This window comes from Kogia breviceps, chromosome 11 (assembly GCF_026419965.1).
Source record: "Kogia breviceps isolate mKogBre1 chromosome 11, mKogBre1 haplotype 1, whole genome shotgun sequence".
Taxonomy (NCBI): Eukaryota; Metazoa; Chordata; class Mammalia; order Artiodactyla; family Physeteridae; genus Kogia; species Kogia breviceps.
This window is the reverse complement of record NC_081320.1, coordinates 17,449,686-17,521,774: the sequence shown is the minus strand read 5'-3', so window position 1 is coordinate 17,521,774 and position 72,089 is coordinate 17,449,686.

Genomic DNA, 72,089 nt, shown 5'->3' with positions numbered 1-72,089 from the left:
AGTTCTTTTTCTTGGTTGCAACTAGAAAAACACATTTTGGAAAGAACTGGACCAAATAAATTTCACCTACCATTTATTCCATGCAATATCCAGCCACATTTGTAATGGTATATACATAACCCCTAGAGCTCTGTTAATAGGAAGAAATATAAAGAAAGGATAACATATTCAGAAACAAAGTTTGGGCTAATAGAGTCTTTCCTATAAAATAAGACAAATGTGCTGTTTACTTGGTCTTAGTTAAGGTATATTCAGCTAACTCTGCACAAGCGCAGCCACCCTCTAGTTGATCCAATTTCTTAAGCAGTCTATTCAGGGACAACTCTGGATAGAAATCCATGGGTTGTGTTGTTGTTATTGTTTACTTGTTTGTTTTCTTTAAAGTCCTTTTACAGATCAAATATCTATTCCCCAGGTAGGTATTTGAGCCTTTATTAATCATACTTTAGTGGGAGTCATTACTGTAAATTTCACGGGTGGTATGAGAGGACAGATGCCATATTATGAGTGATTGAAGGTAAGGGAACCCAAGACAGAGGAAGAAGAGTTAAGAGAATGAGACTGATGAAACTGAGGATACACGTGTCACCTTCCCAAGTTGTTAGGTATGAGGACTTATGCATGTTGGTGGAGGACCTGGCCTAGCGATGTGCACATTGTGTTCAGTAAACTTGAGCAGATAGGGATATAATTACAGAAGAACAAAGTAATGTATTTATATTCTACTGTATTCTCATGAACTTTAAAGGCAGCCCTAGAATGTAGAGAAAGAGATAAGTATGGCTTAACATAGGAAGACTAATATAACACTGGTGCCCAATGATGGGATGTGTTTCTGTGTGAAATATTGAGTTCTCACTCATAGAAAGTGCTCCAGCAAATGTCGGATGACTATGTATCTGTGACATGTGACATCACAGAGATGTTGCTGAAGGTATTCCTGCATGGGGAGGAGCTAAGCTGGATGATCTTGGTGACCCTTTCCATCTCAGAGATGACTTAGAGCCCATATGGCATAAAGAGGTGCTTGAGAGAGATAGCCTTATATTCTAGATGCCACCCAGAGTAGCTCCACTTTGCAGTAATCATTATCCAAATCATATTTATCAATATAACACTGGTTTTGCTACAGGAAGTTATTAACTTTTTGTCAACATCATCAAAGTGTCCAATCTTTTGCTTGGTCAACATGAATTTTATTATTGTATGGTCCCCTTCCTTGTTCAAATTCAAAAAAAAGATTAAAAATTATTATTGATGAAATTATGCTTTCTGTTTGCTGATTACAAAGGCCCTATAAACTGAATGCAGAAATAAATTGGTTTTGAAAAAAATGGTCTTGAGTTCATGCATTTACTCCATTTTAAATTTATATATTGGTATAAAGAATACATTACTTATAACAATTTTATCCGTGAAGAAATTTAGCACTCGCAATGTATTGCAGGAATAGGAGAGGGATTGCTTTACTTAAAACATTATTAAATAATAAAATTATTCAATAAACACACATTTAAAATTTATTTTCTACATTGCATTCTGTTTCAGGTGATATGGTATAAAACAAGTATAAAACAGCATCCCTACTATCAGAAAACTTACAGTCAAGGTGTGACAACAAAAATAACACAAATAGAGTAATTAGAGGACAAATAGTGTGAAACCAATAAGCACATGACAACACGTACTATTTATTTTTCCTGTCTCAGAGTATTTCTACTGTTATTATTTCATTTATTTACCTATTTCCTGTCTTTATTTTCCAAAATGTAAGATTCACTGGGGGAAAAGCCTGTTTTCTCCCCCTTTACCACCTTTACTTAGATATAATTGACATATAATGTGAAAGTATAAGTTGTACAATGTGATGATTTGATACATGTATATATTTGTGTGTGTGTGTAAAAACATTTAAGACCTACTCTTTTAGCAACTTTCAAGTATGTAACTATTAACCATAATCACAATGCTATACATTATATCTCTAGATCTTACTCATTTTATAACTGAAAGTTTGTCCTGTGACCAATATCTTCCCATAACCCACAGACCCCAGCCCCTGGCAGCCACTATTCTACTCTGTTTCTACAAGTTCAGCTTTTTTAGATTCCACATAAAAATGAGATTAAACAATATTTACATTTGTCTGATATTTCACATAGCGTAATGCACTCAAGATCCATCTATGTTGTCACAAATGGCAAGATTTCCTTCTTTTTTTAAGGTTGAGTAATATTCCATTATATATATACCATATTTTTATTATTCATTCATCTGTTGACAAACACTTAGAGTCCTTCCATGTCTTGGCATTTGTGAATAATGCTACAATGAATATGGGGGTATAGATATCTTTCCAGATAGTGATTTCCTTTGGATGTGTTCCCACAAATGGGATTGATGGATCATATGGTAGTTATAGTCCTAATTTTTTGAGGACTTCCATATAGTTATGCATAGTGGCTGTACAATGTACTTTCCCACCAACAGTGCAAAAAGTTTTTCTCTTTTCTCCACATCCTCATAAACACTTGATATCTCTTATATTTTTGATAATAAATACCCTAACAGATGTGAGGTGATATTTCATTTTGGTATTGATTTGCATTTACCTGATGATTAATAATGTGTTTTAGCTGTTCCTCTACTTCTTAGCCATTTGTATATATTCCTTGAAAAATTGTCTATTTAGGTCCTCTACCCACTTTTTAATCAGATACTTTATTTTTGCTGCTGACTTTTATGAGTTCTTTATATATTTTGGATATCAACCCCTTATCAAATATATGATTTGCAAATATTTTCCCCCTTTTCAGTTTATTGATTGTTTCTTTCACTGTACAAAGACATTTCCCGTCTGTTTTCTTATAGAAGTTTTATGGTTTCAGGTCTTATATTTCAGTCTTTAATCCATTTAAATTTAAATTTTTTTTGTGATATAAGATGAGAACCCAATTTCACTCTTTTGCACATGGATATCCAGTTTTTTCAATACCCTGTATTGAAGAGAATATTCTCTTTCCCATTGAGCATTTTTGGCTCCCTTGTCAAATAACAGTTGACTGTAGATGCATGGGTTTATGTCTGGGCTCTCTAATCTCTTCCATTGGTCTAGGTGTCTATTTTTATGCTGGTATCATACTGTTTTGATTACTATAGCTTTGTAATATAGTTTGAATCAGGAAGTGTGATACCTCCCCATTTTTTCTTTCTTTAGATTGCTATGGCTATTCACAGTCATTTTTGGTTCCAAACAAATTTTAGGAATTTTTTTTTTCAATTTCTGTGGAAAATGCCATTGGAATTTTGATTCTATTTGAATCTAAGCATGGCTTTGGGTGGTAATTTTAACATCATTAACTCTTTCAATCAAAGAACATAGGATATATTCCATCTAATTATGTCTTTGCTCATCAGTGTTTTATAGTTTTCAGTGAACACGTCTTCCACTTCCTTAGTTAAATTTATTCCAATGTATTTTATTACTTTTGATGCTATTATAACTGGGATTATTTTCTTACTCTCACATCATTCATTATTAGTATATAGTAACACAACTGATTTTTGTATGTTGATTTTGTATCTTACAACTTTAATGATTTTATTCATAATATCTAACATTTTTAGGGTGGGGTCTTTAGTGTTTTCCATATATAAGATCATACTATCTATAAAATAATTTAACTTCTTCCTTTCCAGTTAGAAGACTTTTATCTATTTATCTTGCTTAATTGCTCTGGCTAGAGCAAATACAGTAGTGTAATGAATAGGGTGGGTGGTGAATGTGGGTACCCTGGTCTTGTCCTTAACCTTGGAGCAAATATTTTAAATTTTCACCACTGAGTGTAATGTTAGCTGTACGTTTGTCATATATGACCTTTATTATGTTGAGGAATGGTCCTTCTACACTTAATTTGTTGAGTTTTTATCCATAAAGGATGTTGAAAAAGTTGAATGCTTTTTCTGCATAATCAAGATGATCATATAATTATTATCTTTCATTCTATTAATGTGATGTATCACACTTGTTTATTTGTGGATGTTGAATCATCTTTGCATCCATGGAGTAAATCCTCCTTGATCATGCCGTGTGATCCTTTTTATGTACTGTTTAATTCAGTTTGTACTGTTTTGTTAAGAATTCATACATCTATGTTCTTCAGGGATATTGGCCTATATTTTTCTTTTCTTGTAGTGTTATTATATACCTTGCTTTGGTATTGGAGTAACACTGGCTTTTTAAAAATGAGTTGTGGAGTATTCCCTCCCCTTCATTTTTTTTGGGGGGGAGAGTTTAAGAAGAACTGGCATTAATTATTCTTTAAATGTTTGGTAAAATTTATCTGTTAAATCAGCTGATTCTGGGCTTTTCTTAGATTACTGATTCTATCTCCTGACTCATTATTGGTATGTTAGTTTTTCTGTTTCTTCATGATTCAGTATTGGTAGTTAGTACGTTCCTATGAATTTATACATTTATTCTGTGTTTTCCTATTTCTGGCATATAATTATCCTAAGATCCTGTGTATTTGTATGGTATCAGTTATAATATCTTCTCTTCAATTCCTGATTTTATTCATTTGAATTTTGTCTTTTCATGGTCTGGCTAAAGTTTTTCTATTTTTCTGTACAAGGGTTCCCATTTTTCCTACATCATCACCAACAGTTGTCTCTGTCTTTTTGATAATAGCCACCCTAAAAGATGTGAGGTGATATCTCATTTTAGTTTGCATTCGCCTGATGGTTAATGATGGTGAACAACTGTTTATGTACCTCTTGTCCATGTCTATGTCTTTTATGGAAAAATGTTTATGCAGGTCCTCTGCCTATTTTTAAATTGGATTATTTGAGCTTTATTTGCTATTGAGGTGCACGAGTTCCTTATTTATTTTAGATATTAACTCCTTATCATATATATTGTTTGCAAATATTTTCTCCCATTCCATAGATTGTCATTTCATTCTGTTGATTGTTTTCTTTGCTGTACAGAAACTGAAAAATCCTTTTTTCTTATTCCACATTCCATCCTGAGACTTAGTATCTAGAATTGAGTAAATGCTCAGGAAATTTTATGTGTAATAAATACATAACTGGCATGGTTGGTTATCAAAGGAACAGGTCATTGTAAGCTGGAATGCTTAAGAAACAGATTCAAATAGAGGTTCATTTTAATTTGGGTCTCAAAATATGTGTAAAAGTTGCATTAGTTAGTAAAAGGAAGGAATGGCATTCTAAATTTAGAGAAAGGATATGGAAATATGTGCTTGGATAATGACACACAATGTGGGAGATGGTGAAAGCCTGGATTGTTTATATTTGTGGTAGATCTATTTAATAGACTGACACCTTACAGGAATCAATGGCTTACTTTTTAAGCATTAGACTTAGTTACTAATTCTACAATTTTTCCCAAATGCCTAATTTATTTTTGAAATTACTTTAGATATTAAGAAAATATAGTGGAAAAAAAGAGCCAAAGTTTCTGTTCCTGGAGACAAAAAAATAAAGCAGAACCAAATACAATAATTAGTGTATACTAAATGCCATGAAGAATAAAGAGGGTTATGTGATTGACACTGAGGTTAAGAGGCTGAAGAAGACATATTCTGCTCAAAGAGAGTAGTTCAGGATTTATTGATTTAAGTGGAGAAGCAAAGTAAACAAAAGTAAAAAAAAAATGTAGAAGGTAATGAAGTAAGTGCTATGATAGGAGTCTTTAGAAAGTGCAGTCTACATTAGGGCCCACTGCACTCAAGAGCTTGGGTCTGAGGTCAGAGCAGTAGCTGTGAGATCGAGGCCAGATATTTGGTAGGCCAAAAAGTGCCTTCGGTTATTTAAGAAAAATTAAAAGACACATTTTTCATTTTCACCAAGAATGTTATTGAACAATGTATTCACCCTTTTGTTCCATTACCTTCTGCCATTTTTCAGGCAACGTCATAATTCCATCTTCCCAAAACTTTTTATCATTTTGAGCAAAGAACTGTTCTAGGTGCCTTTTACCATCTTCCAAGAAATTGAAATTTTTTCCATTAAGAGAATTTTGTAGACTAAAATAAATAGAAATCCAAAGATACAATGTCTGGTGAATATTGCAGATGATTCAGAACTTCCCAGCCAAGCTGTAATGGTTTTTGCCAGGTCATCAAAGAAACATGTGGTCTTGTATTATCCTGATGGAATATTATGCATTTTCTGTTGGCTAATTCTGGATGCTTTTCATCAACTGCCACTTTCAGTTGGTCTAATTGGGAGCAGTACTTGTTGGAATCAATCGTTTGCTTTTCCAAAAGGAGCTCATAATAGAGAACTCCCTTCCAATCCCACCATATACACATCACCTTCTTTGGATGAAGACTGGTCTTCGGTGTGCTTGTAGGTGGTTCATTTCACTTGCCTCATGATCTCTTCCATTCCACATTGTTGTACAGTATATACTTTTCATCGTCCATCACACTTTGTTTTAAAAATGGAACGTTTTCATTACGTTTCAGTAGAGAATCGCATGAGGAAATATGGTCAAGAAAGTTTTTTTCTTCTGACTTATGTGGAACCCAAACATCAAAGCAATTCACATAGCCAAGTTGGTGCAAATGATTTTCAATGCTTGATTTGTATATTTTGAGTATGTCAGCTATCTCCCATATGGCATAACTTTGATTGTTCTCAAGTATTATTTCAATTTAATTGCTATGAACTTCAACTGCTCTATCCAACTGTGGAGCATTGTCCAACAAGAAATCTCCAGCACGAAACTTTGTAAACCACTTTTGGCACATTTGATCAGTCACAGCACCTTCTCCATACACTGCACATTTTGTGTGTTTCAGTTACATTTTAACCTTTCTTGAAATAATAAAGCATAATATGCCGAAAAATGTTGCTTTTTCCCTTTCATCTTCAGTGTTAAAATGTCTATGCAAAAATTCACCAATTTTGATAAGTATTTTTTTAATGTATGTTGATATGACAGCTGTCACATACAATCTAACAAAATTGTTTTGAATGAAGTTAAAGACAACTAAGTGCTACTAGAGCCATCTTACAGAAAAAAACGAACAAAACTTTTGGCTTACCCAATATTTCAACTCTCTAAATCTTGGTATTTTCATATGTAAAATGGGTATAATTATAGTTGAATTTCATGAGGATCAAATAAAATAAGCCATGTAAAGCTCTTTCTTTCTGGTAAATAGTAGGTTCTAAAAAAACATTATCTCTTTTAATTAATGTAGATTTATTTACTTGATTTAATTATTATTACAGCCCAATTACCTTCCCCTTTATCAAATTTTTACAGTTCCCTATTGAGTTACATCTTCTTGCCACAATACAGACCTGAAACCCCAGGAAATTATATACTTTGGGAAAGGTCACATGGCTGGTAGTAGGTAGCAATTCAGGTACTTGTGCACTTAACCGCTATGTTATTCAGCTTTCTGAGCACAGGATGGGAGGTAGTGTGAACTTGACATTGAATGATGACCAGGATTTCACTAGGCAAAGATAGGAAGAGGATTTCTGATTTTGTTTTGGCAATGATAAAGAAACAAAAACACTCAGCATACTAGGAAAATAGAGAAGCTACTTTATGGCTAGAGTGTGTTTGTACTAGGAAGGGAGAAAATGTTGGAGAGTGAAATTAACAAGTTAGAATAGAGCAGTGGTTCTCAACATTCTTTGCCAAAGGAAACTTTAAAACTCTTAAATGAATAAAGATTCACAAAGAATTTTTGTTTATGTTATATTTATTTATATTTACTGTGTTAGAAATTAAAGCTATGGTGTTTTAAAATTTTATTTATTCATTTAAGAGTAAGAATAATGAATTCATTCCATGTTAATATGAAAAATATATTTTACAAATCTCTTTAATTTGTGGTGAATTAGTTTCATATTCAACATAACAAATTACCACAAACTCAGATGATTAAAATGATAAACATCTGTTATTTCACAGATGCTGTGGATGTGGTGTCCACAACTGGGTCCTCTGCTTAGGGTCTCACAGCACTGCAATCAAAGTTTTGCTGGGCTATGTCCCCAACTGGAGACTCAATTGGGAAAGATCACTTGGATTGTTGGCAAAATTCATTTCCTTGCAGTTATAAGACTGTGGTCCTGTTTTCTCGTAGGCAGTTGACTCTGGGTTCAATAACAATTCCTTGCCATATGGTTCTTTTAAAATATGGCAGCTTATTTCATCAAAGCCAGCAAGGGAGTCTCTCTCTTCCCAGTCTGCTAAGAAAAAGTTGTATATAATGAAATAGAATCATGGGAGTAATATCCTCTCACCATTGCCATATTATATTGGTTAGAAGAAAGTTACAGATACCAAAAAGTAGGGGATTATATAAAGACATAAATACACATTAGAGTGTGTTGGACATATGTGGCTTAATTAATAAAACAATTAAATTTTAATATCTGCTTTTGTATTCAGCTTGTGACTGACTAAATATTTTAACAAACTTTTAGATAATTGTAAATATTCTTTAATATTACATGAAGATTCAAAAATGAGAGTTTCTTAGATATTATTTGCAAAATAGAAGTGAAACACTATCAATGAGCTTTTCATACTTTTACATTAAAATTCATTGGTTTCTCCTGTATGCATTATTTTGACCTAACAGATTATCTGAAAGGTCTCAGAGATCTATGGATCCCTTAAGCAAAAGTTTAAGAACCACAGGGTAAGATAATTTTCTGTGTGTAGGAATTAACAAGGTCTTCTCTGCTAAGCCTTCTCTTTTTGTATATAGAAAGAACAACATAGAGATTAAGATCATGGGCTCTAGAGTCAGCCTTCTTGTATTTGACTCCCTGTGCTACCATTTATGAACTGGGTGGATTTCAGCAGATTAAATAAATGCTATGAGCTTCATTTCCTAATAGGTTAATTTGGAACTTTATTACAACTTATTTGATGGAATTGTTTTGAGAATTAAAAAGAGGATGCATCCAAGGATGTTGTTGGCAGGTATTTTGGGAAGCTCATTGTAACATAACACCAGTGCTGGCAAGTGCCATTTTGGAATCCTCCCTCTATTGATTAGTGGTGGGGACCTATTCACCCAACAGTGAGCTAGCATATGGACAATTGTGTAGGGAATAGACTTATCCATCAGCAGGATAGCACGAGCCCCAAGCCTCCAAAGGCTGTGGAGAGAGCCACACAAGGATTGGGACCCATCCTCCAGCATGCTGCCACTAGCCCTGAGCCTCCCTACAGCCCCACAGACAAGCATGTTCACCACCAGTGGGCCAGCAACATCCCTGTGTGATCTCAGAGAGAAGCCAACTATGAAGGAAACTTATCCAGCCATCCAGACCTTACTTTATCCAGCTTACTCACAGCCAGTGCTTAAGGAATGGCCTTGTAGACAACTGGGTGGGGGCCAGCCTTACCTACAAGGATCACCACTATAGTTGGCCCTGCCAAAACAGAAGGATACATGCAGCACACAGAGAGTGCACTTCTAGAGCATATATCTCTGATGACCAGAGGAAAGCATGCTACTGGAACCCATAGGACTTCTCCTACATAAGCCTAGTTCTCTAAGGTAGAAACATAAAACTGAGCTACCTAGTAGTTAGAAATAAATATGGAGAATTAGGCAAAATGAGGAGACATAGGAATATATTCTAAACATTGGAATAAGACAAAACCTCAGAAAAAGAACTAAACAAAGTGTATGGAGGCAATCTACCCATTAAAGATCTCAAGGTAATGATCATAAATGCTCACTTAACTCAGGAGAAGAATGGATGAAAATAGTGAGAATTTTAAAAAAAGAGTTAGAAAATATAAAGAAGAACAAAACAGAGCTAAAGAATACAAAAACTGAACTAAAAAATACACTAGAAGAAAGAAGTAGTAGATTAGATGATACAGAGGAATGGACCAGTAATCTGAGAGATGAGTAGTGAATCAATCCAGCTGAACAGAGAAAAGAAAAATATAATTAAAAAAAAAAATAAGGATAGTTTAGGACACCTCTGGAAAAACATCAAGCGTACTACTGACATTTGCATTTTAGGGTTCCCAGAAGGAGGAGAGAAAGGGACAGACAAATTATTTAAATAAATAATAGCTGAAAACTTCCCTAACACAGGAAAGGAAACAGACATCCTGGTTTAGAAAGGAGAGAGTCCCAAATAAGATGAAATTTAAAACGTCCACACAAAGACACATTACAAGTAAAGTGGCAAAAATAGAGATCAAGAGAGAATCTTAAAAGAAGCAAAAGAAAAGCAACTAATTAAATACATGGGAACTTCTATATAACTGTCAACTAAATTTTCAGTGGAAAATTTGCAATACAGAAAAGAGTGACATGAAAGGAAAAACCTAAAACCAAAAATGTTTTACCTGGCAAGGTTACCATTCAAATTTGAAGAAGATATAAGAGTTTTGTGGACAAGAGCTAAAAGAGTCCAGCATTACTATACCAAATTTTCAAGAAATGTTGACTTCTCTGAAAAGAAAATAAAGGGACACAAGTGAAATATAAAAATTATAAAAGGAAAAGTCTCCTTGATAAAGGCAAACATACAGTAAAAGTAGTAGATTTATCACTTATAAAGGTAGTAGGAAGATTAAAAGACAAAAGTAGTAAAATCATCTATAGCTATAATAAATAGTTAAGGGATACAGAAAACAAAAAGATGTAAAATATGGTGTCAGAAACACTAAACTGAGGGGAAGAAATAAAAATATAAGGTAGTTCAAAGTTAAGAGATCATCATATTAAAATGACCATATCTCTATCTATTTACCTATCTATCTAGTTATATATAAACCTCATGGAACCCACAAACCAAACACCTATACTAGATGCCCATGAAAAATACAAAGGAATCCAAATATAACACTAAATATAGTCATCAGATTACAAGGGAAGAGAGCAAAAAAATAAGAAAAGAACAACAAAGAACTACAGAGACAACTACAAAAACCATCAGTAAGATGGCAATAAGCACATGCCTATAAATAATTACTTTAAATAGAAATAGAAGTAATGCTCCAATCCAAAGCCATAGACTGGCTGAATGAAGGCAAGACCCATATATATGCTTCCTATAAGAGATTCATTTCAGATAAACACATAGACTGAAAGTGAGGAGATGGAAAAAGGTATTCCATGCAAATAAAAAGGAAATAAAAGATTGGGTAGCACTACATATAACAGCCAAAATAGACTTTAAAACAAAGACTGTAACAAGATACAAAGAAGGACATTACATAATGATAAAGGCATCAATTCAACAAAAAGACAAAAAAATTGACAAAAAGACAAAAATTGTAAATATATATGCATCCAACGCAGGAGCACCTAAATACATGAAGAAAATATTAACAATATTAAAGGAAGTAATTGACAGTAATGCAATAATAATAGGGGACATTATCACCAAACTTACATCTACAAACAGATCACCTAGACAGAAAATCAATAAGGAAACACAGGCCTTATGGACACATTATACCAGATGAACACAATAGATATATATAGAACATTCCATACAAAAGCAGCAGAATCTTTTCCAATGCACTTGGAACATTCTCCAGGATAGATCACAGGCTAGGTCACAACACAAGTTTCAATACATTTAAGAAGCCTGAAATCATATCAAGCATCTTTTCTGACCAAAAAGTTAGACGACTAGAAGTCAACTGGAAAACAAAACAAAACAAAACCCTACAAAACCCACAACTTTTGGCATCTAAACAGCTATACAACTAATGGGTCACTGATGAAATCAAAGAGGATATCAAAAAATTCCTGAAGACAAATGAAAATGGAAATACAACTATCCAAAACTGATAGGATGCAACAAAAGTAGTTCTAAGAGGGTAGTAGATAACAATACAAGCTTACCTCAGGAAACAAGAAAAAACTCAAATAAACAACCTAACCTGACACTTAAATGACCTAGAAAAAGAAGAACAAACAAAACCCAAAGTTAGTAGATGGAAAGAAATCATAAAGATCAGGGCAGAAACAAATAAAATAGAAACTCAAAAAACAATAGAAAAAAAAAATCAATGAAACTAAGAGCTAGTTTTTTGAAAAGATAAACAAAATTGATAAACTTTTAGCCAGAATCATGAAAGAAAAAAGAGAGTTTCAAATCAATAAAATCAGAAATGCAAAAGGAGATGTTATGACCAATACCACAGAAATATAAAGGATCATAAGAGATTACTACAGACAACTATTCCAAGACTGAACCAGAGGGTAATAGAAAATTTGAACAGGCCAAGTAACCATAATTGAATTGAAACAATAATAATAATTATAGTAAAAAAAATCTCTCCCCAAACAAAAGTCCAGAACCAGATGGCTTCACAGGTGAATTCTATCAAATACTTAGAGTTAATATCTATCTTTCTCCAACTATTTCAAAAATTGCAGAGGAAAGAATTTGCTTCCAAACTCATTCTGTGAGGACAGAACCACCCTGATAAAAAATCAAGACAAAGATATAACACAAAAAGGAAATTACAGGCCAATAGCTCAATGTCACTGATGAACATAGATGCAAAAATCTTCAACAAATTATTAGCAAACTGAATCCAACAGTACACTAAAAGTATTATACACCATGACCAAGTGGGATTTATCCCAGGGATGCAAGAATGGTTCAATATCTATAAATCAATCAATATGATACATGATATTAACAAATTGAAGAATAAAATTATACGATCATCCCACTAGATGCAAAAAAAACTTTTGACAGAATTTAACATCCACTTATGATAAAAACTATCCAGAAAGTGGACATAGAGAGAACATACCTGAAGGTGGTAAACACTATGTATGGTAAGACCACAGCTAACATTATACTCCATGGTAAAAGTTGAAAAAAATTCCTGTAAGGTCAGGAACAAGACAAGAATGCCTACTCTTGTAACTTTTATTCAACACAGTATTGGAATTACTAGCCATAACAATTAGACAGGAAAGAGAAATTAAATGAATCTAAATTGGAAAGGAAGAAGTAAAGCTGTCACTACTTGTGGATAACATGATACTATACATAGAAAATCCTAAAGATGCCACCAGAAAACTATAACAACTCATCAATGAATTGGGTAAAACTGCAGAATGCAAAATTAATATACAAAAATCTGTTGCATTTCTATACACTAATAATGAATATCAGAAAGATAAATTAAGGAAATGATTCCATTTACATTCAAATCAGAAAGAATAAAATAGCTAGCAGCCTTGATAAAGAAGAACAAAACTGGAAGTATCACACTTCTTGATTTCAAACTATACTACAAAACTATAGTAATCACAACAGTATGGTAATGGCACAAAAACAGACACATAGCTTAATAGAGCAGATTAGAGAACCCCCAAATGAACTCACATTTACATAGTCAATTAATCTACAACAAAGAAGGCAAGAATATACATTGGGAAAAGAAAGCCTCTTCATTAAATGGTGTTGTGAAAACTGGAGAGCTATGTGCAAAATGATAAAGTTAGAACCTTTTCTCACCTGCAAAATTAACAATAAAGAAATGCAAAATGGATTAAAGACCTAAATGTAAGACCACAAACCATAAAACTCTTTGAGGAAAACAGAGGTAGTATGCTCTTTAACATTGGTCCCAGCAATATTTTTTGGATATGTCTCCTCAGGCAAGGGAAACAAAAGCTAAAATAAACAAATGGGACTATATCAGACTAAAAACTTTTGCACACTGAAGGAAACAATTAACAAAATGAAAAGGCAGCCTACTGAATGGGAGAAGATAATTGCAAATGATGTGCCCAATAAGGGGTTAATATCCAAAATATACAAATACTTATATAACAAAACATCCAAAAAATAAACAACTTGATTAAAAATTTTCAGAGAAACTGAATAGATATCTTTCTAAAGAAGACACAAAAAGGATAACAGACACGTGAAAAGATGCTCAACAACATCAATCATCAGGAAAATTCAAATAAAAAGCAAAATTAAATATCATCTCAATTCTGTCATTACGGCTATCATCAAAGAGACACCAAATAACTGTTGGCAGGATGTGGAGAAAATGGAACACCTTTGCACAGTTGGTCAGACTGTAAACTTCTGCAGCCACTATTAAAATCATTATGGTGGTTTCTCAAAAAATTAAAAATGACCCAGCAATTTTATTTCTGAGTATTTACCCAAAGAAAATAAAAACACTAATTCTAAAAGATATATGCTCCTAAAGTCTATAGCAGCATTATTTAGAATAGCCAAGATACAGAAAGAAATTGAGAGTTCATCTACAGATGATGAATGGAAATCTTGCCATATGTAACAATCTGGATAGATATAGAGGATACCATGCTAAGTGAAATAAGTCAGACGAGAGAGATAAATACCATATTAGCTCCTTTATATGTGGAATCTTAAAAATAAAACAAACAAACAAAAATGAAAACAAAAAGGGAAAACACAGTCATAGATACCGAGTAGAAGAAGGTGATTGCCAGGGGGAGGGCTGTGAGGATATGTTAAGGGGATTGAGAGGTACAAATGTTCAATTATAAAATAAATAAATCTCATGGAAGTAATGTACATCATAAGGAATATGGTCAATGATATTATAATAAATTTATATTGTGTACAGATGGTTACTAGACTTGTGATTACTTCATAATGTATGCAAATGCTATATCTGTATATAGTACAACTGAAATTAAATAATATTGTATGCCAACTATATTTCAATAAAAGTAAAGTATAGATTAAGAATGAGACAGACAAACAAACAAATAAATAAAAGGTATGTACAGTGCTAGGTCCAGTGCCCAATATATAGAGAGTGCTAAATACCTGTTAAGCAAATATACCAAAATGCAGTAGAAGATATTTCCAAGTTTGAAGGTAGAATAAGTGACCTACTTCACTGAAGTAATCTTGTGAATGATACAGTTTGTGAGTTGCACGTTTGCTCCAAGTGCATGCTCTTTCTTTATGAATGCAAAAATAACATGTTCCACAAAATCTTGACTCAGTCTGCTAACTGGGTTTCATTACTTGCTTCTCCTCCTAACTAAACAGAAGACCTCTGTTTAGTTACTACATAAGAGGACTGCTCCTTTTCATGTGCATTTCCAACCTTCTGTACTGGTTCAGTTGTGTGAAAAGGTATTACAGGGGTACGCATTTGAGTACCTACAACCTTGTCTATTTTGGAAGAGAAATGTGTTTTCCCCACTTGATTTGTCTTGTTTTCCCATCATCCTAAAACATGGCATATCCATCAACAAAGCTGTCTTCCAAAGATTATATGTTGTCAGGCTTATATTAATGCATAATTGGACTCTGTCCTCAGAAGGTTACTAGTTGTGGAGGGTCTAAATAGTTTTCTTAGTGTCACCTTTATGCAAACTGTGAGATCAACATAAACTTAAAAAAAATATTGTTGAATCCTTTTAATATTTATGTCATCTGGATGCCTCAAATAAGTGTTAAAATTTGTACAAAACTCAAGTTCAGTGAAAAATGTCTAATAGCTCTAAGATTTCTCTGGGCACTGCTGACAGCTCATCTTGCATTTCTTTGGACAAACTACCTAGGTAACTGTGATAATAAAGTTAGAGGATTCATCTTGTTCCTTAGCATGGTTATACTCTTCCAGTAGTTCAGATTCTGTTTATCCTATCCCTGTCTTTACCAAAAGTGAAACAACTCAGTTATCCCTCTATTGTGGGAGGCTATGGCTTGGGAAAATACTTGGTTAAATGACCTCCATCTCCATGTCAGCACTTCCAGAAAGCTGGCCCCAGAAAAAGCTAACTACTTTGGAAACAGGATCTGCTGACCATTAGTGTCACTTTTGGGACATGTTATTGAGGGCAATAGTACTCATGTGTAACACCTGAGACTGATGCCAAATTACACCCCACGCCAGGTGAATTGTGGGACAATCTTAGAGTTGTTTGAGTGTGTCATAACTTAGATATCATAACCTAGAAAGTGAAAAAAGTGGGCAGGGTGTCTTCAGACAGCGAATCTAATTCTTAACTTCAACTAAGAGAAATTACCTGAAATAGGCAGTAGGCAGGCACTGATATGCTTAGACATTTTGAAGAAGCCAAGACTCAGGTTTATCAAAGCCACCCTCTATGATAATGAAGGCTGAGATGATCTGGTCTAGAGGATGGGCAATTGAACTATATTTAGGTTATGGATGTCCTCACTCAAGGCCATGATGTCTCTAACCATAGTCTAGGTTAAGTCCTTGAAAAGGGGCTCATGATGGTTCCATGATTGATATGGCATACTTCAGCATGTTGGTATCATATGACAACTTTGTCCAAGGAAAGGACCACCTTAGGGATCCAAGGGAAAGTATGCATATAAGGTTTCTATTTTGACTTATGGCTATTTTACAATAAAGATAACCTTGTGGTGATAGAAGCCTTCAGAATTGCACAAGCCCTACCTTCTTCTAGCCACCATTATGTTCTACATTATGGTTTCTCAGTCCTGGCACTATTTACATTTTAGATCAGATGACCATTTGGGGTGTGTGGGGGTGGGTGGGTGTGGTCATGGATGTTTTGTGCTTTGTAGGATGTTTATCATCATCCTAGACTTCCAGTCACAAGATGGTAATAGCACTCCTTCATCCCCAAATATGTGGCAACCAAAAATGTTTCCATTGCTAAATTGCCAAATATCCCCTGGGGGCATTTCATGGGAAAAATCACTCCCAGTTTAGTTCTACTGCTCTATATAAACAGCATTATTTTCCCCTAAGGGCATGAATCTGTGACCCTAAGTTTTCATTGCAGTTTTAAATGGAGCTATTTCAATGTCTATTGTAAACATTCAACAAATTTGATGTCCAAAACCCAAAATTAAATGGTCCCTGAAACATGCCATTCAGGTGTTAGTTTTAAAACCTCTTCAACTTTGTACATGTGTATAGACTTTTATACCAACTACTAACAACATGATTTGTCTGCCTGCTTCATCATAGTTGATTTTGCCTAAAACAATTTATTACTTTCCTTTTGTCTGTAACAACCTATTTCAGAGCATCTATGGGTTTTAACCTTAATATTTTCTTAAAATTCACAGCACTACTAATAACTTCCAAGCAGGCTAGTACCTGGAGGAAATATAGGTAACTCAGAGATACCTCAAAGATATATTTTATCATACCATAGAGCAGTGTATGGACTATGTCTACCAGACCACAGAAATAAGCAGATGAATGAAAGCAAAGTTCTGATTCTATTGCAGACATATTCTTAATATTAATCTATACATAAGTGTGTAGGACCCATTCTTTGGACACTTATTGTGACATTTCTCCCTGGCCTTAATTTCCCCCATCAATAAGAATTATTAACATCTCCCCCTGCCTTCTCTTACAGATGATTAAAGCCAAGCTTTTCAATCCCTCACTTATAGTAGGTTGTGATATTAGAGGTCAAAAATAGATTATAGGTTATAGAGAAAGTGAGGGTCTCCTGGTGAGGCTACTGCCTTTCCAGGTCCAAGGTGAAGGTGATGAACTGAAGGATAATTGAAAAAAAAAAACATTTTCCACTTCAGAAATGTTCCAGAGTACTTAGACCCATTTAGCTTTAGAGAGGAATGACTGGAGGGGTGGTATGCATGGGATAGTATCTGCACAGTCAGCCTGCTGATTTGTTCCTGGTAAAAACTCACCATAGACTGGGGCTATTATAAAATTAACTTCACCCAACTCAGAACCAAGTTCTCAGATAATTTTTCCAGGTTCACATTCTTTTTAGTTATTGTGTATTTCTTTATTCATCCCCTCTCCTTGTTCTCTTAAAAGTATTTTTAGGAAATATTTTAAACATACTGGAGAGAACCGGGAATAATATGACTCTTACACAAATAAATCTCAAAAACAAAACAGTGAGTGAATATAGTAAGTTGGAGAATAATATATTGTGCATGATATATAAAGCTTGAAACCTGCAAAACAATATGATGAATGTTTATCAGTATTGAATGTTAACATTTTGACTTATTAAATCAATATTTTTAAAAAAGAACTAAAAGGTTATAGTACAGTTGAAACTTTCATGCTTCCTCCCTCTCCATTCAGAAAATAATTGTATCAAGATTTTGGAGTTTATATTTCTATCATGTTTTTATGATAGATATTAAGATTTAGATATCAATATAAAATATATAATACAGTTCTCTATGTTTTCATATTATAAATTGGCATCTTACAAGACATATTGTGCATACCATCACTGTTTTTGATGTTTTTATGTTAATACATGTAACTCTAGCATATTAATTTTACTGACTATCCTTTGATAATTATATTAAAATGCATCTGCTTATCTTTGTCCTATTGATAGACATCAAGATTTTTTTCCTCTAGTATTTTGAAATTAGAAACCCTACTGCAATTGACATTCTTACTCATACCTCTTGGGCACCCCTATAAGAGCTTTAGACATTAGCCACACAATGCTTAGCAATTCTGTAGGATAATATACCTCAGGTTTTGGTATTCAAACTCAGTACTTCAGATACTGTAGTCCTATTTTCAAATTAGGACTAAGGACAATGCTGTAGAGGTTTACAATATCCCCAGCGATGCCTTCACATCTGGTAAGGGAGGTCTGATACTCCTCTTTTTACTTTCTAAATAATGCTTATTTTCATGACTTCAAGCAATGTCTATATATTAACATCGTCTAATTAGATAGTTCAAAGTCAAGATCCAGATCCCTAGACAGCCTCTCTCTTCCTTCCCTCCCTTCCTCCTTCCTTCCTTCCTTCCTTCCTTCCTCCCTCCCTTCCTTCCTTGTTTTTTTCCTTCCTTCCTTCCTTCCTTCCCCCTTCCTTCCAACAGGAAATATTTATTAAATCTCTAATCAGAACAATCAAAATGAACATGTCTAAAGCTGGATTAATCACCCTGCCACGGAAAAATTTATTTTCCAAGTTTATTACTAACCTCCTCTATTACATACCCTTCAATAGCTCACTATTGCTTTCATGACCCAAAGATTAATGTAACAGGCACATTTCTCTCTTTAGCCACCATTACCCTGAAACTTCAATTTACAAATAAAACCACTAGTCCATCTCCAGTTTACAGATAAAACCACATTATCAACTAATTAAATTTTGTTATGCATTATTTCATTACTTATATTTTCACTGCCTAGAATTCTTCTCTCCCCTTCTTCACCAGGTTAATTCTTCCAGGCCCTTTAAAGTTGATCTTCCTTAAGAAGTCTCCTCTCATCTCTGAGTTAGGGTCCAGTGGCTTCATTTTTTCCCAGTTTTATTGAGATAATAATTGACATACAGCACTGTGTAAGTTTAAGATGTACAACATAATGATTTGACTTACATCATTCATGAAATGATTACCAAAATAGGTTTAGAGAACATTCATCATCTCATATAGATATGATATTAAAGAAATAGAAAAGAAAAAAAAAATCCTTGTGATAAGAACTCTTAGGATTTACTCTCTTATCTTTCATATATAACATACAGCAGAGTTGATTATCTTTACCATGCTGTACATTATTTCCCTAGTACTTATTTGTTTTATAACTGGAAGTCTGTACCTTCTGATCACCTTTATCTAATTTCTCATCCCCTTATCCTCCAGTGGCTTCATTTTGATTTCCTGTCACATTTTTTGACCATTTCTTTCATATCACAGATAATACTGTGCTTAAATTGGCAGCTTGATTACTTATCTCCCTCACTAACTCAGGGCTCCATGAAAGCAGGATTAGCACCTTATATCACTAGCTCCCAGGCTCTTAAAATTGAGGTGATATTTATCAGACTCTAGTCAAATGATGGGACAAGCACATTGAAATTACTTCATCAAAATCGTACAGTTAGACCTGGGCCTGGGATTCAAGCCTACTTATTTCCAGAGCAGGCCTTTCCCACCATCAGTCAAAGAGTGTCATTTTTCAAAAGTAATATAGAAATAGATCAGTGTCATATGATATTAGGGCTGCCAAGGAAAACTTTCTGGGTACTGATTCCTAAAATTCCAACAGCAGAAATATAAAAAGAGTAAATATTTAAAATACAAATATTTTAAAAAGAAATAATAGTAATTTACATTCACCCTGTAGTATACACATTTGTACTGAAGTGAAAATGATGATATAAGAACTTTCCCAGTAGCAGATAAAGAGACAGACTAGAAGACCTAAGTATAAGGAAATTGAAGGAACAGGCAAAATTACTGGAGATTCTGATAGTAAACCCCATTTCCTCATCTTGGGCTGGTACTTTTTGGAATCACTTTTACAGAAGTGCTTTCTCAATTTTCCTACTCATTCTTTGACATCCACACTCAAAGAAACTTACTAATACACTTGACCTTTTCTTTAAGGACAGCTATGATATTCAAAAACCTCTAACGATACCCCACATCTAGTATAGTAACAGAGATAGAACTATAAAAACAATTTATGTAAATTAAATAATTACCATAAAATTCTGGATGGTGGATACCTTTAGTGAGATGACTGGGGCAGGGATGGAACAAAGGAGTTGCCATGGTGGCAACGGAGGCTTCTCTTCTTTCTTTTCTTCATTTCAGTCTGGGGATTATGCATTTACAGTGTGTTGACCTTCACTTTTGTGTTTTGTGTACTTTTCTATATATGCATTTTATTTCAATATAGAAATTATTTATGGAAAAAAAATAAATGTAATAGGAAAGGAAGATATATTTTCAAGGACAAAAAAATAAGAGAAAATTTATCAGCCCAATATAAAGATTAGGAAACTGAGATGTGGAATGGGAAGGATTTCTTTAAAAAAGTAATGATGGGATGAGGTTGAAATTTTTTGAGCTCTACCTAAATGAGCGCTCTCTCTACCTCTCTCTCTCTCTCTCATGCACACACTTTTTCTCCCGAGAGAGAGATTCCATTAAGCAGGCATTATCCCTTCAATACTCGTATTAAGCAACTATTATTCGTATAATTCCATTTTACATGAAGAAAACTGAAGATGCAATCGAGCAACTTGCCTGAAGTGGTAAGAAAGAAGTTCCTGTGAGTTGGAGCCTGATACTGTCAGCTGTGTTTTGCTGCTCACCTGTAGAACATAAACAATTTCAGTGAACATAACGCTAGACAAGGCTACTCTGTAGTCAAAACCAGACTACGTTGTAATAAAGTCTGAACACACACACAAAGCGTCGATATTGTCCAAATCGTAAAATGACCAAACACATCCCTTCTCTAGTTAATGATTGACTGCTGCTTTTTTTTACCAATTATAATTTTAGCCTGAGCCTATTCTTTCTTCCTTCTAGTAAGAGTTATTATGATAAGCAGTCATGTAATTGGCCATAATTCATAACAGCGTACAAGCCAGAGCAAAGCCTTGCTTCCTTTAAATCTCTTCAAAACTAACTCACACAACCCCGAATCATGTCATTCTTTTCTAATACTCTCTTACTGAGAAGCCCCATAGGATATGCTTTTTCTCATTGCAGCACACCCAACTTATTCAACTACAGGTGTGTTCCTGGTTATCTGGCTGAAGGGCATTGACTGAGTCATGTGTATATGATTGCTTTGAAGATCATTTGCAATTAATACAGGATTTCTGTATTCTATTTAGAAATAGAGAGGAGAGGATAACAGAGCAGATTTTGAGGTAGAGATGAAGAAACTTGAAAGTATGACAGAATTCCTAGACTGCCAAGTATCAAGATTTCCTGAATCTTCACCATCCTCTGTGATTTGCTTCCTTGTGCTAAGGCAGACATGTTATGTTTAATACCCATGGTACACGACAGTTTTAATACCTCAAGAAAATCCTGTGACTCCTCTTTAATAGGCTTGGTAATGCATTTAAAATGTATTGCTTTAATGACATGTTTTTGCTTTTGCTTAAGGTGCTTTGGCAATTTACAGAAGTCAAATGCGCTCACAGTGAATTCAATGCTGTCTGTAATTACATAAAAAGTGGCTTTCCTTTTTTTTCTTTCCGCATTTCTTTGCTTTGAAAATCTCCTGAATGTGAATTTGTAAGCTCTTGGTTACAGACACATGCTGTGTGCTTAAGACCTCCCATGGGTTCACTGATGCATTTGATCTTTGAGATAAGGAGGAGTAATGAGGATGAGCAAGATGAAATAAACGTAAGCCTGAAAATGATGAAAGAAGCATAGAGACCCAAAGGTATGATGGCCCTCAGTTAATGATCTCTCATGCTTTAAACTCTCCTCATTTCACTGTGACTAGACAATTCTGATGCTAGACCCAAGAAACAATTTGAGAAATGAATGAAAATGGATATTAAAAAAATCTTTAAAAGGTATAACTAAGTTAGTGTAAAGAAGAGAAATATGGAAAAGGAACCAAGATGATACACAGAAAACAGAAGATGGGAATTGTTTATATTTTAAATTTTTTATAGTAATAGCCTACTTGAGCATGATGTGCTGGTCTTAAAACTTAACAATTTTTTAATATTCTTCCCTTGAAGAAGTGGATTCTATGTTCCATCTCCTTGAACTTGGTCTTGTTTTTTGTGACTGTCCCAAAGTATAGATGTCAGTGAAAATGATGCCATGTGACATCTGAAGTCAGGTTAGAAAAGCCATGTAACATCTGCTGATTTATCTTGGAATAGTCAATCTCGGAGCTTTCAACAAACACTTAAGAAGCCCAACTGTCCTGAGGAATCCATAGAGAAAGCCCACGGGGAAAAACAACAGAGAGACAGAGAGATATCTCAGCTGTTTGAGTCCCAGCTGTTTTAGACTGCCCAGCCTGGGCTCTACAGCATGGGAATAATAACCTCAGCCCCTGGTAACATCAGACTGCCAATGCTTGAGAGACTCAAAGTAAGAAATCCCTGCTGAGCATAGTCTAATCCAAGATCTGTAAGGAAAACTAACGAGTCCTTGTTTTCCACCACTGTTCTAGACTGGTTTGTGGCAGAGCTATAGATAACTGAAACATTAGGTGTGCTGAGTACCAGTCCACAAGCCCATCCTTGGGCAATATGGGGGACTTCCTTTGCTTTTCATTGGAAAAAAATTTTTCAAACCCAAGACCGTATATCCAAACACACAATTAATTTCCAATAATTAACATTTTCCAAATTATAAAATAGGCATGATAATATCTATTCTACATATCTAATATTGTTGAAGAGACTTGAATGTTGTAAAATATTTGAATTTTTAATTTGTTCAACAAGGAAGCACTATGTAAACACATGATTATTATTATTAGCAGTAATAACTGCTAACATTTATTGAACACTGAATATGTTACAAAGACACTTACGGGTGCTTTACTCATTATAGCAGTCAGCCTCGAAGATGACCCCTGGTGATCATCAACTACTGCTATTCATGCATTTGTATGATACCCTTTCCTTGAGTGAGGGTTAAACTCACTGGCTTGACTTCTAAAGAATAGCATAACCATAATTAGCTTATAAAAGACTGCCTTCAGTTTTACTTGTAGATTCTTTGATGAACAAGCTTCTATGTGGGAGAGTCTCAAAAGGCGAGGAATAGAGGTCAGCTTCCAACTAATAGCCAGAAAGGTACTGAGGATGTGAGTCCAAAAACCCACAAGGAATTTAATTCTGCAGCAACCATATAAATGAATTTGGAAGCAGATCCTGCCACAGTTGAATCTTTATTACAGCATTGTGAGGTATTTTAAAGCTGAGGACCCAGTTAAATCATGCTCAGATTCTTGACCTATAGGAATGTGTGTTGTTTTAAGCCAGTAAGTTTTGGGGTAAATTTTAATGCAATGATAGATAACTAACTTATATGTCTACATTAAAGAAACTGTGACACATAGATGATCACTAACTTAGGGTTTCAAAATTAATGATCATATTTTTAGTGCTGGAGAAATCTTGTCATTAAACTAGATTATTTCCTTTTGCTCTGCCATTGGGAGAGACTGAGGAAACAGTTAGATATAATGTAATTCAGCAGAAACTTTTGAGGGAAAAAATGCTGCCTCATAACACCTCAATTGTCTGAGTCAGAGAAATAAACAAAGAATAAAAATGTAAAATTTAAAGTCAAGTTAGAGTCAAAGGGAAATAAAATGTGTTGTGGAGTTACTCTACACCAGGCACAAGGTTTGATATTTTACAAATTCAGTTCCTGAATTAATGCATTTGTAACCTGAATGTTCCTAAGTTACTCATTTCATGGATCATTTCTGGATGGCACAATCCTCCCTTTGCATCATTTCTGAAAATATCTGCAGTACAGGCACTTTTTAGCACAAAGTTAAATTAAAACATGTAATCAATAGTAAAATCCACAAACCATGGTCTAGATTTTAATTTTGTAGTTTGTTACCGGTAATGAAAATTACTGAGTTACCATGATGTGAAAAACTTGCTCACATGAATGGTACCATGCACAATCTAATCCTTCCCTTCAAAGCTTGGAGTGTGTTTGCTCCTGGGTTCAACATACCAGGTCTGCTAGAGCTTCTGTAGGCAACTGTACCTACACCTTCACAGCTCTACAGTGGATGTTGCTTCCCTGGGGTCATAATGGCTTTATTACTTCACAAAATCCAGTTCTTGCTCAAAACAGACATCTAATAAAGTGCTGGAGCAGAAAATCTTCCCTGATTCATTCCAGCTAAATTTCTATCTTTATGTCTCCTCCTGGAAATCCACATGTTGTGTAGCCTGGCTTTCTTTCCCCGGTTAGCTTAATATTGTGGAATGCAGGCCAATCCTGCCAGGGAAATGGGCCTCAGTGAATTGTGTTACAGTTACTTATATTTTGACATTTTTAGCTCAGTATGCTTGCAGGGATAATTTCTGTTGAGTGCTATTAGCCTTGTATTGTCAAAATCTGAGAATGATCAATATTTAGAAGAAGAAACTGAACTGAACTTTTTTTTTATTATGAAATTGACATTACCATCTATATTTGAATAAATGAGCATCTTCATTTGGCTAGAATGAAGAACGACAAATTATCTACTGCCCACCAGAAGCAGATCCTGAACAACTATCTTTAGAAAAATGATTTCTCCAGACTGAAAAAAGAATGTCTGAAAGTAATCCAGGCAAGAGTTAAGAGATTGATGTTCTTAGCAAAATATTGAAGACTAGAAGGAATTTTAAGTTGGTTACTTAATTCCGTGTCTGAAAGGAAGGATGTAATCTAGTGGGTGGACACTAGGCAAGGTAGTTCTGGGTTTAATTTCTACCTCAACTTCCTATTATCTATGTGACCTAATAGCAAATTTAAGCTTAGTTTTCTTTTCTGAAATAAGAGATTAAAATGTATATGCAAGTATAAGCCAACTTCAGGATTACCATGAGGGTTATATGAAAGTGGTGTAAAACATTTAGCACATTATTTATTACACCCAAGTGGTTAGAAATGGTATAGTTTTTTCCCCCCATCTCCCCAAGTGAGCTTTTTCTGTAAAGCTTTACCCCCTGTACACTGGAATGCCATTGAAATATCCAATTAATTGTAGTCAATTGATATGACTCTAGAAATAAATTTTTCTAAAATAACTAGCAAAGAGTTGATGACAGTCATTTGTGACAGTCCACAAATGAAGCAATAAAGAGTGGAGTACTGAACTCATGTTCACTCCCTTCCATCTAAAACCTGAGTCCTGCACTTTTGCAAACATACAGCTGTCCCATAGAGGTATAAGACTTAAACATATATCATATTTCTCATTAGCTGCACTATATGCTGAAGGATACCTTTATATAGCCTCTAAAGTTCTGGGGAAAACTCATTTTGAACTTAGAATTCTGGATCCAGGTTAAAATATCAATCAAATGTGATAATATACAAATATTTTTCAAGAAAAAACTCAGGATATTGATCTTTCTTACAACGTTTCCTGGGAAGTTATTTGAAAAGTCGATGGAAGTCTTCTGAATAGAGGTATTGGAGGGGATAAGAGAACAGAGAGTGGGAACTGAAATAAATTAGACTAGAGATGTGATACAGCCTTTTGGAAATTGAAAAATCTTAAGGATATTGTAAGAAAAATGTTAACAGCAGTCATCTTACTCATTCCTTCTCAACTGGGTTAGGCAAAATGAGTGACCAAGACAACATTTTCTTGTAAACCTGCTAATGGGCTTGAGATGTCATACTTGGAAAGATGTAAATGGCATTACTAGAGCCAAGATACCTGGAAGTACCTTTCCTGTAAAAGCTTTCTAGCAGGTTACACCTTGCTTGACTAGAGTGCTTATTGTAGGTATATCTGGAATTATAAAATTATGGGGCATAGCTAAATAATTGATAGGGCATAAAAGGGAGGTGTATTGAAATGGAAATTTTTCTTTTATAGACAATGTTTCTGTCTATGTTGCTCAAGTTGTATCTCTTACTATAAAAACTAATCTTAATACAGGAGAAAGGGATATTTTTCAAAGCTTTCATATGATGTTTTAGGATTCTTATGGGAAAATGATGTTTTGATCATGACTGGCACTCATCTATAATCCTTTTATCATTACCAAAATATGGTGTTGGATAAGATCTATGATTCATACAAACCCTTTTCATCAATTCAACCCTTCAAATTAACACAGTATTAAATACAAACAAGTAACAATGTAATTTAAAACTCCAGAAAAAGCAATGGATGTATAAGAAAGGTATTGCAATAATATAATATTTAACTACATAGTAAATCTTGTAAGCATTGTCATAACATAACAAATACTTCATTGATTCTCATTGCTCAAAATAAACATACAGACAAAGCACAGAATACATAATTAATTATGAAATGTAATGTAAATGCTATAAACTTTGGCATTAAAAATACAAATAAAGGGAGTTTAGAAGTAGAAGAACAGAATTAATGGAAATGATTGGCGGTTTGCTCATCTTATAAAGTAAGTAAACTAGACACAGTCTGGTTGTATACCAAAGTCTCTTATGAATATTATGGCACTAAAATATACCCCAGTAAATGATTAATTTTAGAAACATTGAGTAAACTGGGCATCTGGACTTGGTGAATTCTAAACAAATGAGCTACCTAGTGTTTATGTTTCTTTTTATTTTTTTAATTTTAATTTTTTTTTTTTTTTGGAGTATAGTTGATTAACAATGTTGTGTCAGTTTCAGGTGTACACAAAGTGATTCAGCTATACACATAGATGTATCTATTCTTTTTCAAATTCTTTTCCCATTTAGGTTATTATAGACTATTGAGCAGAGTTCCCTGTGCTATACAGTAGGTCCCTGTTGGCTATCTACTTTAAATATAGCAGTGTGTACATGTAAATCCCAAACTCCCATTTTATCACATCCCACATTTCTCCTTTAGTAATCATAAGTTTGTTTTCTAAGTCTGTGAGTCTGTTTCTGTTTTTTAAATAAGTTCATTTGTATCATTTTTAATAGATTCTGCATATAAGTGATATTATATGATAATTGTCTTTCTCTGCCTGACTTACTTCACTTAGTATGATAATCTCTAAGTTCATCCATGTTGCTACAAATGGCACTATTTCATCCTTTTTAATGGCTGAGCAATATGCCATGGTATATATGTATAACATTTTCTTTAACCATTCATCTGTCGATGGACATTTATGTTGCTTCCATGTGTTTGCTATTGTATACAGTGCTGCAATGAACATTTGGGTGCATATATCCTTTCAAACCATGGTTTTCTCTAGGTATATGCCCAGGAGTGAGATTGTTGGATCATATGGTAGGTCTATTTTTAGTTTTTTTAAGGAATCTCCGTACGGTTCTCCACAGTGAGAATGTAGCAATTTACATTCCCACCAACAGTGTAGGAGGGTTTCTATGTTTCTCATGGAGATGACCAAGATGAAGGATGTATGCTCCAAAGAGTAAGCACTTTTCAAGTCTCTGCTTATATCATATTTGCTGACATTCCATTGGCCAAAGTAAGTCACACAATCAATCCCAAAGTCAAGTAATGGTGAAGAATATTTGACCATGGAGGTGGAAGGCACCGAAAGGTCGTATGGCAAAGCTGTGAATAAGGAGAAGGTGAAAAATTCAGTCCAATTGAGGAATCTATTACATATCTTAAGGCTAAACCTGTTTCTTTCATACAGTGTTATCAATGAATATTTGTTATTGATCTTTCTCATAATAGACTAGCTTTCTATAGGTTTAATAATTTTTTGCCCATATGATCCCTCTTGATACAATATATGCTAAACAGACAAATTGGAAAATGAGGATAAAATAGGAAGATGTATTTCATTTCTAATTCACTGATAAACAGGCAGCCAAAAGCTTACATTTGGGAAATGCAAGTCAGCATTTGGTTCATGCTCACTTGGAAGTAATAACTCACCCAATCTGTATTTATGTAAAAAAAATAAATAAAATTTCTCATTTTAAATGGCATGTTCTTGTTTCATTAAGAAGGGAAGAAAGGTACCTGAATCAGGCCTATTTGGACTCTTCGAATGCATGTGGGAACTCTTGGGTGATGTAGGAGGTAGGTGAACAATTCAGGTGCTGTGAATAAGGTAGGGAGATAGGAATAGTTGAAACGGAGAGTGTAAATGAAGTTGTTAAGTATAGAAGGAGGCAAGACATCTCTTGTCTATTGAGAGTAAAAAAAAATGGTATGAACTACTTTTGAGGCATATAGAAATGAAACACTGGAAAAACTCAGTCCTGACAGACTGATTACCTTAGTCAAGTCAAATTTGGATAACATATGGAAATAATATTGATTAGGGGTAGAATTACTCCTGGACAAAATTTGCTATAATTATAAAAGAACACAGAAATTGCTCAAACACTTAATAAAATGGGGAATAACCAAGGAGCAGAATAATCTAGTTTATGTTAAATAGCATACATTTGGAATGAGACAAGACTGTTAACATTAGAGTGTTTGATCTGATAACTAAAAAAAACCAGATACAATTTGGTTTGCTAATTACCTTAAAATGAAGTTTAAACATTGCTTGCTTAGATGTGTAAAAATGATTTACAGTCTTCTAAATATAACTCCTAGTGTGTCTGGATCTGGAAGCACATGCATTAAGGTTTCATCAAAAAGTAGGTGGACACAAGGTGGAGGAAGGATGATTGAGCCTAGGTTTTGTCACAAGTGATCTAAATCATGGTTTAAAACTACTACTTAAATTGATTTAGTTTAAATCCACCCTAGATCATCCTGCTTATGCCTGGAAACTTACATAAAAATTCGTGTGTAACAGGTAGAAATATCAAGCATTAGCAGAGGTAACCAGGAAACTGTGCAGGGGGCAATAAATCAACCACCACACAGAGAAACAGAGCATATTTCCCCAGTGACTGTGGAAATGGATATGTTAATTGCAAATACAATAAAATAATAGTATGAATATTTGATATGTCTAAATGATGTCTTCAATCTAACTTCATAAAACAATTGACCCAGCATATTCTCACAAGCCTCAGCATGATTTGCAGGATGAGAGTCTGCACAATGTCTACTGTAATTTTTTAATATTACTTTAACAAATTTATATTGAACAATTACTTTAAAATATTACCCAGGGATACCCAGGTGAATAAATTAGTCTCATGTCCACACTGAAGAGAAGGGATACACGTGCAGATAATTACTGGTGCAAAGATAGGAGTATGTCCTGGGTGTTAGGGAAACACAGAGGAGTAGCACATAACATGACCCTAGATAGCCCTGGGAAACTTTCCAGTGAAGCTGATCATTGAATTGAGTTTTTAAGGATACAAAAAGTTTAGACAGCCAGATAACCAGGGAACTGTGTTTTTGGCAGAAGGAAGATGATGAATAAAGGAACAAAGATAAGGAACAGGTTAATGTGCAGAAGCAATTATTTACTATTAAGGTAACATGAGTGTTGTTGTGTGGCTGTCAAGGGATAAGGTGGTGAGGATTATATACAGCCTTGTAGACCATACTAAGGTTTTTTTTTTGGTAAATGGGGTCCAAATTTTTTAAAATTTGAAATACAGCTGATGTACAATATTATGTTAGTTTCAGGTGTACAACATAGTGATTCGACATTTAGCCACATTGCAAAATGATCACTGCAATAAGTCAACAATGATCTGTCCCCAAAGTTATTACAATGTGATAAATCATATTCCTTATTTTGTATATTACACCCCTATGAAATTTATTTTATAACTGAAAGTTTGCACTTCTTAATCTCCCAACCACCACATCCACCCTTCTGGCAACTTCCCCTTTGTTCTCTGTATCTATGAGTCTGTTTTCATTTTGTTTGTTCATTTGTTTTGTTTTTTTTAGATTCCACATATAAGTGATATCATCCAGTATTGGCTGCCTCTGTCTGACTTGTTTCACTAAGCATGATACCTTCTAGATCCATCCATGTTGTCACAAATGGCAAGATTTCATGTATTTTATGACCTGAGAAAAATTCAGTTGCATATAAATACCACAACTTCTTTATCCATTCATCTGTGGATGAATACTTAGGTTGCTTCCATATCTTGGCTATTGTACATTACGCTGCAATGAACATAGGGGTGCATATATCTTTTTGATTAGTGTTTTTGTGTTATTTGGGTAAATACACAAAAGTGAAATTGCTGGATCATTCAGTAGTTTTATCTTCAATTTTTGAGGAATCTCCATAATGTTTTCCATAGTGGCTGCACCATTTACAATCCTACCAACAGTAGACGAGGGTTCCTTTTTCTCTACATCCTTACCAACACTTGTTATTTGTTTTCTTTTTGATGATAACCATTCCGACAGGTATGAGGAAACATGTCATTGTGGTTGAATTTGCATTTCCCTGATGATTAGTGACATTGAGCACAAACATTTTCATGTGCGTGTTGGCCCCCTATTTGTCTTCTTTGGAAAAATGTGTATTCAAGTCCTCTGCCCAATTTTAATTGTGTTGTTTGTTTCTTTTATGTTGAGTTGTATGAGTTCTTTGTATATTTTAGATACTATCCCCTTATCAGATATGTCATTTGCAAAAGTTCTCTCCCATTCAGTAGGCTGTCATTTTGCTTTGTTGATGGTTTCCTTCACTACAAAAAAGGATTTTTACTTTCAAGTAGTCCCATGAGTTTATTTATGCTTTTGTTGTCCTTGCCTGAGGAGTCAGATTCCCCAAAATATTTCTAAGAACTATGTCAAAGAGCATATAGCCTATGTTTTCATCTACACATTTTAGGTTTCAGGTTTTAACTTTAAGCCTTTAACCAAATTTTTGTTTATTCTTGTGTATGTTATGAGACAGTGTTACAGATTTATTCTTCTGCATGTAGCTGTCCAGTTTTCACAGTACCACTCATTGAAGATGCTGTCATTTCCCAGTTGTATATTCTTGTCTTCTTTGTCATAGATTAACTTATATAAGTGCTTAGGATTTTTCTGGTCTGTCTGTTCTGTTCCATTGACCTATGTGTCTGTTTCTTGCAAGCAACATACTGTTTTGATTACTGTAGGTTTGTAGTATAGTTTGAAGTATAGTCAGATAGTGTGGTACCCCCAGCTCTTTTCTTTTTTCTCAAGATAGCTTTGTATATTCAGATTATTTTGTGGTTCCATACACATTTTAGTATTCTTTGTTCTAGATCTCTGAAGTATGTCATTGTTATTTTAATATGAATTGCATTAAATTTGTAGATTGCCTGGGTTGTATGGTCATTTAAGCTATATTAATTCTTCCAATCCATGAGTACAGTATATCTTTCTGTTTGTTTGTATCATCTTCAATATGTTTCCTCAGTATCTTATAGCTTTTAGGTACAAGTTTTTCACCTCCTTGGTTAAATTTTTTTTCCTTAGGTATTCTTTCTGATGAAATTTTAAAAGGAATTGTTTTCTTAATTTCTCCTGAGTTTTTTTTTAGTGTACAGAAAACACAACAGATTTCTTTATAGTAATCTTGTATCCTTCAACTTTATGGAATTCACTTATTAGGTCTAACAGTCTTGTTTTTTTTTTTTTTTTTTGTGGCAGTCTTTAGGGTTTTATATATATATAGTACCATGTCATCTGCAAACAGGGGGAGCTTTACTATCTTTACTTCTTTCCCAATTTGGGTTTCTTTTATTTCTTTTTCTTGTCTTTTTTCTGTGGCTAGTACTGCCAATACTATGTAGAATATAAGTGGAGAGAATGGGCATCCTTGTCTTTTTCTTAATCTTAGGGGAAATTATTTCTGCTTTTTACCATTTAGTATCATGCTGGCTGTGATTTTGTCATATATAGACTTTAATATTTTGAGGTGTGCTCTCTCTATACCCATGCTATTGAGAGTTTCTATCAAAAATGAATGTTGAATTTTATCAAAGATTTTTTTGTGTGTCTATTGAGATGATCATATGATTTTTATTCTTCATTTTGTTAATATGGTGTATCACATTGCTTGACTTGCAGATATTGAACTGTCCTTGTATTGCTGGCTTAAATCCCACTTGATAATGGTGTATGATTCTTTTAATGTACTGTTGAATTTGCTTTTCTAATATTTTTGAGCCTTTTTGTATGTTCAGCAATGTTGCCCTATAATTTTCTTTTCTTGTGGTGTCTTTGTCTGGTTTGGTATCAGGGTGATGCTTATCTTGTAGAAGGAGTTTGGAAGTATTCCTTCTTCTTCAGTATTTTGGAGTAGTTTGAGAATAATGGGTATTAACTCTCCTCTAAATGTTTGGTAGAATTCATCTGTGAAACCATTTGATTCTAGACTTTTGTTTGTTGGGAGTGTTTTGATTATTGATTTATTTTTATTACTGGTAATCAGTCTCTTCATATTTTCTATTTCTTCCTCATTTAGTCTTGGAAAATTGTTTGTATTTAGCTATTTATTCATTTCTTCTAGGTTGCCCATTTTATTGCCTATAATTGTTTGTAGAAATCACTTATAAATGTTTGCATTTCTGTGCCATCAGTTGTAAGTTCTCATTTTTCTTTTCTTATTTTATTTATTTGGACCCTCTGTCTTTTTCTCTTGATGAGTCTGGTTAAAGGTTTATCAATATTGTTTATCTACTTATTTATGTATTTTTTGATTTTCACTTTGATTTCTACACTAACCCATTTGTTGTTTAGTAGTATATTTTTCAGCTGCCACATTTTTTGCTTTTTTCAGTTTTATTTCCTTGTAATTGATTTCTAGTCTCATACCATTGTGGAAAAAAAGCTGTTTGATATGATTTCAATCTTAAATTTATTGAAACTTGTTTTGTGGCATAGCATGTGATTTATCCTGGAGAATGTTCTATGTTCACTTGAAAAGACTGAGTATTCTGCTATTTTTGAATGGAGTGTTTTATATATATATACATACATATATATATATATATGCACACACACACACACACATATATATATATATATATATATATATATCTTTCAAAACATGTGTCCATCAAGGCTAATGTGTCCTTACTGATTTTTTAATTAATGATCTCTCCATTGTTATAAGTGGTGTGTTAATCCCCTACTATTAATGTATTACTGTCAGTTTCTTCCTTTATGTTTGTTAACATTCGCTTTATGTATTTATGTACCCCTATGTTGGATGTATATATGTTTAGAACTTTTATAACTTCATGTTGGATTGGCCCCTTTATTATTTTTATTTATTTATTTATTTATTTGCAATACACGGGCCTCTCACTGTTGTAGCCTCTCCCATTGTGGAACACAGCTCCGGACATGCAGGCTCAGTGGCCATAGCCCACGGTCCCAGCCACTCTGTGACATGTGGGATCCTCCCAGACTGGGGCATGAACCCGTGTACCCTGCATCAGCAGGCGGACTCTCAACCACTGCGCCACCAGGGAAGCCCTGGTCCCTTTATTATTATGCTATGCCCTTCTTTTTCTCTTGTTACCGTCTTTGTTTTATTTTTTATTTATTTATTTATTTATTATTTATTTATTTATTTGCAGTACACAGGCCTCTCACTGTTGTAGCCTCTCCCATTGTGGAACACAGCTCCGGACACGCAGGCCCAGCGGCCATGGCTCATGGGCCCAGCCGCCCCGCGGCATGTGGGACCCTCCCAGACCGGGGCACGAACCCGTGTCCCCTGCATCGGCAGGTGGACCCTCAACCACTGCGCCAGCAGGGAAACCCCCTTCTTTTTTTTTAAATCTATTTTGTCTGATATAAGTACTGCTACCCCAGTTTTCTTTCCCTTTACATCTTCATGGAATATTTTTTTTTCCATGTTCTCACTTTGTGTGTGTTTTTAGACCTGAAGTGAGTCTCTTGTAATCACCATATATATGACTTTATTTTTTTTTTTTCCTAATCCATTGAGCCCCTCAGTGTCTTTTGATTGGAGTATTTAGGTCCATTTACATTTAAAACAATTATTATTAGGTGCATACTTATTTCCATTTTTTTTTTTTTCTGGTTGTTTTTGTAGTTCTTCTCTGTTTCTATCTTCTCTTGCTCTCTTCCCTTGTGATTTGATAACTCTCTTTTGTGTTATGTTTGGATTAATTTCCCTTCAGTTTTTTATTGTGTATCTATTGTAGTTTTCTGGTTTATAGTTACCATGAAGTTCATATATAACAATATAAATGTTTATATTAGGTATTACCTCTTAAGTTCAAATGTATTCTAATAACCCAACATTTTTCACCCTCTCACATACTGTTTATGTTTCTGACATCATATTTTACATTTTTTTTATTGCATATTGCTTAAGTACTTATTGTGGATATAGATTGTTCTACTACTTTCATCTTTTAACCTTCCTACTAACTTTATAAGTGGTTGATTCACTACCTTTACTGTATGTTTGCCTTTGCCAGTGGGATTTTTTCTTTTATAATTTTCTGATTTATAGTTATAGATTTCTTTTGCTACTTGGAAAAGTCCCTGTAACACATCTTGTAAGACCAATTTAGTTGTGACAAACTTTTAGCTTTTGCTTTTCTGGAAAACTCTTTATCTCTTCTTTAATTCAGAATGATAACCTAGCCAGATAGAGTATTGTTGATTATAGGTTTTCCTTTCCATCATTTTAAGTATATTGTGCCACTCTTTTCTGGCCTACAAAGATTCTGCTGAAAAGTCCGCTGATAGTCTTATGGGAGTTCCTTATAAGTATCTTGTTTTTATTCTCTTGCTGCTTTTAAGACTCTCTCTTTATCTTTATATTTTGTTATTTCATTTATAGTGTGTCTTTGTGTGGACCTCTTTGGTTTCATCTTGTCTGGGACTCTCTGTGCTTTCTGCACCTGAATGTCTGTTTCCTTTCCTATATTATGAATGTTTTCAGCTATTATTTCTTCAAATTAGTTATCCTTTCTCTTTTCTTCTTCTGGGATGTTTATAATGAAAATGTTAGTATACTAGATATTAGTGTACTAGAGGCCTCTTAACAATTGTGACTTAAATTTTTTTTTCTTTATTCTGTTTAGTTTGGGTGATTTCCACTACTCTATCTTCCACATTGCTGATCTGTTTTTTTCTGTATCATCTAATTTACTCTTGATTACTTCTAGTGTATTTTTCATTTCTGTTATTGTATTCTTAGCTCTGATTAGTTCTTTTTTATATTTTCTAATTTGTTGAAATTCACTGTTCATTCATTCTTCTCCTGAACTTGCTGAGCAACTTTATGATCATTATCCTGAACTCTTTATTGGGTAGGTTGCTTTTCTCTGTTTTGTTTAGTCCTTTTTCTGAGGTTTTGTCTTATTCTTTCATTTGGAACATATTCCTCTGTGCTCTCTTCATTTGGCTTAATTCTCTATTTGTATGTATTAGATGGGTTTGTTATGCCTCCCAATATTGGAGAAGTGGTATCATGTAGATGTCTTAAGGGACCCAGCGGCATGCTTCCCTCTCAGCATCAGAGCTAGATGTTCAAAGGGCATCCCCTATGTGGAATGCATAAACCCTTCTACTGTGTTGGGGTTAACTACTATGGGTTTACTGGTAGGTGGGACTGGCTCCTGACCCTGCTAGCTGAAAGGGCCTTCCTTGTATAGTTGCTGAGAGTACACTGGTTGGTGGAGAATGCCTCTGGCATAGCTAGTTGTGATGCCCAGGAGTGCACCACTCCTGTGGGCCCACTGGTGGGTAGAGAAAATCCCAAGTGCTAATAGGCTACAGAGAGGATTCCAAAATGATGCTTACCAGTGCCAGTGTCAATATGGCAAAATTAAGTTTCATAAATGGCTGCTACTAGAATTTCAAACCCCAAGGAGAGATCCAAGCTGTCGCCTGCCTCTTTTGGAAGATCTCCAAGATCATCAAGTGGATCTGAAACAGGCATCTTTAAAATTCTGCCTCTGCCAGGGCTTGGAGTATGTGCATCATTTAAGATTGGGGTCTATATTTCCTATAGCCCTCTAGCTCTCCTGAACATAAACATTGCTGATTTTCAAAGCCAGGAATTCCAGGGATTCATTTTGCTGCTGTAGTACCCCCAGGTTGGGGAACACAATGTGGGGCTCAGAAACATCATTCCTCAGAAAGAACCCTATGGTTATAATACTCCTCATGTTTGTGGATCAACAACCCAGGGGGTGGGGTAATCCTGACTAGACCACATTTCTGTCCCTCTTACCCATCTCACTGTGGATCCTTCTTTATATCTTTAATTTTGGAAAATTGTTTCTACTAGTCTTCAGATCATTCTCATAGATAGTTTCTCTATAAGTAGTTGTAGTTTCTGTGTGCCAATAGGAGGAGGTGAATTCAGGGTCTTCCTACTCCACTATCTTAATTGCACTTTCAAATTTATATTAAGCATTTAAAACAGCTTTATTGAGATATAATTAACATACAGTAAACAGTACATGTTTAAATTGTCTAATTTCACAATTTTTGATATATGTATATATCCTTTAAATACTAATCACAATGAAGAAAAGTGAACATATCCAATACCTATAAAATTTTCTTATGTCCTTTAGTTATCTCTCTTTTCCACCTGACCTCACTCCCCACCTCCAAGCAACCACTGATTTGTTTTCTTTTCACTATAGATTACATTTCCATTTTCTACAGTTTTATAGACATGGAATCATACAGTATGTACTATTTTTTGTCTGGCCTCTTTTATTCAATGTGATTATTCTGATATTCACCTAGTTGTGGATATCAATAGCTCATTCCTTTTTATTGCTGAGAAGTATTTCATTAAATGTTTATATAAGTGATTTATTCATTTACCCAGTGATGGAATTTTGGGTTTCTCCAGATTTTGACTATTCCAATTAAAGCTTCTATGAACATTCATGTAGAGGTTTTGTATGGACATGAATTATCTTTTCTCTAGAGTATATACCTAAGATGGAGATTGCTGGATTATATGGTGATTTGTGTGTTTACATTCTTTAAAAAATTACCAAACTGTTTCTAAATTTTGTTGTACCGTTTTACATTCCCCCTAGCAATATATGAGAAACTTAGTTCCTCAACATCCTTACCAACATTTGTTAAGGTCAGTTATTTTAATTTTAGTCTTTTGCATAGGTGTGTAGTGGTATCTTTTCTTATTTGTGTATCTTTATCATTAAAAATATTTTAACAACCCATTTTTAATACAAACATTTCTTTATGAATGATATCTAAGTACTATTGTACCAATATATTAAAAATACTATAAAATTTTCACACAAACAGAACAATTTTTTTAAAAGATGTGATAAATCATAAGTGGAAATTCTAATATTTTATTCTTTTACATCAGTAATTTACCAGGTTTATTTCTAGGAGAGAGAGTGATACACTCATTTTGGAAATCACTGTTCTAGGTGCTGGGAGTAATTGAAGGATTTTTAGCAGATAATTGGCTCATTCACTCTAGCAGCAGAATAGAGGTTATAGGAAAGAAAGCCAGTCTCAGAGAGGTACAAGGATAATTAGGAGAATGATCATAAGAGTAATATTGGTAAAATGTAGAGTGAATACATTTTCAGAAAGAAAAATTAGTTAGATGTATTAACTATTGTCTTTGTGCAGCAACTCCTATATTTATAATGGTGTTAATGAAATTATTAAGTTAGTGAAACCATTCAGGAAAAAGGCCAAGTTTAAGAAGTTGGTTCCTCCTTTTTCCAGAAACGTGTTCTATCTGTATAATCATACAAAAATGTTAGTAACAAAATTGTTTCAATATGTTGTGGTTATTTAACAATGTACTTTACCAAAATAATATTCCCTATTTAAGGGCTTCTATTTAGTTTTTTTTTTAAATAAGTAGGAACTCAGTGGCTATTTAAGGCAGAGTGACAGAGTGGTGAAAGAGTAAAAATTGTGGTGACTTGTCTTCATGAAGTGTCTCAAAGTCACTAACTAGATATCTTCATACACATGACAAGATATGAGGGCTGACCACAGAAATTTAACAGGGATGATTTTGGGACATTGGGATGTTTTAAAATATCTTCCTTTCTGAATGGCTAATGAATTCTAGTGCTGAGACTGTAAGAAAAGTTCCCTGCAAAGGACAGTCTTTTTATCCCTATAATAATCTTCTGAAATTTTTATATTGTCTATGGCATTTGAAAGAGCCCAGACACCCAACCATGAAATAATTTTTTCATTTAATAAGGTATTTTTTTTCTTTTCAGAAGATCAAAACCCTTCATGAATGTTTGTTTCAACCTCACAATATCTCTGCAGCAGGAAATACATGTAGGTCAATTTCATTGGATGAGGAAGGTGGTAAAATGTAGAATATTAGAGTTGGAGCTGGAAAAACCTCAGTGATCAGTTTTGGTCTGCAACAGCTTCTGTTTGTTAAGCTTCTTCAAGGATAATGAAGGAGGTTCTTTTTATGATAATAAAAAGAATAATATTTTCTAGCATTTTCATGAGAAAATAAAAGTGGTAAATGTTGGAGAAAAGATGTAAATGGGATAGAACTAAAAGAGATCATGAGTACATAGTTGATCAAAATCTTAATTCTGAGTTGACACAATAGAATCGACAGAAGTGACTCAAGATTCAGTTTGTCCAGGTGGCCACTGGATCCATAAGATGTAGTTATTACCATTTACAGATGATAAAACTGTAATTGAAAAAGGTTAGTACTGTGTCCTCAAATAGCAAGTTTGGTGATGGAACAAGAAATTAGGGCTCCTGCATTATACAATAAACCATGAGATAATTGGCAGGGACCATATTTGTATTGCACAAATTAATTATATTGTCCATACTATTTGTCTAAATTTTTTAATCTGTTGAAAAAAATCTTTTGACTGAAATATAGGTGTACATATGTCTATGCATTTATATGGACATCTGTGCATCTATCTAGAGCTTTAAAAACCTTATTTTGTTCAAGAAAGAAGTGGATTTAAATTTTATTTGGATGGTATATTATGCCTATTTGCGTACAAAGTTACATAACATAATACCCTATGATATAGCTTTAAGTATATTTAGCTTTCTACTTCAATGTATAAATAATGAGAAGGTATATTAGTGTAGATTATTTCTAGAGTTTTTCTCACAGAAGACAATATTTTAAATTGTAGGAACAAAAACTGGGAGAAAAAAAAGGAGGTGAAAGGTAGACTTCCTGTCCCTTTCAGGGTCTGAATCATCACCTTCAGATATTAATGGACACTTGACAAATATTGTTGTGTAATGCATTGCCTTAGTATAGATCTTCAAGGCTTAAAAGAAGAGGTTGACATTGGAAAAGATAAGTGGTCTGATTGAAAATCCTGGGCCAAGTGCATTTTTGGAGACAATGATTTTTGAAAACCATTTCTAAGGTTGAACAATGTTTAGGATGGGAAAAACTATAGTTCCTTTGTCATATTTCAGTATATTGCTATTCTTTTGGGTAGACTCTATAAAAAGTAAATAAGAGTGAGCTTTAAAGGACAATTTTCCTGTTTCAAGAGCCACTAAATATATTATCAAAAATTTTTAATAGTGGAAATTTATTGTCAGTGTTATTGAAATGAAACCTTTTATGGGGAACATTAGAGAAAAAGAATTTTTTAAAAACCGTCAATTTTTCTGTCACCCATCATTCACTACAACATGCTCATCATTTGTTGTCTGCTTCAAAAATTTTAAAATTGAAAGTGTATACATTCAACCTTTTAAAAAGTATCATAGAAGAGAATAAGCTATTCCTTCACGGACAGCATCAAATGGAAGAAGGTAAAAGTAAGATGAGAGAGTGAAAAGAATGAAGTATATTTTAGAATCTCTCTTAACATTTGTAAATATATCGAGTTTTAAGATATGTATTTAAAACTATGAGACAATTCCACCAAGGAGAATTTTAAATAATAATATGTCATTAATGAAAAACATTGTAACCACGGCTTTTTAAAGAGTAACTTCTCTTTTTTCAGATGCATCCAGGTATCTCTGATAAATTCATCACTAATTAAGAGCTATTTTTAATTTTAATATATCTTTCTATTCATGTCATCTTTAGAAACATGAACAAATATCTATGCTTTTATTAACATTCAAAATTGAGTAAGCTATTCATTTTCTAAGAATTAAATGGGGACACAATATACTTCATATTGTGTTTTTTACTCAAATACAAAATAATACAACTTATTTTCTAAATGAAAAAATAATCTTTCAAGTTAGAGATGTACTAGTTGTAAAATTTTAAAAGTGGGGTTTTGTTTGAAAGACTGTCATTCTGCCATCAACATCCCTGGGTATTCAGTTGCTTATCTGTAAATGGGGTTAATGGTATTTTTTTTGCAGGGTTGTGATACATATTTAAAAATAATTACTCTTGTAAAAATACTTTGAATATTATGTTATGAGTATAGATAGTACTATTATAATACAGGTCATAGGAATCTAATTTATCAATGTAAAGAACTTAGAGAATCAGAAGGTAATTTTGGAATGTGGTAAATAAAATAAAAAATAGTATATACCCAAAAGGTATATCCTTTTGTGCAATATGTTCTCTTCATCTAGAATTCTATTCATCTTCAAGTTTCATAACAAAGCTTACCTTCTTCAAGAAGCCTTCCCACATTTCTCCATACTTTCTCTCTCTCTCTCCACTATACTTTTATAACTTTGAAATTGTAGTACACATAAAATAAGATGCTAAAGGACACTAATCATTAGGGAAATACAAATCAAAACCACAATGAGCTATCACCTCACACTCTCAAGATGACTGGTATCAAAAGAAGAAATGACAAGTGTTGGCAAGGATATGGAAAAATTGAAACCGTTTTACACTGCTGGTTGGACTATAAATAAGAACACTCACTATGGTAAACAGTATGGCGGTTTGTCAAAAAATAAAAATAGAACTGTCTTGTGATCCAAAATTTCCAATTCTGGATATTTATGCAAAATCATTTAAATCAGGACCACCAAGAGCTATTAGCATTCCCATGTTCATTGCAGTACTAGTCATGATAGCCAAGATATGGAAACAACTTGAATATTCACTTATGGTTGAACGGATAGAAAGTGTTGTATATCCATAAAATGAAATGTTATTCAGCATTGAAAAAAGAAGGACATTCTGCCATATGCGACAACATGGATGAACCTGGAGGACATTATGCTAAGTGAAGTAATCCAGTCACAGAAGGACAAGTACTACTGGAACTCACTTATATGAAGTATCTTAAATAGTCAAACTCAGAATCACAGAGTGGAACAGCAGTTACCAGGGGCTGAGGGTAGAGAAGGAAATGAGGAGTAGTTAATCAACAGGTATAAATGTTCAATTATGTAAGATGAATATGTTCTGTAGGTATTCTCTATAGTGTAGGTATTCACTATAGTGCCTATAGTCAGCAATAGTGTAGTGCACACTTAAAAATTTGTTAAGAGGGTTGATCTCATGTTAAGTGCTATTCACAATAAATATAATAATTTTTAAAAATCAGTCTATCATATCTTAGAATTTTAGTGAAATAGATTATTTGTACTCTTAGTGAGTCTTAAGGAGCTAGGGCCATGAATTCTTCAACTCCTCTTCACAACAATGCGTAGCACTGTCTTTATGTATTAAGTAGCCAATGAATACACACACACACACACACACACACACACACACACACACACACACACATACACACACACACACACAGAGATTAATAGAAAATAAAGAATAAACTTGTATTGACTTTCAAATTCTAATGGGGCACAATTTATACTATTTGAAACTTTATAAAAGTTGGTTGTGACAATAATTTTATACTATAATTTTATTATAAACATAAATTTTAAATTATATATAATATATAATTATATTAATATATTAATATATTTTGTTAATTATATTACATTATGTGTATAATATACATATTGACAGTGACAATAAATTTATATTCTAATTTATATTGGGGTGGCCAAAAAGTATTTAAAGTATTTTGGGTGTCCTGAGTGAACTTTCTGGCCAACCCAATATCATAAACTGTAAATATATGTGTATATATATATATATATATATATATATATATATATATATATATATATAATATTTTAAATTATATATAATATACATACTATCATAATATATAATATTATACATTATATATTATATAAATATATACTATATAAAACAGTTTTATAATATATTATTAAAAATATATAATATTATTTTATATTAAAATATATGATATATATTATATAATATATAATAAATGTAATATGTATGATAAATATATAAAGTAAAATAATACATAATTATATATTAATTATTTAATGTTTTCATAATAAAATATTAATATATTATATAATTATATATAATATAGTATAATATTGTATATAATATTAATATGATATGATATATAACAACCATATATTGAATTATTAATATTAATGCAATATAAAATTATATTACTTAAAATATAATATATATTATATTTATTACATTTATAAATTTTCAATTATTATATTTGTCTTATATAATATATTTTATATATTTTAATGTATATGATATATAATAAATGAATATTCATAAATATTATAAATATAATATATTATATATTACATGCAATATATTTATGTAATGTATTAATATTAATAATTAAATATAAATATATGTATGTAATATAAATATAATTAACATGATATATTTATATATGAATATACTTATTAAATATATTGAAATTTTATTCTATCTCATAGAATATATTTATATGTAAATTTATATTTATATAGAAATTCATTTAATAAATATACTTATATGTACATGCTTATATATTACATATTATACTATATATTAATATTTACATATATTAATATGTTTATATATTTATTTATGGATATAATAGGTAAATATCATATGTAAAAATTATATCTATATATTACAGCAATATATATTAATATGTTTTTATATAAATGTATTATATGAATTATATTCATATAATAAAAATTCTGTATTACATATATAATATGAATATAATACAGTATAATACAATACAATATAATATATAAATTTATTGTATATAAATATTTATATTACATACATGTAATATAAATATATATAAATATATAATATACATAAATATATAATCAATAAATGCATAAATATTTATGAATTTGTAAATAAATACAAATAAATATTTATGTGTAATAAATATATATTTATTTATTATGTATAAATATATAATCAACATAATCAATATTGTTAGATCATTATATATTATTATATTATATTTATCATATATAATTCTATGTAGATATATATTCCATAAATTTTATGTGATATTATAAATTACATAATATATTGTTATATAATAATATATAATATTTATATTATATATAAATATACTTATTAAATTTATATTTATATATTACATACAAATATATAAATATTTACATATAATATATAAATAAATATCTATAATATTTATAATTATATATAGTTTTAAAATATATATCTATAGTAGTTATAAATCTTTATTATATGTATAATATATAAAATTATATATATATTATTAATATATACACATTATAGACTATAAATATAATAAACATAAGTATAATAAATTTGTATATTATATTATATGCAATATAATCTTATAATACATTAATTTTATAATTGAATGTTATATTATATATCATGGTAATATATATTTTATGTTATATTAATATTATATTAATAAATGAATAATAATTATATATAACAATTATATATAGTACATAATATAAATAATAAATATTTAAGTAATATATTTATATATATACATATATAATATGTATAGCTTCATATATATTACACTATTGGAATTCAGCATACAGAATACCACTGAGGCCTGAGTTATCTTAGGAAGTCTGAGACATAAACTAAGACTGGAAGAATTACTTAGATAAAGAAATAGAGGACATTACAGACAAAAAGAACAACATAGTATCTTTCTTGAGTGAAGTAAACAGCCTGTGAGCTTGTTACATAAAACAAATACCTCCTGCCTCTATCCACAGCAGTTTCAGTTTTATTTTGGTTTCAGAATTACTATTTGAACAGTGCCTGTGTGGCACTGCCTGTGCCCTAGCAGATGTTTGAGTAATACTAACACTCTGAAGTGTATTGTCTTTCGTCTGGGATAAAAAATCTACTGTTAGTCCTGGATTTGATCACCTTACAGCTTCTCCAAACTCAAGGAATGAATCTCTTTCCAATTCTTTTTTGATTTTGTGTTTTCATGTTTCATATTTTCCCATCTCCTCTTCACCAACATTTATTTTCAGTACTCAAAAATATTAATTACCTCCATCTTTTTCTCTTCTTGATATCTAACTTTTAAAAAAATATTTCTTCTTCTTGATCTTTTTCATGTATCATTTGGAAGATCAAAAAGATTGTGAAAAGACCAGAGTCAGCCATCGAGATGATCAATTAAGTGCAATGGACATTTATGTAAATGTTCTTTAATCCAAAGTCTATGCTCTTTCACAATAACTAAATTCTGGTCTCTTTGGCCAAAGTAAAGCTGAGAATGGAAGCCTGAGCAATTTTGGAAATAGCTTTCCTTTGTAGCGACATTTGGCTGTGGCACTTACCAGAAGAGAGTAGGAGAGAAATTCTGCTTGATGAATAGCAGTAACCCTTCTGAGAAGCCCAATGCACAACTTCACAATTGAGGCTTCTTCTGGTTTGGGGAAAGATTTTGGAGAGTGGTTCATAATCTTGCAACCTGCAATGAACAGCTAAAGCTTTTTGGAAGGGGCTCTTTATATGAAAGAAAAGAGAGTAGTTGAGATGAAGGGGAAGGAAAGGAATGGAGAGGCAGGGAGAAATTAGGAATATTGTATTCAGAGCCCTTCTTCCCAGCCTGGAGTCCCTCAGTTTTCATGCTGCCAGGCATTAGGTAGGAGAAAAGATCTTTGTTTTAGGCAGCTGTGGAATTTAGTTCCTGATATAGGTTCTCTACGTGACTTGCAGATGGCCATCATCTTGCTGTGTCCTCACAAGGCAAAGAGAGAGGTCATAGCAAGCTCTATGTTATAAGGGCATCAATCCCACTGTGAGGGCCCCACCCTCTGACCTCATCTGAAGCTAATGACCTCCTAAGCTCTCCATTTCTAAATAACCTCTCATTGCGTTTATTGCCTCAACTTGTAAATTGGACTTGGGGAGTGGGTAATGGTACACAGTTCAGTTCACAGTAATCCTAGACTAAATAAAAAAGGCTGTGCATTTAGTGATGCTGCCATTGACACATCATTTGACTTCAAACAGATCACTCTATCAGTCTGGAATTCTATTGGCTGCTCTGTGAAATGACAATGGAAATACATGATTGCCTGCTTGCTGCAGATAGCTTGACTTTATCTTCAGGGGACAAAGTGGACACTTAAATAGCAATTAGAAACTATAGGGAGTATACATTTCTTCTCAGACACTTACATGTGATTGGTTTATTTAAAGAACTGTTTGAGTTTTCTCATTTTTTCTTGTCATGGTGCTTAATTTGTCAAGCTGGGTGTAAATATATCTGAAATCTGTTATCTAACTGTGAACATCTATTACCATCTTGAACTACAAGTTGATTTTCAATATCTTCAATGACACCAGCAGTTCTTGCCTTTGTGGCTGTCACAAAAATTTTATGGGAAAACAAGTCAGGCACCTCCTAGATGATTCTTGACATAGATGCTTTTAACATGTATCCAAGCCATATTCTTCTTCTAGGATTATGTCTGGGTGTTCCCCCATGCCCCGCAGTTAGGGACTTATGCAGATAAGTCCTCAAATATCTGTGTAGGAAATAAGTTGGGAAGAGGAAGTCATGACAGAACTTCAAGTTCTTTATGGAAGAGACAATGCCCTCTTTCTTATGCCATTTCATAACATCTCACTCTTCTGAGATATAAAAGAACTTCACATACACTTCTGCTGAATTTATTTTGAACAGAAATCTGTAGCTGTTATGGGGTAGGGAAACTCATTTTAGATTTGAGATGGACTAAGGAAGAGGAAGTTATATTGTATTTTGTCTTATGGAACTCCAAAGTAGGATTATTCTTTTCTAACTGCAGGTACAAGAATCATTACTATTCTCTACTTTAATACTTTGCTGTATTGACCCATGAACCATTGCTGTGAATATGATTCAGACCCAACAACTGAGTGTTTGTCAAAGAATGAAAATACACATGAAAATAATTGTTTAAAGATAAACAATTATCTTTCTATTCATAAATCTTTTTTTAATACTAAAAGTTTTACTCAGTATGATGTTGTCATTTTATATTCCTGATGACTCTATTTGGCACTGATTGACCATATCAGAACTCTTCCTACCTTAGGGTATGTTTGTATGATCACCATATAGCAATTTAATGTTATGTGATAACTCGGGCACTTGGTCCGTTGACTGGGCTGGTTGTAGAAAACCATGGGGAAAAGCTTCGATAAACATAACAGGGAGTGATGTGAGCAACCCACAGACCAGTCTCTCATGCATCCATACCACAGTTACTACACAGAGTTCTTGGGAGGAAAAAATGCAAATTAAATAATTTCTAATATCAAGTAATGCATTTCCAGGGTTTTGCTTTACTTAGGTGTCTAGTGGACTGATTTTGCTGAAGTTTCCTGCTGCATGCCCAACTGAGATTCAGGCAACTTCTCATTTATCTATTCAGTGATGCATAGAAAAATGGGAAAAATAAAAATAGTGTCTGAGATACCTTTTTGACTCTTTCAATATCCTTTTTCCTAATTACAGGTACTTTTCACCTACTTACTTCCCATGAATGCCTAACCTGAATCCAATTACCATGAAGCCTTGATATTAGCTAGTACTTATTCCATACCTTCCTGTCAAATAGTGGATTTTCATATACCACATTAAACCAGTGTGGAACGGATCTTACATGTTTCACTTATATCACTGTATTTTAATTACTTTTAATCTTAACATTCTCCCTAAAGTTACTATAAACTGCAGGATAGCAGGACTGGATTGTATGTCTGCTCCCTTGGGACACAGTGAATTACTGTTCTCTATTTACCAGCTTCCTATGGGAGCTATGTATATGCTTACCCTCAAACTTTGCCATGGTGCCTCTGTGATTTGGTACTTAGCCATATCACTTGCTTTGACCAACATAATGTTAGTGGACAAGAGCTGAGTAGACTCTTGAAATGTGCTTGTACGGCTGACCCTCTTCTCTTGTCTTTGACATCAGAAGAACTACCTTGCATTGCTCCTAATCCAAGGATGATGAGTGATACTTGGAACAGGGCCAGAATAGGATCAGAGCTTGGAGTCACACCTTGTTAAGCCTGGCTTAGATCCATTGAACCTTAGGTGATCTGCAGATATATGTGGTAAAAAATAAAAGCTTATTTTTGTATATCACTGAGATTTTTCTGGTGGCTTATTTTATAGCATTATATATAACTATATATTTATTACAATGTTTAAAACATAGTAGGTACTTAAATGTTTGTTGAACATGAACATAATGACTTATTCAAATCAACTCATTAAACAAATAATCAAACACACACACACACACTTTGGGTAGATGCTACTGCACTTAATTATCATGACCAAATGTGGGAGTTTTTAAGAAAACCAATAAATACAACATAATATGTCCCCATTATTTGACTGAGTACTGACTGAAATTGTTAAATAAAGAAGGTGATATATCTGCTACTTTGTGGGAAAAAGAAACTAGTTGGAATGACAAACTGAAATCATGAAACAAATGGAAGAGTTAAGCACGAATATGTTTATCAGATATTCAGTAAAATTCCAGAAAAGGTAGAGATCAGTGTAGACCAGAAAGGGTGGTTCTCAAACAGCACTTCTAAAAACTTACAGGATTTAGGTAGGAGGTGGGAGGAGTTATTCTAGTCAGAGGGTTCAGGCAGTAGAGAATGGCCTGTGTTGGTGGAAAAAACAGATTTATTGGGAAGTAAAGCAAAAAAAAAGAAAAATAAGATCAATGCACATTCTTTCAGTAGGATCATATACTGAGGGACACTGAAGACCAACTAAGAGTCTGAAAATGCTCTGTATGGAAACAGGAGAACACAGACTTATCTTGGGCAAACAGAGTGATGTGTAAAAAGAAAAGTTGCTCTAACAGGAGTGCTTAGAGTTGTTTGGAGAGAGAGAAAATGACAGTCATAGAACCAGGGTGATAGATGGTGTCCCTCTGTAAAGCTTGGCCTCATAACCTGGGATTTCGTTTTGCACCACTGAAGATATTGTGTGTGTTCTCCAAAGTTATCACTTTCTCTATTATGTAAATTTTGAAGTGAGTTTAGAAAGTCAAGCAGGAGGATGCTAAATTATTAGGAATGACCAATACTTTGGTACATCTTGACTTTCAGCCAGACACACTTCTCTGAAATATATTCTTTATTTGAGTCACTGATTTTAAAGACCACATCACCCAACTGATGTGCAAAGGGAAGAGTCCATTTAAGCTGTTCTTCAAGGAAATTGGAAGAAAAGGTTATGCCATATTTAGGATTATTTTCTGTATGTGCATGGTTATAAATGCTATGCTAAACTGTTATAATTTTTCAGAGGGACATTTTCCAACCTATTACCAATGTCTTTGTTTACATGTTCATTATATATCTGGTAAGTTGCCTCTGTTGCCTTTAATTTAAAATCTACTTTTATAATATGAAAATTTAGAGCTGGAGGGGACCTCAGAGGAACTTCATATCAGCTTGCCATTTTCAGAAGTGGAAACAGTTGTCTTAGTAGAGGCTACGTGAGCTGGAGAGCTTATTTCAGTGTTTCTTCTTAACTGTATCACTTCACTTATCACTTGAAGGCTTAAAGGTTCACAGTCACCCCTGGCTTCTCCCTCTGTCTCATTCTCACTTGCTATTGATTCTGAAACTGAAATACCTCTTGTTTCTGACTTGTCCTTTAAACTCCTTTTTTTTTTTTTTTTTTTTTTTTTTTTGCGATACGCGGGCCTCTCACTGTTGTGGCCTCTCCCTTTGACGGAGCACAGGCTCCGGATGCGCAGGCTCAGCGGCCATGGCTCACGGGCCCAGCCGCTCCGCGGCATGTGGGATCCTCCCGGATCGGGGCACGAACCCGTGTCCCCTGCATCGGCAGGCAGACTCTCAACCACTGCGCCACCAGGGAAGCCCTTAAACTCCTTTTGAAACACTAATTTAAACCTCCTTTGCTTCTTACCCGGACGATTTTAATAACCTTACATTTTCTGTGTCTATTTCCTCCTTTTTCATCCATCTTACACATTGGCACTTCCTGCAAGTCACCCTTATACAACTCCTGATTTAAAATATAAACTCTAAATATAACTGTATGTGAAATAAAATTCATAGTCTTTAACATTCATAACAGCATCCTTTGATATGACCCCAATCTACTTCTCCAATCTTAATGCCTAGTATATATGGATCTGGCTCATATTTGCCAACTTCTATAACTTACATCACTAAAACTAATATTTATAATGGTAATTCCGAACAAAATATCCTAATTTATATATTTATATTTATATTTTATATTATATACTATATTTTATATGTACATAATGTGTATTTAAATGTGCATATAATCTAATTTTAAAATATTACCATCATAAATGGTTCCAACTTATAAAATTTTGATATACTGAAAATTATTTTATATAGAATGCTTTAAAATTTTAAAAAGCATAGTTATTGTAAGTAGACCATCCAAAATATTGCTTTTTCTTTATTTACATTAAGAACTTATCTCCCTTTAATACTAATTTTGATAGAGAATTATAAAATTTTCTCAAATTTCAATTGATGTTCATTTGCCTACATTATGTCACAATAATGTTTTTCCTTTGAGAAGTGAAATTATTTCCATAAACTAGTTAACATGTATCAAATGATCCCATAGGGTTTTTCCCTCTTAATGCTGAACTCTTGATCAAAAATGGCAAGTATTCCATTGTCATAATTAAGAACTTGGGCTCTGCAGGTAGATTGCCTGAGCTGTAAACTTTGTTATTCCTCCTAGTAGTTTTATGACTTTAAGCAGACCGTGTAATTTATGGATGCTTCAGTTTTCTCATATAAAAATAGGGCTACTAATACCCCATAAATTTTTTGTGAAGATTAATTGAGACTATACATATATGGGTCTCCAAAGAGAATCTGACTTACAACCATCCCTCAATAAGTACAAACTGTTATTATTATTCACAACTACCTGACCCAAAACTTTACATTAACAGTCAAATATCCCCTTGAACTATTTTATTGTCCAGTTCTATTTGAAAATCATAGCATTTACCAGAAAGTTTCTAAAGACCTTCTGCCTTATGTTTCAGTTAAATAGACTGGAATTTACCCAAGAAAATAATTCCGTACTCTTTTAATAATATCAGGTCAAATAGGTAATTGTTGTAAGAATAAAATGATTTCTTTGGACTCTTGAAAGTAGGTGTTAATGCCTTTAGGTACAGATTTCTTGACATTAGAGTCTGTTCAAGGAATTTTTCCTCCTAATCATCAAGGTTGTAGTGCTGCCTAATGAGGACGTTGAATGATTTCTAGAAGAAATCAGAGGCTTTGGAAAATAATTTGTCTGGATATTTTCTTTATATCTATCAGCTTTGTACTTGATATTAGAGATTAACCCTTTGAATTGTAGATACATTCTACCTAAGCTTCCCTTGTTGATAGAAAAAGGAAGATGCCTTTGCAAACTCTACTTAAATGGCTATTAAATGTTGCTATATATCAGAATCACTGGAGGACTTTTAAAAATAATGAATGACTCTGGTTGAGTATTTTTTGAGTAAAGCTGGAGAATTTGCTGTTCTAAAAAATTCATAGGTGATGCTGATGCTGCTATCTGGAAACCACACTTTAAGAACAACTGCCCTATGTCATTCAAAGTTGTCTACTTACCTTCACACCATTGTCTTCTCTTACACCTGTTTATTGTTCTTTTCATAATGGCTAAGTTTTTATTGCTCCCTTTTCTTGGGAGAGAGCTTGGGCTTCCATTGTGTGCATTCTACAACTAGTATTAAAATTTCTTGAAATCTACCTTGCTTCAGACATTGAGGAATCAGATGCAGTTGAGAATAATACTTTTCTTGCACAGGTTCACTTTCCAACTATTCATTCTCTCCACTCCTTTGATTACATCTTCTCTGGCTAGTTGATGATGTTTTGATTTCCTTCTTTTTTTTTACCCCACTGCCTGGTACTTACTTGCTTATAGTCTGTTATTATTCACTATTACTTTCTCTCAGTTATTTTTGTCTGTATGAACTGATTATAAGGTTTTTGACAGTAGAGAACATTTTTATATATCTTCTGTTTCAGCACAGTCCTTAGAAAGTAAATTTTGCTATTTAGTACATGCTGATTCGTTTTCAAAATTCTTCTGATAGAGCTTTTTATGGTATCAACTAATGCCAGGCAAAATGTAAATAAGTATGAATGGGTCATGTGTAAGACTGCCACGTTTAGTAAATAAAAATACAGGACTCCAAGTTAAATTTGAAATTTAGATAAACAAAGAATAATTTTTAGCATAAGTATATTCCATGCAATATTGGGGACACACTTATAATAAAATATTTTGTTTTTCTGAAATTTAAATTCAATTGAGCATACTATATTTTATTTGGCAACCCTTTTCATAGACCTTCAGAGCTTCACTTTTTAAAACTTCATTAATAAGGCCATCTGAACATATCTTGCTTCCAAAAATAGCTCTTCTATAGTGTCTTAGCAGTGTAACTTTGTGCATGGTACCTAATCTTACTGAGCATTAGTTGACTCATCTAATGAATACTGAAAATGATTATAATTTCTCAAGTGTGTACATCATAATTTCTCTAGGGTTCTTTTTTTCAATGTAAATAGTTATTAGTGGAATTACACACATATGCTGACCATTAGTATCCTTGTGAACTGGTCACCTAGAAAAGATCCAAAGTATTATATTTCAAATATGTATATAGCACATATTATCTTTCAGGTTCTTGGTAGCTACTGTTAAGGCATGTTTCTGCCCTCAAGAAGCTTAATGAAGTGGCAAGTTCTGAATGTGTATGACCTTGTCTAAGAAATAAGTCGTTAATAATTTTAGAGGTCCTGGGCCCATAGCTTTTGGAGCCAAATCAGCTGGTGAAGAGGGACAGTGAAAAGCCAGACCTTGGGTATTTTCTTGGCTCAGGTTGCATCTGACCAGATGGGTCCCATCATTATGTTTTCAATATACTACTACCACTATGATCACACAACTGCAGTTACTGAAATTGAACTCTGGTGTCAATTGTCTAAGCTGATCTCATTGGCAGAGAACCAGGAATCTGACTACAAGGTGTGGCCTGAGAGTCTTATATTAAAATAAGTAAGCAAGGTTCTGATGTATAAAAACTTAATGGTTAACAGGTATCTTGGAACAAGTCCTCATAAAATTGGAGTTTAGAAAACAGATTCCTGGAATGAAACTAGAGACACCAATAAAATTAATGCATAAGCATGAGACAAAAGTGATTATTCATCACTATTTTTCAAGGCTGTTTCTCTCCCAGAAATATGGGCAATTGTTTGGTTAAATCTCAAGGAGAAGAGAAAAGAGAAAGTTTGCATCAACTCTAGCCTATTGCATTTGATCTGATGCCCATAGAGTGATCTAAGTTTGCTTTCAATTTCTGAATTTCATACCTGCATCTGGTAACATGAACTCTGTGATTCTGGTGTATTGACCCCTCTTTAAAAAAATGAATAGTTCTACTTTGTGGTTTACTTACCTTGAAAGGAGACCTGTGAATGTTTAAAGGTCTGAGAAGTATCCTAGTTTCAAACTGTGATGTTTTAGTAAATAATAAATGAGGATTTCCTAACTATTAGCAATTATTTCTCAGCCTAGAGAAAATTTTCAGCTTGTTTCTTAGAGTTTGCAAGTTTCTTCATACTTTTTAATTATAAATTTATTCTTTTTTGGTGAACTAAACATTACATTCTTCCTTTTTCTGTTCCTGATGTCATATGTGCTTCTCAGTTGGGCTGTACTTTCAACTCCCTTTCATGTTACTACTGCGGATTGTTTCCAAATGTGTTCATTTGTTAATATAATATTATTTTCTCCCCAAATGTATACCCTTTTCTCTTTTCTCTCATAACATTTTTAAACCTTCTTATGTTGTAAAATTATACGTCAAGCAATGGTTGTATGCATGCCCTCTCACTTAAGAAATGGTTACATGCAAACGTTTATCTTGTATAATTACATTCTGTGGCATGCATATTTGTTCACAGCAAAAACTTGGCTACAGACAGTTTAATCATTTTCCACCCATTCTTCACATTGAACATAGCTCCAAAATAGGTGTTTGGGAAATAAAAGTAAGTAAAAACAAAACAAAAGACTCTTACCTCTTGGCAGTTAAGGAAATATGGAATAAAAGAGAATGTTTGTGGCCTTTCAGTAGAAATTATTAAGAATTTGTAGTTCAACTCCTATAACTATGAGTCTTTGACTTAAATATCTATAGAACTAAAGATTTTAGCAGTCTTCTTTATGATCTATCCTAATGGCAACAATCAAGGAAAAATAATAAATAATAAAATCCAGAAATTAGTTATTTTAAGAATTTCCATCAGTTCTCATGTTAATACACAGTTTGAAGAATATATATATTTCCATGTTTTAGATCAGCAGGATAGAAGTTTTGTCCTTATGTACCACTGGTTTTAATTTTTGACAGAACTGTATATTCAAGTCAATACAGAGTTTGACTGATTTCACTTGTATCAAAACAACTGAACTATATCAAATGCATAATTGCCATCATCTCCTGATTACAAAACATTTGGGGACTTCCCTGGTGGTCCAATGGTTAAGACTTTACCTTCCAATGCAAGGTGTGCGAGTTTGTTTCCTGGTCAGGGAGGTAAGATCCCACATATCTCCTGGCCAAAAAACCAAAACATAAAACAGAAGCAGTATTGTAAAAAATTCAAAAAAGACTTTTAAAAAACTGGTCCACATCAAAAAATATTTTAAAAATATTTGAATGAGAAATAATTTTCAAAAAGTATATATTCCTGGGATCTTAGACTTGGTGGAGTAAGAAAACCAGTGTTACTTTCATTATCTCAATTTTTCTTTAAAATTCTCAAAATCTTTTCTGAATATGGTGCTTCACACCCACACATTTATTCCTTAAAGTTTTACCAATTTCCATAAGTAAATAAGTAAATCCTATAACAACTTTGAAACCAAAGTAAGTAGGTTCCATAACTATAAATCTGGGCACCAGATTTACTGCAGGAAAAAGAGAAGAGAAATGACCAATTAGTGAATAAACATATATGAGAGAAAAATAAATAAATAAATCAAGAAACAACTATAAGCAAATCCAACAGAAGATAGCTATCAACATCTTAAGTGGGAATTTGGGGCAAGATGCAACAGTAGGGTACTGACAGAGGGGTGAAGTTGAGGTTGTTGATCCTACAGTTTCCTAAAATCTTCAAAAAGGACAGTTAATTTTAAACCATTCTAAGAAATTGTGCCTGTATTTGCTGGTTTACTAAGTACAGATGACATGCTAAGTATAGTGAGATAATTTTCACTAACTTGGGCAGTTGTTCAAAGAAAAGCTTCTTTTCATATGGTATATATTCCTTGGTAAATATCTTTTCAAATTGTTTTCCCAATTTAAAAATTGGACTTTTAAGGCTTCCCTGGTGGCACAGTGGTTGATAGTCTGCCTGCCAATGCAGGGGACATGGGTTTCTGCCCCAGTCCAGGAGGATCCCACATGCCACGGAGCGGCTGGGCCCATGAGCCATGGCTGTTTAGCCTTAGCATCCGGAGCCTGTGCTCCACAATGGGAGAGGCCACAACAGTGAGAGGCCTGCGTACTGCAAAAAAAAAAAAAAAAAAAAAAAAAAACCAAATTGGGTTGTTTGTATAATTATAGTTGTAGAATTTTTTTCTAAAAATACATGTAGATATTAATTCTTTGAATAATATATATTTTGCAACTATTTTGTCCCATGGCTTGATTTTACATTTTTGTAACAGTTAAACAGTGTCTTTCAAACAGTGAAATATTTTTTGTGTGCATTCTAAGAAACATTTACCAAATCTGATATCACTATATTTTTCCTATATTTTCTTCTAAAAGTTTTATAGTTATCCCTCTTATGTTTAAGTCTATGGATCATTTTTTTTTTTTTTTTTTTTTTTTTTTTTTTTTTTTTTTTTTTTGTGGTACGCGGGCCTCTCACTGTCGTGGCCTCTCCCGTTGCTGAGCACAGGCTCCGGACGCGCAGGCTCAGCGGCCATGGCTCACGGGCCCAGTCGCTCCGCGGCATGTGGGATCTTCCCGGACCGGGGCACGAACCCGTGTCCCCTGCATCGGCAGGCGGACTCTCAACCACTGCGCCACCAGGGAAGCCCTATGGATCATTTTAAGTTAATTTTTTGTATATCATGTGAGGTAACACTTGAGGTTCATTTTCCCCCTCATATACATATTCAATTTCTCCAGCAACATTTATTGAAAAGAGTTTATTTTCTTTCCTGAATTACCTTGGCACTTTGGTTAAAATCAATTGTTCAATTTGTAGAGACATGAATGGACCTAGAGACTGTCATACAGAGTGAAGTAAGTCAGAAAGGGATAAACAAGTATTGTGTATTAATGTATATATGTGGAATTTAGAAAAATGGTACAGATTAACTGGTTTGCAAGGCAGAAATAGAGAAACAAACGTAGAGAACAAACGTATGGACCCCAAGAGGGGAAAGTGGGAGAGGAGATGGTGGGATGAATTGGGAGATTGGGATTGACACATATATACACTAATATGTATAAAATAGATAACTAATAAGAACCTGCTGTAGAAAAAGGTAAATAAATAAATAAAATTTTAAATATCAATTATTCACACAAGTGTGGGTATATTTCCGTTTCTCTGATTTTTCCTATTTTTCCTTGTGTCATTGCCACCCTGAATTGATTATTGTGATTTTTATAGTAAATCTTGAAATCAGGGAGACAAAATTTGTTGTTTTTCAAAATTGATGTAGCTCTTTGCACACACACACACACACACACACACACACACACACACACAAATATTTCACCTATACCAAAACATAAAATCTATTTGTATTTTTATATATATTTGATATTTAGCTTCTCAATTTTTTCAAAATGCTACTGGAGTTTAAGATTACATCACAATTTATAATCAATTTGAGGAGAATTGCCATTTTAACATATAGGTTGGGCTTTAATTTTTCTCAGCTAAGATTTGTGTTTTTGTATTTTTGTAATTTATCTCCATGTATTTCATGGTTTTCGTGCAAATGTGAAAGATACTTTGAAATTTTAGTTTATAATTTCCTTGCTAATATATAGAAACATTATTATTACATATTGATCTTGAATCTTGCAAGTATGCTAAGCTCTTATTAGTTCTGGTAGCTTTGTTATAACTGCTTTAAGGTTTTCTATTTATTTTTCCAAAATAAAAAAGCTTTTACTTCCTGTTTATTTTGTACTGTTTTTATTCCTCTTCTGACCCCCCCTCCCCACTCCCCCTTTCCCTCCCATTCCTCTCCTTCTCCTTCTTTTTCTGGCCTTATACACTGATTAAAACTCCTATACAATCTTGAATAGAAATTGTGAGAAGGATACATCTTGCTTTGTTCTAGTAAGCTCTGTAGTAAAGTCTTCTATTTCATTCCCAATATCAATAATTTGTTTCTTCTTTTTTTGGAATTTCAATTTACATAGAGATTTTTATACTTTCATTGAGCTTTTCAAACAACTGGCCATTGATTTCATAGATATTCCACATTATTATTCTATTCTCTATTTAATTGTTTTCTACTTTTAATCTTCAATATATTCTTTCTGCTTCATTTGGGTTGAATTTATTTTTCTTTTTCTAGGTTCTAAAGTTAAAATCTTAGATAATTGCCTTTAGACTTTTATTATTTTGTTATGTAAACATTTTAGATATATGTAAAATTTATAAATTTTCTCTAGGCATTGCTTTAGTTTCATTCTACAATTTTCATATATTTTGTTCTTATTTACTTCAAATTATTTTGTTTTTTCTCATGAATGTGTCTTTTTTTTTTTTTTTTTTTTTTTTTTTTTCCGGTATGCGGGCCTCTCACTGCTGTGGCCTCTCCCGTTGTGGAGCACAGGCTCCGGACGCGCAGGCTCAGCGGCCATGGCTCACGGGCCCAGCCGCTCCGCGGCATGTGGGATTTTCCCGGACCTGGGCACGAACCCGTGTTCCCTGCATCGGCAGGCGGACTCTCAACCACTGCGCCACCAGGGAAGCCCCATGAATGTGTCTTTGATTCATAGATTATGTATCAGTTCACTGTTAATTTTTAAATATTGGGGATTTTACCAGTATCTTTCTATTATTTATTTCTAGTTTAATTCCATTGTAGTAAAGGAATCTGATCTTTTTAGTTAATACTTTTAAAATTATTGAAACAATCTTACAGCCTAGACTATGTTTTTCCATGTGCCTTAAAAAAAAATAATGTGCATTGTGCTGTGATTATCTTTGAAAGGCAATTAAGTAAGGTTGTATGTTAGTGTTGTTCAAGTCTTCTAGATACTAATTTCACTGGACATTTTAAATAATATAGTATGGCAACTCTGGAGTTCAGATTATTCCCCCTCACCTGTGGCTTTGTTGTTGTTGTTGTTAATAGTTGTTTTCACTTGTTTGTTTAGTAACTCTTCTGAACTAATTATTTAAAATCTATATTCTTTGTACTATGTGGCCACTGAAGTCTCTGCTTCACTACTTTTGGTGTTGTCCTCACTATTTCCATGGTCACCTTTCCAGGTTTATGATGATTCACTTTAGTCCCCAATCTTCTGTGAGTTATCAAAGTAAATTTTATTTTTTTATCATTTTTAGTTTAGATATAGTGCAAAAATTTTTCCTTGGTTAAAATTGTTACAAATCTTAATAGTTCAGTCCTTTCTGCTTTCACAATTGTTGTCTTTTCCCCCAAAAGTTAAGATGAGCAGTGCAATACCATTTATTTTTCATGGAAGAAGCCCTTATTATTCTTTCTGTTAAATAACCTCTGTCGGAATCACTCCAGTCCTTTAAATGTAGAAGAGTTACATTTAAACCTCACAAGGAAGACTTTAGGGTTCTCAATCTAGTCTTTAACCAAGAAGCTTCTCCTACATCTCAATGTATTGTTATATTAAGTTACTAGATTATAGAGAGAAATTAGGTTGTTATTCCCAGAAGTACACAATGAATTAAAAGCCTCTGAGTCATCCCTAAATTCTGTTCAATATAGCATATTCACATAACACAATATTGTGAGGACATTAAGGTTGCTGTGAGATCATAGTCATCCTAAATCCTAAAGAACATGATAATAGATGTGATAACTACTTTGAGAAGGTTTTAGGTTTCTGTATAGGTGAAAAATTTCTTTTTTTTGTTTGTGTGCATGTTTTGTTTTATTTTATGTGATTGTTTTAAGTAAATAACCTTTCTTTCAATAAATTTATGTTACTCTTGCAGATAGTTTTAAAATTAAACATATATGCACCTATAAATATATTCACCCTACTCTTCCTGGTGAATGTTTATTCCAGTTATATACTCTTAATTTTGAATAGTGGAAGTGATGGTATGTGATTTGGGAGACTAGGTGATGTAAGTAACAGGCATTTCTGCTTTATCTCAAAAGTGGATCTCTAGGCCCCAGTTAAATAGCAAAGTTTATTTTTGTAGAATCCTGGTCAAATTGATGATTTATGAGTAATTATTGTTGTTATTTTAAGACATTTAGTTTTGGGATTGTTTGCTACACAGAAATAGACAGCCAAGAGATTTTGGTATCTGGAAGAAAGGCATTGCTGTGAGAAAAAAAAAAAAAAAAAAAAAAAACTAAGGTAGGTAACTTTATCTTCCAGATGAGGCAGGGGGGAAGCTGGAAGGGCTTAGTGGACTTTGTTAGTCCTGGAGGAGTGTGCCAATGAGGGCTTAAGAGAAAGTAAGGAAAAAGATTTTTGAAGCTGTAATGAGAGAGATCCTTGTTATAGTCATGAAAAGTTTTTCAAAACTGTTTCCTGCAATAATGTAAAAAATGCAAAATGTATCCTTCAGACTAGATAATTAAGCTAAAAGGATTTTAAGTCAGAATATTGAAAGTATCATCTGGCTTCTTTTTGCTGCTTGTACTGTCAATAACAAAAGAAGAGGACAAAACAACACGAAGGATACTCTGCTAAATATCTAAATCAAGACCTCCTGGATTTTAAAATAAATTATTTCTCATCCCTAGCTTCTCCTGAACATTATTCTGAGATTAAGAAAGGGCCTCAGATGAAAAGCATATCCATGGAGAAAATGTTCTATTCTATGTTTTACAGCCTTGGAATGATCCATGGTGTTGCCTCTTAAGACTGTTCAAATAGAAAAAAATGCCCTGTAAGGAGATTAAGGGCATGCCTTACAGAATTTCTTGATGAAATAATAGGATTTCTAAGACTTTTAATGATATTGTTCCAAGGCAGTCTCACTCACACAGAGGCCCAGAAAGAGAAGAGCTTATCTTGACGATATTTGTGGGTGTGGCATTTGTGTAATGAAGTGGATTATAAATTATCATATTAGAAGACCATAATGTATTTGTTAAAATTATATCACAAGGACTTAAAGGATAGAAATTGTACAAAACAAAAAAATACTTTTCAATCCTAAACTTATGCAGGTAGGAAGCAGAGTGGAAAACTACTCAGTTATAAGCATGGGTTATTTTTTGTGGCAAAGGAAGATTGTCTTACAACTAAAATCACAGAAGGTGGAGTCTATAGACATGGAAAACAACCTATTGGGAGAACAATTGAGGTCTAATCAAGTCACTGGCAGCAGGGACCCGCTGTATTTCAGACTTGCTATGAAACTGTAATTGCTCTCTTTCTCTTATTGTCTACATTTTTGAGTGACAGTGTCCATAGCAATTACCCTAGGCCTTTTTCACCACTGCATGTTGCATTTATGGGGAAGATAACTTGTTTCATTATATCTTCAGATTGAGAGGAAACTGAACCTGATTTAGATAACTAGATGTAGACTTGGAGCTGATGCTATAATGGCATGAGACTTGAGTAACCTGATGTAGAGATGAATGTAGTTTGTATGTAGAAGAAATATAAATTGTTGCTAAAGGTTGGACAGTGGCAGACTGAATTTTCCCAAGATTAGTCATCCATGTCCTTGGTGGATATTTTTGATGCTCACAACCTGCACAATATGGAGTAAGTGAGGCTACATAAATTCTGAGGTTAGATTATAAATATGCCATAAACTTTTGCCTTTTGCTTTGGGGATGCTCACTGTTGAAAACCAGCTACTATCATATAAAGAAGCCCAAATAGCCCATGGGAGAAATGTTCATTTATTATGTGGCAACATTGATAGGCCAAATACAGAAGTCTGTCCAACAACTCAGCTTAGACCTCAGGTAACATCTAGCATCAACTGCCAGCCATATGAGTGAAGATATCTCCAGATGATTCCAGTAAAGGCTGAGTCATCCACCAGCCTTTGAATTTTCCCAGATGAGTTCGCAGACACTGAAACAGGAGCAGGCCATCTATACTGTTCTTCCTCTCCCAGTTTCTGGGAGATTCATAGATTTCATGAATATCATAAAATGATTGTTTTACACTTCTTTTTGTTTGCTGTTGATTGTTATATATCAATAGTATCTTGAGCACTTTGCCTTATTTCTTTATTTGCAATTATCAGTGCACATCCTTCCAAATGAAAAGAGATTTTATGCTTACAACAGAAGTAGTCCCTTGATAGCCAGCAACTTAAGAATGAAAATCAGTGCGAGCAATTTTAGATGACAAGAAGCAGAGGTTAAGAGTAGAAATAACAGGGTGACAAGAAACCAGCAAGAAAGGAAGAAGGAAGCTGGGGATTTAACTTCTAGAGGACTCTAGCTTCCTCAGCAATCTTGAAAACATTTAAAAAACTTTCAGTGTTCATTGGAATGGTATAAATAGCAATCCATTGTTTAACTTTATCTATTTATTTTAAAATACAAGTTTTGTCCAGTTAAACTTTGTATGCATATATATATATATATATATACACACGCCATTCTCTCTGCTTTTATACTCCATCATTCTGATGATTACCTCTATTACATACACTGTATCCTACTCAAAAAAGGCAAATATAAACTATAGATTTCATATGGGATTGAGCACTCCCCCCAAATGCTAGCAATCTGGTTGAGAGACAAGTATAGTAGCACCATGATGGGCAGACAATTTCATATTAAAAACGCAGCAGGAAGAAAAGGGTAGGAGACTAAATTGGTGGAATTTAGAAATATTTTTGTAACAGAAGCTTAGAAAAATCTCAGTAGAGATCTAGACTAAAAAAAAAAAAAAAAAAAAAAAAAAAAAACCTGAGACATCTCGATCTAAGTGCAGATGGACATGTTTGAAATTCGGTGGGTCAACTCTCTCGTACACATCCTGGTAGACCCAGAGACCCACTGATCTATGAGGAACACAGTTGAAAACACAAACCACCAAGTTAAGCAATCTATACAGACTTGTCCTGCTCCAATAATCACTTTATGGCTAATGGACAATTACTAACACACAGAGGAGAAGCTTGAAGCACACATGAGCTTGGGTGAAGTCTTGCAACCGAGCAGAATAATATTCAGTATGCTTGATATGCTTCAAATAAGCTACAAGAGAATACTTCTCAGTTCCAAAATATGTGCCCATCTGCCCCATTACATCTGCCAGTGATGCACTTTAGTTAGAAATAACACAATTGGAATTAAACCCAGCAGGGATCACAAAGAACCAGTCATTTTTAACCAATCTCAATTTCTTCTCTGACAGACTTAACATACTGCTGTGATCAGCATTCAATAGACAGAGCTGAATTCCAGTGAAGCAGTTGTTACAGTCCTTCGTGATAGTCTAGTCTATTACAGGGACTGAATGTTGTTTAGGTAGAATAGAATCCAGTCCAATAATCACTCATATTGTACTGGTTACCAGATCACTGTCAATCTGAGTAATGTTTCTGAACATTTGCCTCAGACTGGCAACCTCCATCCCGTCCTTTCCACATCAGTGATTTAGATGACCATATAGGATTGTGTCAAAAGAACAGACAAATATGTTAGATGACAGAATGAGGATCCCCAAAGTTCTTGAAAGACTGGGTCAAGAGAAAATTCCAATAATATGTAATATAACAAAAATAAATTCATTTGATCTGTTGAAGCTAACTACTATAAAACTAGAGCAGATATGACTTAGCAGAGGCATATATAAAAACCACTACAGATTTTTAGGAAGAGTAAACTCAGTGTGAATTAGCACGGCGACATGACCATCCCCAAACCATTTAACCATTTTTGGTGCTCATGTCCAGTTTGGAGCAACTCTTCAGGATGCAGTAAAAAATAAATGGTTAATGGAGTTTTATAATAAAGTTGTATAATGGTATTTACATAACAGATAAATAATATTTATAAAATGTAATACCATTCTGCACTGAAAATGCATTAAAGTTACATGCAACATTATTAATAAATCTCAGGAATACAATATTTACTGAAAATGCAAATTATAGGTGAATAGAATAGAATTCCATTTGTACAAGTTCTTAAAATTATCAGAACTGTAAATATTATTTAAAAAGTAAAGTGTGTATATATGTATATATATATATATATATATATATATATATATATATGGAGAGAGAGAGAGAGAGAATAAAAATCACATACTAAAGACCTGTAGCTGCTTCTGTGTGAGGATGGAGTGAACAGTATTACAGAAGGAAGCACACACTAAATGTAAAAATGTATTTTTTAGACTATGTTTCTGATAAATGTGTTTCATTGAAATGTTTCCTTTTATTTCTTGCAAATACTTAGTAAACATACATTTGTCACTTAATATTTTGTAAAGACAATTATTAAAAATAATTGCTAAAATCTTAGGATATGTAGAAACCTTATTATACAAACAAGGATTAAACACTCTTCTGAGGCAAGAATTTAGTTAGAATTATTTCACCTTAGTTAATGGGAACTTATTTTAAGAATACATGTGAATTACCAACAAGTGTCTTAGCAGCCTCCAAAATCTGGGAGAAATGCAATGTGACTCAGGATGTTGTGCAGGTCTGGGGACCCAGTGAACTCAGCATCACTTCAGTGTCCAGGATTGATTGTTCCTACTCTTGATTTCTTCTACAGCAGGCCCCAAACTGATCTCTGCCTCTGCTTACTCTTATACTACTACATACTTGGTTCTGCATGCCCCCACATATCCAGACACACACAGAAAGAGCTTCTGATTGGTTGCACAGTCACTGTTCATTACAGATTGTACCTGAAAAAAGGCCTTTTTCTGAACTTCTGTGAAACCAGCAGGGTCTCTTTCAAGTCAAGCCCTGTCCTTACTTACTTAAGTAAACACAATCATCTTTTGTTTCCCACCAAAGGGGATTGCAAGTATGGCAGTCATTGTCATGTCCTGGTCATATGGAAATATGTAATGGCTATGAAATTCTCTATATGGTCATTCTTTTAAACTGGAAACTTAATAACTATCACTTTTCCAAGGGTCATGCATTTTCATCCATCAGTGTGTTATGATCCCTGTCATTGCATATAATATTTGTGAATATATGAATTTTGCTTGGTGAATACAAAAATTAATAAATGAATATTAAACCAAAATATGTATGCATTTGAGGAAGGTGATTATGTCTGGAAAATAACAGGAATTAACATATCAACCCCTCTGTTTTTGAAGAATGGTCCATCTTATTGTCACAAAGAACATTGTACATACAACTACCTGACAAACTCAGACTTATTCCAAACTTACAGGCACACATTATCAGGTAGAGTCCAATAATGTTTTTCCCCAAGAAATCAGGAAGGAAAACTCAAATTCTGCAGGACAATCAGAAAAAGATAACTGATTCTGTTTCCCCCAGACATTTATTTATCCTGAACCAAGAAATTGTATTAATAGGAAATCTCATCCCATCTTCAGGGCAACTTCAGATATCATAGCTAAAACACTATGTAGCTTGGGTACAGCAATAGAAGATTATAGTATAATCTTTTTTTAAAAAAAATAATTTGCATACATTTTATTGTGTTATATGTTTAACTATCTGTGTGTGCTTTCTGAACCCTGGGATTTAAGTAATCTTGTACCACAGGGAATATGACCAAATTTTTATCTTCAGTCCATACTTTAAAAAATATTAGGATGAATATTTTCCAATAACTAATGTATGGAACTCCTTCCCATTAGTCTCTGATCCTTCAACTGTCAGAGCAATACTCCAGATTTCACATTGTCAAGACTGACTTTGTTTTGCAAATCACAATCCTCCTCCACTGAAATCCAATTCCATTTAATAACTTTAGGATTCAGATGTTATACTAGAAGACAATCACTATCACATTGTTCTGATTTCTTGGAAAAGGATAATCCCAAATGCTCATGCATTATGGTTTCAATGAGATGGCACAGTGTCTAGTACAGAATAAGGGATTAAATTCATGGAAACTATACAGAAATGCCAATCCTATCATTAAGATATTAGTGAGATACATATTCATCTGATGGGTAAAATTAACTTAATTTCTCTTGACCATGGATAGATTTACATGCATTGAGTCTGGATATACAGGTGGGAGTCATGATATTTCTCCTCTGGGGATAAGAGATGATCTGGTTGAAAAATAAGCAGAGTTTTAAAAGAATTTCTTAAAAATCTGAGTAAGCATATGAAGATATCTAAAGAAAATATTTTAATAAATTAACTCAGTTTATATTCAATAATTTTCAAGGTTATTGCTGTTACAATTACAGGAGTAATTTTTAGTGGAATGTGAAATTCCATTCCTCTTTCCATCCTAATTCTATGTATGATTATGATAAATTGAAAAAAAGTCAATTGAGGCAAATTAAATATCATAGAGATGTGATAGATAGATGATAGATAGATTTATAGAGATTTTAATAATGTGATGAAGCCAATATGGAACCTCCTTCTACCTCCACAAGTCTAGATACTGGCATCCTTCTCTGAAGAGAATTTGTTTTGCAGATTTACCACATCAGTCATGTAAGGAATATAACTTATTTCATCATCTGGAGATCCCAGAGCCCCTGAGATTCTAGGTTTGTCTCTAGAAAGCATGCTTACCACCTGAAGAGAGAGAAGTGAAAGGGAGCCTTGGAAATATTAATAATCCATGTTGGAGAGAGAGAGAAAAAGAAATGTACATTGTGGGAGAGAAGATTTTCCTGCTACCGTGGTTCCCTTCATTAAATAAAATGGGCAGGATCCCCAAAGGAAGGTTGGCAGGTACTCTACACTGTGCAAGACAGGCCTACAATAATGAGGGGGAAGAGGAGAGGTCACCTTATCAGCGGATGTCATTTTTTGTTTTTTTTCTGTCTATTAATAAAATATATCCCAATGTTCAGAGCCTACGATGTTTCACCTATTCGCTAAAGGATTGGACGCTTGGACACAGTTATCTTGGACGCTCCAAATTTTGTTACAGGGCCACTTTAATACTGAACTTAAACCATTATATGTATTAGATGTGACTGTATCTACTGTGAGTCTGATGTAAGAAGGACATGGCCAGAGACCCCTACTGAGTGTGATCAGCTTTCATGTCAACACTTTTTATTATATTTACATTAAAAATGTAAACATTTACTGAACAAAAAAGATGAAAATACCTTTAGCTGCAGAAAGGAAGAATAATTACGTACTGGGTACTATGTGGAGAGGACAAGCCCCCTCTGTTGGTTGGAGGACTGCTAGGACAAATAAATAGAATGGCTGTGGGAAGCCTGGACTCCACTCATGAGGGGTACATGTCCACTGGCTCTGAGTCAGGATATAAAGAGGTCTGCTCTAGTAGTTGCCAGGTTACCGGTGAACATCTTGTCACACATCTCAACATGAGCTGGGTTGACACTCTGGCCCTGCTCAGAAGCCATGCAGATCTATGATGGTGGTTGCACGGGAGCACATGCCAGAATGCTAAGAATCATTTGTCTGTGAAGAGGATGCTTGGGGACTGAATGAGGATATTTATGAGGATCAAACGAGATCAAGTACATAGAAGTCCTTTGACAATATAGTGGCCTGTATAAGTATGCCATTATTCAGGAAGCTGACTCTCTTGTAGTGCCCATACATTCATGAGCTTCTTGGAGCTTTGTGACTGTAAAGACATTTATAAATCTGAGGAATGATTTTTAAAGAGAACAAAAATGGTCTGTGATAGTGCTTTGAAGTCAGCAAGCTAAGTAACTATAAGTAGGCTTTGTCCTCTAGACTGAAATTCTCAAGGGCCAGACATGTATCAGAATCTCCAGGTAAGTAGAAGGTGCAGTTTGAGAGAGTCTATTCTATGTTATTAATTTACTTATATTATTTATAAAGGTCATTTTATTATTTTAGAATAATTCCAATGTCAGTAAATATAATTATAATCTTTTTTAGGTTTGATGAGCTCTTACAAACAGCATCACTGAGGTAAATTTGACATACGATAACTGCATATATTTAAAGTGTACAGTTTTATGTTTTTATGTATATATATATACATATATATATATACCCATAAAATCATCACTACAATAAGATACAGAGCATATTTACTACTTCTAAATGTTTCCTGGAGCCCCCTATAATCTCTTCCTCTCTTTGTCTCCCTTTACCCCCAAACAACCACTGATGTGTTTTCTTTCAGTAGATATTAGTTTACATTTTTCAGATTTTATATAGATGAAGTCATACAGTATGACTGTTTATCTTGTCTCATGTATTTCTCTCAGCATAATTATTTTGAGATTTATCTGTGTTGTTTTATGTATTAACAGTTATTTATTTTATATTGCTGAGTAGTATTCCATTGTATGACTATATCACAATCCCCCACCCTCAAGGAAGGGAAATACATTGCCTTCTTTCCTTTTATTAATTTAAGTATAATTGATTTACAATATTATATTAGTTTCAGGTTCACATCCTACTGATTCAATATTTTTAAAGATTATATTCCACTTGACATTATTATAAAATATGGGCTATATTCGCTGCACTGTGCATTACATCTTTGTATCTTATTTATTTTATATCTAGTAGTCTGTACCTCTTAATCTCTTTCCCCTATCTTGCCCATCCTCCCAGTCCTCTCTTTACTGAAAACCACTAGTTTGTTCTCTGTATTGTGCATCTGTTTCAGTTTTGTTACAATCATTTGTTTGTTTTATTTTCTGATTCCTTATATAAGTGAAAATATATAGTTTTTGTCATTCTCTGTCTGACTTATTTCATTACACATAATACCCTCTGGGCCCATCCATGTTGTTGCAAAAGGCAAATTTTAATTATTTTTATGCCTGAGTAATATTCCATATATCACTCAGCCATAAAAGTAATTAAATTGATAAAGAAGATGTGGTATATAGATCACAATTCATCTGTTGATGGACACTTAGATTCCTTCCATATCTTGCCTATTGTAAATAGTGCTACTATGAACATTGGGGTGCACATATCTTTTCTAATTAGTGTTTTCATTTTCTTTGGATACAATGGACTAAATGGTATACAGTGGACTGGACTATATGATATGCTGGACTATATTGCTGGACAATATCATTATTATATTTTTAATATTTTGAGGAACATCCATACTGTTTTCCAGTATGGCTGTACCAATTTACATTCCCACCAACAGTGTACTAGAGTTCCCTTTTATCCATATCCTCACAACATTTATTTTATTTGTTGTCTTTTTGACAAGAGCCATTGTGATAGGTGTATGATGATACCTTATTTTGTTTTGATTTGCATTTCACTGATAATTAGTGGTGCTAAGCATCTTTTCATGTGCCTATTGACTATCTGTATATCTTCTTTGAAATATTCATGTCTTCCATCCATTTTTAAAATTGGATTGTAGTTTTTTATTTTAATATTGATATTATGAGCTCTCTATATATTTTGGATATTAACCCCTTATCAAACATACCATTTACAAATATCTTATCTCATTCAATATGTTGTCTTTTTGTTTTGTTGATGTTTTCCTTTGATGTGTAAAAGCTTTTAAGTTTGATTAGGTCCCATTTGTTCATTTTTGTTTCAGTTTCATTTGAGCAGAAATATCGAAAAAAATATTGCTAAGCTTATGTCAAAGAGTATACTGCCTATTCTTCTGGAGTTTTATGGTTTCTAGTCTTTCATGATTTTTTTTTTTTCTGTGTGTGTGTATGTCTCTATGATATCAGCTGTAATTTCTCCTCTTACATTTCTCATTTTGCTTATTTGGGTACCCTCTCATTTTTTTCCAAATGAGCCTTGCTAAAGGCTTATCAATTTTGTTTATCTTTAAAAAAACTAGCTCTTGGTTTCACTGATCTTTTCTATTGATATTTTGTTTTCTATTTTAATTATTTCCTCTCTAAGTTTTATTATTTCCTTCCTTCTGCTAACTTTGGGCTTTATTTTTTCTTCTTTTTCTAATTCCTTTAGATGGTAAGTTAGATTGTTTATTTTAGATTTTTCTTGATTCTTGAAATAGGCCGGTATGGCTATAAACTCCCTCTTAGAAACATACAATCTTCCAAGACAGAATCAAGAAGAAATAGACAATCTGAACAGACCTATTACTAGTATTAACCCAGGGCTGGAATGGCTAATGTGTGGCTTGAACCTTTTTCTCCCCAGGGGGATCGCTGAGCCTGTGATATCTCCCTCCTCTTCTGTGTCCTCCCCTAGGGGTGTGGGTCCTGACTGCATGACTTCTCCCTGCTTACCAGACCCTGTGTGGATCTTTCTTTACAGCCTTGGTTGTAGAAGAGTGTCCTGCTAGTCTTCAGGTCAATTTCAGTAATAGATAGTCTATATTTTGTTGTAGTTCTGATGTGTTTGTGAGGGGAGGTGAGCTCAGCATCCTCCTACTCTGATATCTTGATCCTGCCTCTCCCACAATTTGTATATCCATTTATCTGTTGACGGAGAATTTGAGTTTTTCTACCATTTAGCTATTACAAATAAAGCTGCTCTATATATACAAGTTTTCTATGGACATATACTTTCTTTTATCTTAGGTAACTATCTAGGATTGGAAAGACCAGATCATACGGTAGGTATATGTTTAATTTTTTAAGACACTGACAAATTGTTTGCCAGATAATTGTACCATTTTACATTCCCCAACAGGAGTATGTAAGAGTTCTATCTCCTCACTAACACTTATTATGGTCAATTTTTTAAATTTTAGTCATTCTAATGGTCATGTAGTTATACTTCATTGTGATTTTAGTTTTAAAAGTTTCATTTCCCTAATAATCAAAATAATAATCAATTTTCATGTGTGTATCTACCATCCAAATATCTTCTTTGGTGAAGTGTCTGTTTAAATATTTTGTGCAGTTCTTTATTGGGTTAGTTATTTCTTATTATTACATTTGGGATTTCTTTATATATGCTGGATTCAAATTCTTTAACTTCTATGTGATTTTCAAATGATTTCTCCAAGTCTATGCTTTTATTTTCATTTTCTTAGCAATAACTTTCTAAGAGTAGATGTTTTAAAGTTTAAGTCCAACTTATCAGTGTGTTCTTTTAGAATTCATGTATTTTGTGTCTACCTAAGAAATCTTTGTGTAACCTATGTTTATGAAGTTTTTCTTTATATTTTCCTCTATAAATGTAGAGTTTTAAGTGCAACATTTAGGTCTACCATCTATTTTAATTTTATTTTTGTACATGGGGAAAAGGAAGAATCAATGTTCTTTTTCTGTATACAGGTATACAATTTTCCCAGCTCCATTTGTTGATAATAATTTAATTTGAAATTTTAAGTAATGTTACAAGGGGCCATTGATTTTCTTTTTGTTTATCAAAATGAGGATGATGTAGAAAGTGTTGAAATACACTATTTTAGTTTATGGAAGAAATTTTTAGTGACATGTCACTACTTACTAACATTCACAACTAAATGAAAAAGTGGTCACTCTTTTGTTTATTTGTATTATGTTAAATACTCATTCTTTTACAGTCTGTAGCCTAGATGATCTGTTTTTAAATTGACTTTTCTAAAATTGTACCCATCTAATGTACTGTTAATTGTATAAATCTTACATTTATTTTGGTTTGATAAACCTTCATAATAAGACCCTAATCATTCTGTTTGTTATCTCCTTTCACTAATTCAAAACAAAACATCATTATATACCTAGTAGACATTGGATTAGAGAAAGAGAGAGATTGTTTCAAAGAGCACAAGTGCTAGGAGTACAGGCAGTGGAGTTGAGAGATATTATCTGAGAATCACTCAACTTCTCTAGAAATTCAAGATGACACTGACATAAGGTAGATATGAGATTTAAGCAAGATAGTAAATGCAGGGTTTAGTGAAGAGTCTGACATAGGGCTCAACCAGGGGGACTTATATTTATTTCAATTAATGATAATAACAAAGTTTTGTATAATTTTTAATAGATTTCAGAAATATTTGCTACCTTAGCAAGGTCTCTGTAAGAAGCACAGTACAAATTTAAAAAAAATGACTCAGAATGTTATAGTAAATAAAATGTTTAAAGTGAACATTAGGGCTTCCCTTGTGGCGCAGTGGTTAAGAATCTGCCTGCCAATGCAGGGGACATGGGTTCGAGTCCTGGTCTGGGAAGATCCCACATGCCGCAGAGCGACTAGGCCCGTGAGCCACAACTACTGAGCCTGCACGTCTGGAGCCTATGCTCCACAATGGGAGAGGCCGCGACAGTGAAAGGCACGCGCACCGTGATGAATAGTGGCCCCTGCTTGCCTCAACTGGAGAAAGCCCTCGCACAGAAACGAAGACCCAACACGGCCAAAACTAAAAAAAAAAAAAAGTAAATTTAAAGTGAACATTATTTTCCTGGCTATACACAATATCTTTAATGATAGGATCTTTAATTTGCCCAGGTAGTCAGCAGGTGTCCACACATATAACATGGATGATATGGACCCAGCCCATTGAAACACAACATAGATTTATATCTAAGTTTGATGAACTGAGTAGAAGATCATAGGAACCTCAATATTGCAAGGTAAAGAAAGGTAAATTATTGTAATAATTCCATTCTCAAAGTAACATTTAAGGCATGGGAAAAGAGGGCCTCCTCAGTTCCCTTAGAACCCTAAGACACTTTGGAAAAATTCAATGCTGAGGAATGCACTCAATTTCAAAGAATTTCTACATTTTAAAAAGTTTGATTAGAAATAATTTATATGTGGATGGTAATAATACATCTTTCTTGAACTAGTGTATGTATCAGACATACTATTATAAAGAACAGCAGAAGATCTATCTCTTATACCCTTTTGTTTATTTAAAATTTTTCTAGTGTCATAAGCAATAATTTTTGGACAAGAATTGTTATTGGTACTGGAAATCCCCTTTACAGATAAAGTATTTCTGAGCTCCACATAATAGTAATAGTAATAATAATAACAATATAATAAATAGTTTTAAATGCATTTTTATTTTAACCTCACAATAACTCAATTATATAGGTACTATTTTGATCATATTCCATGAGAAGAAACCC